Source organism: Plectropomus leopardus, chromosome 4 (genome assembly GCF_008729295.1).
Source record: "Plectropomus leopardus isolate mb chromosome 4, YSFRI_Pleo_2.0, whole genome shotgun sequence".
Classification (NCBI taxonomy): domain Eukaryota; kingdom Metazoa; phylum Chordata; class Actinopteri; order Perciformes; family Serranidae; genus Plectropomus; species Plectropomus leopardus.
Window position 1 is genome coordinate 17,167,187 of NC_056466.1, and position 71,393 is coordinate 17,238,579.

General features: G+C 38.8%; 5 protein-coding genes across 18 annotated transcripts in view; 1 reads left to right on the forward strand and 4 right to left on the reverse strand.

Annotated features, from left to right (window-relative positions):
- Nucleotides 1–5,233: 5,233 nt before the first annotated feature.
- On the reverse strand, nucleotides 5,234–29,706 carry LOC121942490 (storkhead-box protein 2-like). Its single transcript, XM_042485708.1, is given in 5 exon segments — nucleotides 5,234–6,119; nucleotides 9,671–12,233; nucleotides 17,235–17,387; nucleotides 29,287–29,309; nucleotides 29,311–29,706. Coding segments are annotated over 5 exon segments (3,267 nt in total). The 5' UTR covers nucleotides 29,637–29,706; the 3' UTR covers nucleotides 5,234–5,917.
- Nucleotides 29,707–31,777: 2,071 nt separating this feature from the next.
- casp3a (caspase 3, apoptosis-related cysteine peptidase a) lies at nucleotides 31,778–43,799 on the reverse strand. Its single transcript, XM_042485154.1, has 6 exons — nucleotides 43,598–43,799; nucleotides 43,101–43,240; nucleotides 34,690–34,818; nucleotides 34,403–34,578; nucleotides 33,328–33,439; nucleotides 31,778–33,240 (listed from the first exon to the last, which is right to left on the reverse strand). Exons 1-6 carry the CDS (start codon nucleotides 43,654–43,656, stop codon nucleotides 33,011–33,013), a joined length of 846 nt encoding a protein of 281 aa, XP_042341088.1. The 5' UTR covers nucleotides 43,657–43,799; the 3' UTR covers nucleotides 31,778–33,010.
- Nucleotides 43,800–47,521: 3,722 nt separating this feature from the next.
- On the reverse strand, nucleotides 47,522–58,152 carry LOC121941892 (oxysterol-binding protein 1-like). Of its 8 annotated transcripts, none has more exons than XM_042484857.1 (20): nucleotides 58,034–58,152; nucleotides 56,268–56,438; nucleotides 55,195–55,403; nucleotides 54,869–55,031; nucleotides 54,655–54,766; nucleotides 54,362–54,560; nucleotides 54,101–54,215; nucleotides 52,969–53,026; nucleotides 52,688–52,855; nucleotides 52,339–52,584; nucleotides 52,099–52,219; nucleotides 51,516–51,619; nucleotides 51,258–51,353; nucleotides 50,938–51,122; nucleotides 50,573–50,802; nucleotides 50,404–50,442; nucleotides 50,204–50,251; nucleotides 49,339–49,377; nucleotides 49,193–49,225; nucleotides 47,522–48,056 (listed from the first exon to the last, which is right to left on the reverse strand). In XM_042484857.1, the coding sequence occupies exons 2-20, from the start codon at nucleotides 56,399–56,401 to the stop codon at nucleotides 47,914–47,916; spliced, it is 2,442 nt and encodes an 813-aa protein (XP_042340791.1). In that variant the 5' UTR covers nucleotides 56,402–56,438; nucleotides 58,034–58,152; the 3' UTR covers nucleotides 47,522–47,913. The 8 variants fall into 8 exon arrangements, with proteins under 8 accessions (XP_042340791.1, XP_042340790.1, XP_042340792.1 ...); XM_042484856.1 differs by having other exon boundaries at nucleotides 52,963–53,026; XM_042484858.1 differs by lacking the exon at nucleotides 50,404–50,442 and having other exon boundaries at nucleotides 52,963–53,026.
- A 2,279-nt stretch (nucleotides 58,153–60,431) lies between these two features.
- On the reverse strand, nucleotides 60,432–63,240 carry sart1 (spliceosome associated factor 1, recruiter of U4/U6.U5 tri-snRNP). Its single transcript, XM_042485758.1, has one exon. The coding sequence runs from the start codon at nucleotides 62,914–62,916 to the stop codon at nucleotides 60,598–60,600; it is 2,319 nt and encodes a 772-aa protein (XP_042341692.1). The 5' UTR covers nucleotides 62,917–63,240; the 3' UTR covers nucleotides 60,432–60,597.
- Nucleotides 63,241–65,428: 2,188 nt separating this feature from the next.
- Nucleotides 65,429–71,393, forward strand: part of pcm1 (pericentriolar material 1) — a 24,573-nt gene continuing 18,608 nt past the window's right edge. For 6 of the 7 annotated variants that reach the window (XM_042484551.1, XM_042484555.1, XM_042484557.1 and 3 more), the window contains exons 1-6: nucleotides 65,429–65,577; nucleotides 67,158–67,272; nucleotides 67,568–67,816; nucleotides 68,955–69,281; nucleotides 70,583–70,753; nucleotides 71,353–71,393. The exon at nucleotides 71,353–71,393 is cut by the window's right edge and continues 79 nt beyond it. In XM_042484551.1, the coding sequence (XP_042340485.1) occupies nucleotides 67,177–67,272; nucleotides 67,568–67,816; nucleotides 68,955–69,281; nucleotides 70,583–70,753; nucleotides 71,353–71,393 (884 nt within the window). In that variant the 5' untranslated portion in view covers nucleotides 65,429–65,577; nucleotides 67,158–67,176. Of the gene's footprint in view, nucleotides 65,578–66,330; nucleotides 66,422–67,157; nucleotides 67,273–67,567; nucleotides 67,817–68,954; nucleotides 69,282–70,582; nucleotides 70,754–71,352 lie in introns of those variants that run through there. The other variant, XM_042484552.1, reaches the window with a different exon arrangement.

Genomic DNA, 71,393 nt, shown 5'->3' on the forward strand with positions numbered 1-71,393 from the left:
CCGCTGTCCTCTGCGCCTCCTGCTGTGTCGCTCTGCGCGGATGATACCTGAGGTCAAGAACAAGCTTTCGGGATCGGAAAAAATCTTTTTGAGAGGATTACCAAACATGAAAGCAGCTGGATAACGCAATAAAACTGGACAAACACATCTACCAGAACGGACAGCGACCACAGACGGGGAATTGAGCAGGTAGGATATGTGCCCAGTCTGATTATCACCTGTTATGAAACTGTGGGAAACGTTAAAATGCGGCATAATGTCAAATTATAAAATTGTGCAATTCGCTGTTTTTGCGTATGTGTAAAGCAGGGAAAATGTTGGCCCAGTTTTTGTTCTGCCTAAAAAAGCCGCAGCGTACTATCTACAGGTCTAACGTTACTGTAGGTCAGTGATACTCAGTGTAGGCCCGCGGGCCAAATCTGGCCCCGATACCGTGCCGGTCCCCCAACCTTTTTCTAATTCACAATAAAAAATAAAGTGAGTCACACTGGGAATTGTATTTTTAATTGTAATATACACTGTAAAATCTGAAAAATCCATCTTACTTGAAATAATGTTGGAATCCGATTGCATTGAAAAAGGAAACTAGATATAACTTTTAATCTTAGTTTATGTTTACTTTATTGTTAATTAATAATAATAATTGCTAGTTGTTAGGTTTACATGAAATGTATCTCTATTTACTTAATTGTGTGAAGCTGTTGCAATTTAAAAATGACAATGAAATTACGTTTTTCTTTCTAAGTGTTTGCAGCTTCTGTAAACCAAAGTTAATGTGATTCAACTTGATCATCACAAAGAGGATTTCTTCAAAGATGAAGTTAGGGAGATCTGAAAGTTCTGCTTTGTTAACATGTTTGAGAAAACACAAATTTTCTTGAACAGGTTTGCAACCATTACAGTACAGATATAGCACAGTGAAACTTGGTTTGCTGAAGTGTCTAAAACTTAGAAAGATTGATATGATTAACTTTAAGTTGCTTAAGTTGCAACAACTTTGATGAAATTTTGTCAGTATAACTACATTTTAGATAAACTTAACTATTAGATATAAATTTATTATAAAATAAGACCACTGTTTAAATTCAATTACATATTTCAAGGCAATTGTTATTCTAGATGTATTTAACTAAAATCAACTTGCCAGATTTTACAGTGTACATGAGGTGCCATGTTCACTCAAACACTCAAAATATCAAAATACATCAAGGCTTAGGTTTAGGAGCTCTAATGAGCATAAGTCAAGTCAAGTCACTTTTATTTATAAAGCCCATTATCACAAATCACAGTTTGCCTCAGAGGACTTTACAGCCTGTGGCATCCCTCTGTCCTTCGACCCTCACATCGACTACGGAAAAACTCCCCCCCAAAAAACTCTGTAACGGGGAGAAAAATGGTGAAAACCTCAGGAAGAGCTGCTGAGAAAGGGATCCCTCTTCCAGGACGGACAGATGTGCAATAAATGTTGTAAATAACAATTAAAGTATAGTAATGACATAAAGGAAAGAGAGAGAGAGGGAGGGAGAGAGAGATAAATGAACACATATGTTTGACTTCTGACCCATTTAAACACAACAGCTTGGTGGTATCTTGAGGATAAGCCACTTACCATTATAGGATCAGTTTGATGAGCTTCAGGTGTCACTCAGTTGGTGCAACAAAACCGCAGCTGTTTGTTGCCACTGGTGTACAACCAGTTAACCACGAGAGGGCGCTCATATTGAGCTTTTCAAACTTCAGTACTCTGAGATGGATCAAACCCCCCCCCTTTAGTGCTTTTACTGATAATGAATGATTTTAGCTTTTCCATGACTGTCTTTGAAGTGAATAAAGATCATCATCAATATGCAATTAAAACTAATAAATGGCTGTTTTAAGACGAAATAGTACTTTTAATTTGAGCTCATCTTATCTTATCTTATGAGAGCAAGGCTCTGTGGTGTTCATGGTGTATATTCATGTTGAAATACCACCACATTCATCATGTGGTGTTAATCAGCATAATAATAAATGGCATACATTAGCTGACTTTGTCACATTTATGTTGTCTGACTCTGAAGGTGCAGCACTGTGTTTTAACTCTGGCTCCATCCACAGTACATCCAGAAAACTGCAGTCGAACTGTTGTAGCATCACTTTATCTTCAGGGCCAGTTCAACCAAATTATTTAAGATTATTAAAGAAAGATTTTTTTTCTCTCTTCCTCAGTGGTAGAAGAAGTATTCAGATCCTTTACTTGAGTAAAAGTTATTATACCACAATGTTTAAATACATTATTACAAGGAAAATTCCTTAATTGAAAATGGTACTTAAGTAAATGCAAAAAAGTATTATCAGAAAAAATGCACCCAATGCAGAAAAATCTTCAAAAAACAAACAGAATACACCCCCAAACCCAAACTAGATAGAAAAAAACACTCCCAAACTCAAATTATTAAAAATAAGAAAAATAAACATTTGCAATTATCAAATTGAAAAAAACAAAAAGAAGAGACCCAAACTAAAAAAAAAAAAAAAAAAAAAAAAAACAACAAAAAAGTAGAAGTAGAAAAAACATTGAAAAACTCAAAATTATAAACAAAATTGTAAATAACATCCCCCAAGAACTCAAAATTATTTTAAAAGAAAAAGAAAAATACTTACATGTTTATACATCTATTTGGCAATTAATTTAATGTGAATCGACTGATTGATTAATAAACTTATTATTACAGCTGTACTTGTATAAACTGTTTGGTTATTTATTTCAAAACAAACATATTTTATAAGCCCATCTTGTGTTTTTTGTGCAAAAATCTTAATTTGAGAAGTAACTGAAGCTGTCAGATAAATGTGGTGAAGTAAAATGTTTAATATTTCCCTCTGAAATGTAGTGCATTAAAAATAATGAAGTAGCATAAAAATAAAATACTCAAGTAAAGTACAAGTACCTCGAATTCATATGTAAGTAGAGAACTTGAGTAAATGTACTTAGTTACATTCCACCACGGCTCTTACCCATAATGGTTTTTAGCTTTTCTGGATAGTTTTGTTTTAGTTGCTGAGAGTTTGAGACCAACAGTACTGAGATGTCTACCATCCCAAAACAGTTAAGTAGATAATGTATAATATTATAATGTACAAAATAGAATTTTCTATAATGAAGACCAACAAAGTTTGAAACTGTCCTTTTTTTGTTTTAAGTCACGTATAAGCCACGTAACCAATACAGGCTTTTTTTTATGATATAGGCGCAGTTGTTTCCAGCTGCCTCTCTGTCAGCTCCTCTTATTTTGTCTCCTATGTCTATTTTGCAAGTGCAAGTGGCTACTTTTACTAGCCAGCTAGGTTGAAATTTTGAAATGTAAAGATCAGTAAACATTGAGGGAAAGAATAGCATCCTGCTAGTCATTGCACAGGCTTTGGAAAATTAACTGGATGACCTCCATACTGCATCAGTTTTTAACGGATATCAGGCACTAATATCTGTGATTGACCAAAACTTGGGTAAATCCTGGACAGTGCCATTTGACTCTTTTTCTATTTACTGATCTGAGCAGAGGACTCTGCTGAGAGAAGGGAAAAGGTGTGTGCTTTATGGTGAATAAGGACCGGTGTGACGGTGGGAATATGAGGTGCTGTCCTGTGTCTGCTTGTGGAACGCTGTTTTACGTAATTCAGAGGCAGCTGCAGCGCGGCGCTGCCTGTGTTCAGGAGAACCACACGGCCATTTTGCTCGGGATGTGCGGACAGTTAAATCATTCCTCACCAGAAACCATGAATTACCAGAACCATTATCCAGAAAAATGAACAACTGTGAAGCAGTAGTCAAAAATGTAGCAAGATGCAAAGGAGCTGATGAGATCACATTTCACTGGAGTTGTACCTTATATTAAGACAAAAACATGATTGATTGATTTTCATTTTAAATTCTATGTTGGTTGGTCGTGCTCCTATAAAGGTGAATACCTTAAGTTCTCTGACTAAGGATCACAACCATTTTTCTTCAAGTGCACCAAGTTTTGAAGATCAGGTGGTCCATAAACTGCAGACTAGTAACGTCTATCACAGTTTTGCTGAACCCAAGCTTATACATTTAGATATTTTTGTCAGTTCAAAAAGCAAAGAAAAAAGTAGCATATTGTCACATTTTAGGAGCTGGAATGAGGAACTTTGTGGCATTGTTGCAAATGACTCAAACTATTAACTGATTATCAAAATATTTGATACATTTTCTCAACAAATTAATAATGAATAATTTCAGTTTGAAAATGACAACTCTCTGTTGACACAGTGTCCTTGTTCCTCTGGATAATGCCCAGACCCCAGTGTCAACAGTTCATTAAGAACTAATTTCTTTAACAAAACTAAGAAATTATATTAGGTTTTACTGAAATGACCATTTAAACTTTGTAACTGACATCTACAACTGCTGAGTCTATTGCAGTTGTAATAATAGCAGTGACATGCAACTCATTTTGCCACTAATTTTTCCATGAATCGTATAGTTTATACACCCATCACAGCTTCTAAAAGCTCATGTAGATACTTTAAAATGTTTCCTTCAATCTGACCAATTTACTTTACACAGCTTTGAAAAGTAGAAAATATTCACATTTGTGAAGCTGAAGTTTTTGTCTTTTATATACAAAAAAAAAGACTTAATCATCAAAATAGTTGCTTATTAATTTTATGTTGATTGACTAATCAATCAACTCTGGACAATCTGAGCTCTGAACTATCATTGACCGAAAAGAGAAATTTAAATTTGGATGAACTGAACAAGTTTCCAAATGTAGCACCTGTTTTTAGGAGCAAAGAAGTGAAAGCCAGAACATTTTGTATTAATACCATGCTTTACACTTGTGGAGCCTGTTAATGATTAAAATAAATTCCTCTCATTGACTCTCTGTTGAGGATGATCATGTGTGTCTGAAAGCACAAGAACAGCCACCAATTGACCTTTTGAGAAGACTGTTTTCTTAACTGCTGTTTCCTAGGCCAATAATGAATTTTCAGTCTAAACTTTTGGGCATAATCATGAAGTACATAAGACCTTAAAGTGCTCAGAAAATGGAAAAACGGAACATCTACATTTCATTGAAAAGTTGGCATACTCCTGTTGAAGAAGATCATGTGATATGATTGAAAGCTCCAGATCAGATGGTAAATAAACCTTGTGGTGAGATGGTTTTGCGAGGTCTTATGATGTGCATGCAAGAGGTGAGGTGTAGCTCATTCTGTCCAAACACCATTTTTGGTCACATAGCATCTTTAATACCACCATTATAATAATTAGGATATCAAAAGTATCGAGTATACATACATCATTTGCATTGCGGTACACAAATCTGAGCTGATTTATGTTTTTATATCTTTCATTCGTTGTTCTCAGGATCAACTTTTATTGTCTCGACATTGTGCTGATACATTGAATCGTCCTGAAGAACTTGACGCTATTTCAGGAAGGAGAGAACATTTAATTGGACATGTATTGTTAAGTAATATAAAAAGTTTTTTGATATTTCCAAATGTAACTTGAATCCTATAGTCTACTACTTTCCAATACCAATAGCCAAGAATCTTGATATAAGCCAAACTAGAGTCCATGTCACCAAAAATCAAAGTACTTCTGGTAGGTTTCCTCACCTACAGTGGTCTTGATATTCTGTAGTTTTTCTTCTCTTTTTTGCAGTAAAGTTCTTGAAGCTGTGGGAACAGTCTCTTGAAGCCATGCCTGTTTTTGTAACAGTCCCAGTAAATGGATTCTCAGGAGTCTGAAGATGTGTTGTGTGTGTGTGTGTGTTTGTGTGTGTATGTGTGTGTGTGTGTGTGTTTATGTGTGTGTATTGGTTGAGGGAAGTGATGGTCAAAATGGTGAAACACCTCACTTCCTCTCTCCTCCACCACCTTTAATGGTCTTAGTCTGTGCTGCCTGTCAGACGCTGGTGATGGAGGCCAGGCAGTTAGATGACTTCTGGAGTTTCTCAGGCTGTGTGGTGGGGGGTTCTGGGATGGCACGAAAGCTGAATGGCAGTCCGATGCCACTGGTGCCGATGTGGCCGGGGCTCAGCGCTGGATTCTGCCGTCTATTGCTCTCCACTATGCTGGATGTGTTGGATGCAAGACTTTCACGCGTCCTGCAAAAGAGACAACAGAAAGTCAAGTGTTTGCTTTCAAAATAAACAAAAAAATCTCCCATTGTGTAACATATAAAAAAAACAGTCTACGGTCTAGGTGAAACTATTTCAAAATATATTTTGCAAAAAAGTTTTTATGCTCGCGAAGCAATATTTTGCAAAACTGCAATGGTAAAACTTTTTTCGTTTTTAAAGGTCACATGATGCTGGGGCTATGCGCTTATTGAGAGGAACTGGCTCCCTCGGGCATGATTCAGCAGGGGCTACAAGAAGTGTTGTTGCATGGTTTAACTCCTCAGAAGTTGAGCAGATCATCCTGAAATTTTTAATCCACAATTCTTATGTGAAATAGTGGACAACTGCCTCCCAGAAATCCCTCACACGTGGCAGCCCCCATGTATAATAGGGCTTGCCTTTCAATTATTGCTCCATAACACGCCTACGTCACCTTTGATTGGAAATAATGACAGCAAGTGTGGTGGCTGCAACAGAAATAAACCTGCTGATGTTTTGAGCTACCTTAACCATGCTTCTTGGAATGTTATCGCGAAAGGAAAAGTCTCTCAACATCGCGAGAGAGGTCGCATATTTCACCCTGTGGAAATGCAGTCATTTCGCAATTGTGTTTTATCGACATTTTTAAAACATCTCTTAAGTTATGCGCACTTCTGTAATGGAAACCCAGCTAGTGGCACACAGTGCCAAAAAACTTTTATTTCCCTGGTAGGAAATTACCAGCATCTTTCGCATCATGGGGCCTATAGAGTGCACTACAGACTTACAGTGGCGGAGCGGATGACTTACGGTTCAGCCCTCACTTAATTTAAATGGAGGTAAAATTAGTTGTGATGCTCAAACGAATGTATCCACTGACTTACAGATGTGTCTTTCACAATGTTAGTCTCTGGAAATAAAGTCTTTTTGGCCCCATGGCATCATGTGACAGATCTGGAAATTGTAATTCCACGGTTGACCCTAATGTAAAATTAGTTTAAATGCATGGTGCTGTTTCTGGGGGTTTGCTAATGACAGATGGCATTGAGTTGCATCATGGGAAGTGTATTTAGAGCTTCATCCAATACAAGTCATGCTACCTCTGCCTCTGCTGCTCTTATTTTGACAAATCCCTTTTTTAATCTGCAGTAGTAAATTGGTGAAGTTATCTCTTCTGGTGACTGTCAGAAGACGGTAAATCGCATTTACTTGTAGATGATTCACAAGTGATACACCAATATTAAACTGTTGCACTCCAGCAGAAATAACTTACTAGCTAGTACATTTGTTGATAAACAGATGTTTACAGTTGTTTATATAAGACGATCAAACCATGCATCCCATGATACTGGATTTTATCCATTTCTCATTTGCCTCAGATGTTTTTTATGTGCCAAAAATGTATTTATAAATTAGTCACTTGTCACCACGATTAATCTGTTTCATCTAAAGTTGAAACAAAAGAAAACACTGATTCAGTACAATAATTTCCAAAGGTTAGTGAGCCATTTGTTGACATTAAGTAAAGGGAAATATAACAGCGTCACAGCTGTGTGATCCAAGTTGCTTTAAAAACAATTGTAGTTTTTCAAACATTAGATTAATATAAGTAACTTACTATTGGAATACTCTAAGGTAGGGCTGGGCAAAATATATTCATTTTATGACAATATTGTCATATGACACTAGATATTCTCTTCGATTTTGGATATGGTAAATATTTTTAGTAAATTTACAGGACTTTTCTAACTGTTCTAATATTTGTCTTTACCCACTTAGTCATTATATCCACGTTACTGATGATTATTTATCTAAAATCTCATTGTGTAAATATTTTGTGACAGTACCATTACTCAAACCTACAGTATTGAAATCAAGGCATATGGTCCAAAAATATTGTGATATTTGACATTCTCCATTATTTCCTGTTTAGCTTGAAACAGGTGGTAATGAAGTAGGTCAGAAATTATGTGAATCAATAATGCTTAATTCTTACTGTTTTACCAACATTTTATATGATTAAATAGCATGAATGGAACAGGCCACTAAGAGCTGCTCCTAAAATAGCAACAAAAAAAGTATTTATGTAACTATGGACAGTGTCCACTTTGTTAGGTATACCTGTACAGTCTAATGCAATCCATCCTCATTAATATACATATAATTGAATTTACACATTTCTGATAATGCCACTTAAAACTGAATATACTAGAGTTAACTTCTTAAAAATGGATGTTGTATTGTATTGCCTTATATTGCACAGGTGTATCTAATAGAGGACACAGAGTGCAGATACAAGAACCCAAATTTGATTGTAAATACATCAACCTTGATACTTAAGTCATGTGATTACAAACCAGAAAATGCCATCCACTGAGGAGAAACTGTTTTAAATGCTCCCAAAAAATTAGTAAATGGACCTTAAGTTCAGACTTTTTTTTCTGTTGTCAAAATAAAAATGTTTTTTGGCCTTACTTAAATTACATATAGACCTTACAATCTGGTTTTACAGCAGTCCAGATATTTGAAAATATTTTAGGTCCCACTTTGTACTTGAGTTTACCTCCCACACTTTACATATAATGCTGGCTTAAAGGACCAGTGTGTAGGATTTAGGAGGATATACTGGCAGAAATGGAATAAGTATGTTTTCTTTTGTGTATAATCACCTAAAAATAAGAATAATTTTGTGCTCCTTACCTTCAAATGAGCCGTGTATATCTACATAGGCAGCGGGTCCCTAGTTTATGGAAATGTACATGTTGCATCGCCATGTTTCTACATTAGCCCAATATGGTCAAACCAAACACTGGCTCCAGATACGGCTATTTGCATTTTTGCATCGGCCAACGAAGTAGTAAGAAGCCCAACTGCAAGGAGCAGCTTTGGAGTTACACTGTCGGTGAGAAGAAAGTGCTTAATTCAGTGTTTATATCAGTTAAAATCACCGGGTCCGTTTGTTTTGGAGCGGAAGGGACCTTTGTGGATAATTCGGTTAAAACCTGTCTGGAAGTTGTCTGGATCATAAGTTGTGGGGGAAAAAAGGTGACTTCACATTAGCATGTGTTGGACTAGCAGTGGCATGCCAAAATGTGTCAGAAATACACAGATTTTTATGCTGAAGCTCCTTTCACCAGGTTTGTTTATTTTGGAAATGAAGATACCTCTATGGATAATTTGGCATCGTAAAAACCTCCTGAACTGGATTAGAAAAAGGTGAGCACTCATTAACTAGAGAGAGAACAGGTCTGGGCCCATCCTCGAGATGCCGAACTGCATCAGAGATTCACTGATTTGTTATTTGAAACCGCTTTATTCAGTGTTCATAGCTGTTTAAATCACCTGCTTTGTTGTTTCGGAGAGGAAGGGACCTCAGTGGATAATTCTGCCACCGATAAATGAAGATGTTCCAGTTGGGAGAAGATTAAGCTGGTTGCAATCTACATTTCACCACTAGATGCGACCAAATCCCCCTAAATTCTACACACTTCACCTTTATGACTTAACATTTTGTAGAGTAAAACTTATTAATAGCCTCAGTTCATTTTGGCACATACCTGGGGGAGTTGAACCCACTGTCCACCGTGACACTGCTGCTGTCCATGCTGTCCAAACGGGCAGAGTGGGCTGACTTCTGGCTGCTGCTGTTCTCCGTCTCCTTTGGGCTGAGTAAGGTCAGATTGGTCTCCAGTTTCCGCTGCAGATCATGGTCCTTCTCCCGCTCCAGTAGCCACTGCATGGTTCCCTCCCCACCACCACCGCTGCCTCCACCGTTACCACCCACTTCCCCGTGGTCTTTGTTGTCCTCTGCCGTCGCCAACTCTTTGTGCGAGTCCTCCTCTGCCTCTTCCTCTTCCTCATCATCTGATACATTATAATAGTCAAAGGAGGCGGAGGGGACTGTTGGCTCTAAGCAGCCCTGTAAAACTGCCGGTGAGGAAGTGGCTGAATTGGAAGGCTGCTGGGGCTCAGGATTGTCTAGGGCCTCTGTTGATTTGGCATGTGAGGCTTTCCGCAATGTGCCGGACTTGGTGTAGCTGCTGTCCACGTAGCCTGTGGACAAGGCATTGTGTGGAGGTTTGAACAAAGTGTCCTTGCTGAAGATCTCTTTCCTCTTGATCACGATACCGCCTCCTCCCCCTCCGGGATCTACATTGTGTTGGTGTGGCGTCAAACGGGCATTTTGCGCCGGCTCTGGCGTCTGGCTTGGCGTCAGTCGCACCGAGCCGTTCTGTCCCTTTGCTGCCGACAAGTCCTCTTTGTACTCCATCGTGTGAGGAGAGGTGAGGTGAGGCGTTTGGCGGTCAGCCGGAGAGCCCTTTCGGAGTCCCCCTGATGAGGTTAATGTGTCATATTCTGATTTTGCCTGAGGCGAAGGGGCAGTTAGGATTGTTTCATTTGACGTATTGCACTGGAAATACTCATCTGTTGAGGGCTTAGGAGAAAGTCCCATTAGCTCATTGTACGTTGGCAAGCTGTCTCTGCTTTTGTTCCTCTCCATTGTACTCCGGATCCTTGACTCATCCAAACTCCCTTTCCCCAAATCAGGCACATTAAAATCAGAGTGGAACTTAGCAGCAGAGAACATGATCCTTGAGTAGTGGGAGGACTTCTGCGTGGCGCGCAGGGTGCCGTCATCAGTGTAGTAATGACTACGCTCCTCCAGAGTGGGTTCAAAGTCTTCTGGTGCCCCAAGTGATGGACCCTTGAGAGAGTTGTCCATGGACCGAGAGCGTTCCTTTGCTTGATCTGACCTCTCGTGACGCGACTTCCTGTCCTGATTGTGACTGTGACTTCTTTGCACTCTGGACTGGCACGTCCCACGCGATGGCTCGGGGAAGGGCATCTCTGTCCGTCTCTTGGCTAGCTCTCCAGACACATCCCACTCGGGGGTAACAGGGCAGTACGATTCAGTAATGTTGGGGTTGCTATGGACCAGGTATGTTGCACCTCCACTTCGCCTGCGCTCTAAGGTGTACATGGCCTCCCGAGGCGAGCGAACTAACGAGTGGCTAAAGAAGCGGTAATCTCTTTCCATGAACAAAAGGTCCCAATTTGAACCCTCAGATGGGTCTCCCCTGGAGGTTCTGGGCTTGCTGTGTGAGCGGGACTTACCATGCGGGGCCCTCCTGTGGCCCCTCCCCCTCCTGCTTCGTGCACTGTGCTGGGCCGAAGACCCTGCCTTGTTCTTCTGCGTACGCTCTTCCTCCAGCCTCTTCATCACAGCCGTGTGCCTCGCCACATTCTCCACTGTTAGGTCAGGGTTGATTCGGCGGATTATCTCCATCTCCACCTCGCGGGGAATGGGTGTGGTTGGCACTTCCTCGTCACGAAGAGGCCACTCCTCTGGGGGGAACTGGGCTGAGAAGGTGGCCAGCTGCCTCATTTTGTCTTTCTTGAAACTCAGCCTGAAGAGCCTGAGACCAAACCTTTTGGATTGCTTCTCGCCAGTTCCGCTGCCACCACTGCCTTCTTTCTTTTTGGTCAGAGTGTCAGTTTTATAAGGAAAAGAAGTGATGCTTTTGTTCTTGTCAGCGGGCTCTTGAGGTGGCGGTTGCTGGACAGGAGGGGAAGTGGGAAGAGGGGGATAAGGGTATGACGGCGGTTCTCCTCGGTGCTCCTTGGCTGACGTGCTTGGCGGAGGTTCCCCACTGTTGTGATCCTTGGGTGGTTTACTTTGATAAGAATCTCCCCTGTGCTCCTTTGGTGACTTACTACTGTGAAGTCTAGATGATTCTTCACGATAGGAGTTGTATGAATCGTTGTGATTCTTTCGAGGAGGCCTCTCCCTCAGGCAGCCAGGTGTGGATGGTGTTGCGTTGCCAGACTGCGGCGAAGTGCATTGCTGAGGTTGCTGCTGCTGCTGCTGCTGCTGTTGTTGTTGTTGTTGCTGCTGCTGCTGCTGCTGCTGCTGCTGCTGTTGTGATTGTTGTGGTTGGCGCTCTTGGAGCCGATCATCCAGGTGATACCACTTGTTGTTGGTTCTGATGAGAGAAGGAGTGATAAAATAGGTCTGGGGGGTGACAATGAAGTAGCCCTCTGGAGTTGGGTAGATCTTCCTCTCTCGCACCAGCATGTTCAGGGTATGTCGCAGAACCTCTGAGCTAGGTGTAGGCACGCCTGCAGGAAACACAGATCAGACCAAATTTATATATTTAAGTTAAAAAAACCAAACAATTTAAAAACAATCAAAATTTACAGGTAATAGGTTCAAAAAATACGAGATAGCTTTGTCTTGCACAATATGAGAATTGCTATTACAAAACTGAAAAAAAACACACCTTGTTAAAAAGATAAAATAATAACACAAAACTAGCCTGCGGGCAATTTCAATATCAATAAAAAATAAGATTTTAATAAAAAATGTGACGATAATTTGAGGTATTTTGTTTTTTCATTAATCCAAAATCAGTCCCCAACCACAAAAGCCAAGTAATGAATAATTATAATGACAGTTTATGAAGATCAAATTAAACTGTTAACTAGTAGTAATGCTTTATTCACATTTATCTAAAACTAAGCATGTCATATTCAAAATACCTGCAAACATTGTGTTTCACCAGAATAAAAATTGAACTTGAATTTTGCTTAACAGCACATACATGAATGAACATAAATTTGCACATTCAGAACCGCTGGTGGCAACATCAGTTTTTTTTTTTTATTTTAACTTTTTTTTTTTTTTTATTTTAGTTTGAATGTTATCTTATGTTTTTATCCTAAAAATGATTGCATATGTTCTTTACAATTTTAAACAACAGGCATTTTTTCCCTTTTAATCCATAAAATGTGTTGAATAATAATAATAATAACTTTTCTTAAATTAACCTTAAACATTGCTCAAACAAATCCTCAAGTATATTTAAGAATGTCATGACTTAAATGTACTATAATAATGGTACCGTAACACAATCTACGATTTCTGTATGTAAAAGCTTATGGTAATTCTTAAACTAATCAGTCCCATTTCTAGATAACTTCTGAGGATATTTAATCAATCACCTCCAGAACTTAGATTATATAAACCACCATATCAGCATTAAGTAATCCATTTTAAACAACGCCATTCATAACCTTTGTCTAGCAAAGCCTGGTGTTGCATGACATTACATCACCCCCGTTACACAGAAATGACGCAACCTTTAAGTTCAACTCCTTTCCACTGTGGCATCGTATAGAGGGAAAGATGAATTTGAGCGACATGCTTCCCATTAAATTTGATTGACAACTCAATTATACAGTACTTAAACCAGTACTTTTAAACATTTGTGTTTTTATTTAAGGCTTATTTCATCAACATTAAAAGTAACTGGATTTGATTCAATTGTTTTATACATTTTGGTAAAAAAGAGAATCACTGTAGTCTACTATTAGCACTATAAGCATTTATAATCATGGTTAAAATAAACTATATTGTGAACAGTTTTTTTGAGCAACAAAACAATTTGAAGGAATTCAGAATCACAGTTTAAAAAAATGTTTTGTTCTATGTGATAACTGCTATTAGAAATTCTCAAAAAAAAAAACCCTTGTTTCTTGGAAAGAGATATGAAAATAATTAGGGGCTGGCAATATGTTGATATTTTGTCAATATTGTGATATAAGCCTAATATCACCTCAGGTTTTGAACATCATCTTAATTGTGTCTTTTCCTGGTTTTTAAAGGCTGTGACAATAAAGTGATGTCATTTCCTGAAACCCACACAGTCATTATATCCTCATTACTGATGATTATTTATCAAACATCTCATAGTGTAAATATTTTGTGAAAACATCAATAGGCAACCCCCAGAATAATATAGTGATCTACTCCATTTTGCAAAGCACCATTAATAATGAGATTACATAATGTGTAACAAAATAAAAGATGCCATTTGCAATACGTCACCATATTCAAGTTTAACAGTGGTCTGGACTGTTTTAGGCTTTTAAAGTTGCTTTCACAACAGAATATCCACAATACAAAATCAGAATAAATGTGTTCCTAGGCAATGGGCACCATGCAAGAAACGATATCTCAACACATTTACTCAAGTACTGTACTTAGGTGCAAATCTGAGGAACATTTAAGTTACTTGAGTATTTTATTCTCATGCCACTTTCCACTTCTACTCCCTTACACTTCAGATGGAAATATTGTACCTTTACACTTAAGTATTTCCTAACTTTCTAGTTACTTTACAAAATAAGATTTGTCCACATGAACCATATTATGGTATACAAGTGCAGTGGAAACAATTAGTCAGTTCATTAGAAAGTTAATTGGCAACTTTTTTTTATAATCATTGTGTCATTGTCATTGTTTTTTTCTTTTCATTTAATTGTTCCAGCTTCTCATATGTATGAGGACTTGCTTCTTCTTTGATTTATTAAATTCATTTCAACCTTTCTGCATGAGTACTTTTACTTAAATAATGTAACAGACTTCCCTGATTGTACTACATACTTTAGCTTAAGTAACATTTGTAATGACGCCTTTTAGATGGAAAGTATTTTTACAGTGTGTTATTTGTTCTTCTACTGAAATAAAGGATCTGAATACTTTCTCATCCACTGCTGCTGACACAACAAATATTTTGTTATATCTTGACTGTTTTAGTACATTTTAGGCCTGTTTTGCTAATTGTGGATTTAATATTTAAAGGGATGATTCACCAAAAAATGAGAATTCTGCCATAATCTACTCAACCTCGTGCTGATGGAAAGTAGGTCGAAGTTTTATAGTCCAAAAAAACACTGCCAGAGGTTCATGGGGAAAAGGCGTTGCACTCATCTCCCAAACAATCGAAGCAAATGGTGACCGGGATTCGAACATTTAAAATAAATAAATAAAACCACAAAATGTCTCCAAACTGTTCATCGGAAGCCCCGAAGCTGTGCCAAGTTGTTTTTAAAAAACCTCACTGGCACCATGTTGTTAGCCTTGCTGTTGCCTGTAGCCTTTAGCTCCTAGTGTAGGAGCCACATTCACATCCGGCACTTGTGCAAACCAACAAGAGCAGACAGTATCTGCATTTCAGTGTTTACATGCTACCCGCAAGCCTCCCCCACAAAAAGAGACTTGTGTCAGATTTAAAACTACTGTGTGTGGAAAATGAGAAGCTTCTGCGTAATATGTAAACACTGGCGTGCAGATACTGCAAGCTCTCGCTGGTCTCAAGCGAGCACGCATACGTGAATGTGGCTCCCACACTAGTAGCTACAGGCTACAACAAGGTTAAACACATGGCGTCAGTGATGTTTTTTCAAAACAACATGGATAACTTAGGAGGGGCAGTATGGAGACATTTTGTGATTTTATTATGTTTTGGGTTTTTTAATATTTGAATCCTGGTCACCATTTGCTTCAGTTGTTTGGGAGATGACTGCAGCGCCTTTTCTCTGTGAAACTCCGGCAGTGTTTTGTGGACTATAAAACTTCATCTGACTTTCCATCAGCATGAGGGTGAGTATAAATAATTACTGAATTTTCATGTTTGTGTGACCTATCCCTTTAGTTCAGGGCTGCAGTTATTGTCTGTAAAATGTCAGAAAACCATGAAAAATGTCCACCTCAGTTTTTCAGAAACCAACAAGAAGCAATGTCATATGTCTTATTTCGTCCAAACAATAGTCCAAATTCCAAAGGTATTCCGTTTACTATCATATATGACAGAGAAAAGCAGCAAATCCTCATATCTGAGAAGCTGGCACAAATGTATATATATATGCATAATATGTATATGCATTTTTAGATAAAAAGGATTCATCCAAAGTCAATGAATCTGCCAATTAATTTTCTGTCAATGGGTAAATATACTAATTGTTTCAGATCTGTTCTTGTTAAACATTGTGATGCTATTGAAGTGAAATATCTCAATTCTTAGGTGAGATCATTACATCGTATTTGAACCTGGCTTTTATGTAAGATGTGTAAAAAATGAAAAATCATTGAGAGGCTATTAATAAGCAACAAATTGGAGGACAATACACCATGGCACGACACATGCACAGATGTATATAGTCACCATTTCTTCCTTAGAAAATTAGTTTTGTAAATACAAATGACATATACCACATAATGGGCCTCATGCAGCAACTATGTCTTAAATTTCTCTTATATTTTTTTATCAATTTTCTGGTAAGAAACTATGAGAAGTCATCTCCAGATACACCAAATGTTTACAACCATCCAAATCTGCTCTTACCCAGGTGTGCTCAATGATGAGTCCCACTTGACCATAAGTCACCTCATCTATTAACATAAGCAACACCTCAACACTATATAAGCGCAGGTTTAGTGCTGTGAGCAAAGACTCTGGCACATGAACGGGAGAGATGCCACCAAAAAAACCCAAAAAGGCTGTAAGAAGAACTTTCAGCAAATGTGATTTTCCAGTGTCTGTACTAGTGCTCAAGGAAAATCAAAAAGGAGCAGTAATGAAAGAAGTATTCATATCCTTTACTTACTTAGCACATACTAAAAAAACTCTGTAAAAATACTGACTAGTTACTTGTAAAAGCCTGCACTGAATATATTACTCTACTAAAAGTATTTAAGTAAAATCAGGACAATGTATTAATATATTTAAAGAAAAAGTGCTCATGCAGTAATGTTTAAATAAATTTAACAAATAAAGTAATTTAACTAATTAAACGAAAAAGAAAGTCATCATATTTGAGAGGCTTGTGCTGTAAATTGTTTTTGCATGAAAAATAACAAATGATTATTAAAATAGTTGCCAATTAATTTTCTAATTATTAGACTAATAGTTTCACTTGCACTTGTATGTTTTATGGAGTTTTTGTGCAAAAATCTTATTTGTAAATTATCTTGTAACTAAAGTTATCAAATATTAGTAGTAAGGTAAAAAGTACAGTATTTACCTCTTAAATGTAAGGGTGTAAAAGTATGAAGTGGCGTGAGATTAAAATACTCAAAGTAAATATTTCTCAAATTAGTACTTAATTACTGTACTTGAGTAAATGTGCTTAGTTATATTTCGGCACTGGTCAGAACAGATTGCGGATACAAGCAAAAATAGGAGAAAATTTGTCTGTATATCATTTCTCGCATGAGGCCCAATGTTTCTGCATGCTGTAGTACTGTCCCATTTAAAAATCGAGGTCAGAGGAGGGTACCTGGGAAGCTGGCAGTGAGGTGCTCCACCAGAGCCTCCTGGTTGACAGGCTTGTGGGCAGAGTTCATAGCAGAGATGGCCAGGCACAGGATCTCCCCCAGCGGGATGAACTGTGACTGGCTAATAGGTGACATACTGATCGGAGACACGTCACCTGCAGGAGGAGGAGGAGGAGGCACAACTGTTAGATCATGAATGAACAGCAGGCGCAGCGTGTGAAGCAATGATGTAATGGTCAAACGGCAGCAGTTTGCATGCTGCCTCCAACAACTCCACCCCCTCCTCTCTGTGCTTCCTTTCGCCTCTCGTTCCTCCTGTTTCTCACAGGTTAGCAAAGCTGCTGCAGCATCCGTAGTTTGAGATCACCTGCAAACCTTGTTATTCAATTCACGTTATCTCACAAACAAGCTTACACACTCACACCAAACATATTTTTAATTTAACAAAATACAACCGACTTCAGCGCCACATTGAGAGCTTACACACAAATTCTCTGTTGCCTTTGTTGAATTAAGCTGGCTTTGCTGTCAGCAGTAGTGAGTAGTGAGATCATCCTACAACCAGACGGCCCGGCTTCAAGCCCCTATGAGAGCAAACATCTGCCCTGCTGAAAGGTTGTAAAGCAACACACTGAATCTATTGCAGCATCTGTGCTTGAGCTGACCCTGTCCTCTGACCTAAATCTGATGATCGATAGAGAATCATGGAATACAGTATAGAAAATACACCACCAGGGCCTCAGTATTTGATTCCTAATCTACAATTGTGTCTCTTGAAGTTCACAGAATCAATATTGCCTCATGAACACAGTTTTTTTGTTTTTGTAAGTGTTGTCATCATTTTACTGTCCGCACTCCCTTTACCTGAGCTGAAATCTGTGCAGGGCCCTGCCTCCTCACCACACTCAGCTGAATGGTCAGTTAAGCAACACGATGACGTTATCTCTGCTTAGTATCACAGCCCCTTAAGCTTTATGTGGCTTTACTAGGCTTTACTCATTTTTTTTTAGTAAACACGAGAAAAGCTGTATCTGCCAGTGAATTAGAACAAAAAAAAATCACTGTTATGCATAATATAGTATGGGACTGAAGTTGAATTGACGCTGTATTTGTTTCACATCTTACAAGGAAGCAAGAAAGACAGCAGAAAAACATGCAAATATTTATATAAAAGGGACAGAAAAGAGCTCACTTGCATGATGCGAGATGACCCAGAAGCCCTTTTGTAATCACAACAAACACAATGTATGAATCGTTACAAAATTTGGCGCAAAACTGATATGAATGATGTATCGTACAATAACTAAACTTTTGGGAAAAACTATGTAAATGGTACAAAATTTATGGATGCCCATTCTATCAGTTTTACCATTAGTTTTATATATATTTCTAAATATGGCTCAGTAAATACGAAGGAGATAGGAAAATATGTCAAGAAATAAAGATTTAAACACAGTAAATGGTTCTTAAGACAGCCAAATGAGTGTCCAGTAGTGCCTATCATACTAAGAAAAAGCTTCACGTTAAATAATTTAAATTGCTTCTCCTTCTCCCGTTCTATCCCAACCTCATTTTAAACATTAGTAATGAAAAGGGGAGGTTATCATTTCCTACTTGATAACACAAACAATTGTCCACTTTGAACTCTGCCCCCAATTCAAACTGTGTCTTCACTCTGCGTAGAGATAGGGTCGAGCTTCTGTTGGTGGGAGCGTCACAGACTCACCTGGCGCACGATAACTTGGCGGGGACGGAGAGAAATGAGGAGCAGGAGGGGGAGGAAGATGCTGCTTCTGCACACGGATGTCTTTCTCACTACGGGAGAGATTGTGCTCCAGCGGGCGTTCGGTGAGCTCCGAGCTGGGCCAGGCCCGCCGCAGATTGCTGCTGCGGTTCTTCTTCATCGTGACCCCTTTACCAGGTGGCCTTCACCCCCGGGGACTTCTGGGATAAGGGGGTAGGGGAGGAAGAAGAACCGCAGCAGCAATCTGCGGCGGGCCTGGCCCAGCTCGGAGCTCACCGAAGGGGGAAGGAAGGAGGGAGGTGGGGAAGGGGGGGTGTGCAGGGGGAGGTCGACCAACCTCAGGCTCAGTGCCTCCCCCGCATCAGTAAGAACGTCCCGCTAGAGCGATCACACACCAGACATGGCAGGAACCAGTGTGCACCTTCACACACATACACACGTCTCATTTACATCCACGAGCAAGCTACAAACGACCGTGTTCGCACTGTGGGTGGTTGTCATCGGCTGCTGGGCTCTCCCAGGCTGATCTGGAGCGATGGCAGCGGCGGCGGAGGTGCAGGTGATTGCGCGAGGCATCACCCTTTCATCGGCATCAGTCCCAGCCACCATTTGTAGCATCCCCATTTGCATGCGTAGGGAGGCACATTACGTAGCCGCTCTGATGTGGGAGGAGGGAGCAGGAGAGAGGTGGGGGGGCAGGGGTAGAGATGAGGGAAATGGGGCATTGGAAGCAAGGAGGACGGTGAGGAGAGATTTCAGTGGAGGTTTTGGGATCTGCTTGTTCCTTTTGAGTAGAAGGTAACAAGGGAAGGAAGGGAGGGGATGGATGGATGGTCAAAGATTCAAAGCTTAAGAGGCCCAGTCTTCGACAATAGCTCAATTCACCACAGGAGTGCTCGGCCGATCCCCGGAAAACAAAAGAGCCCACTTAAAAAAAACAAAAAACAGAAATAAAAGCTCCATTCACCCTAATGGGCAGTGAAACCTCAATAGTATGCCAAGCACCGGAGACGCCACGTTCACCTCCATCTTTATCCGATCAAGCACAAGACCCCATCGTCCTTTCGACAACAGCACACCAGGAGAGGGTGGGGAGAAAAAAATGGAGAGCATAGAAATAAATAAATAAATTTCAAGAATAGATATCCACCGTTTCCCGCAATCCAACGGAAGATGCTCCCGAGCCTATCGCCGTAGCATCCATTCATTAACAGGGGGAGATGCAAACTCCAGTCAACGGCAAATCTCTTTCAACGCTAATGCTGCAGCTGCTCCCAGCACCTCCAGGAAGGGTGTGTGAGTATGTGTGTGTGTGTGTGTGTGTGTGTGTATGAGTGTGTGTGTGTGTGTGTATGTGTGTGTGAGAGAAAGTGTGTATGCGCGCATCCGCCTGCTGCGCGCGATTCTGCGTGAGCATGCATGCGTCTGTGTCTGGGTGATTGAGGCTGAGGGGAGGGGAGGATGCGAGTGAGAGAGAGAGAGGGAGGGAGAGAGATCGAGGACATACATAAGGCAGAGAGGAGAGCAAATATCAACAGCTCGAAACACATACAAGAAAAAAATAAAAATGTTCAGCCCTCAGATGATGTCCAGGGAATAGCTCAAGCTCTGAATCTTTTGGCCAAATTTCCATCCCCACCCTCCTTCCTGTCCCCTTCCCTCAAACCTCTGCTCTTGAAGGATGAGGGGCCCCTTAAGCCACCATCCTTCCTCTTTCTGTGTCTCACCTGAAGCTGAAAACTTGTCAGGGCCACAACCGAAGGAAGTCATTTGAAAAAGGTGCTGATTTGTGTCTTTTTCGTCAGTGCTTTCCACCAGTTGATTCAGTTACTAATACTGTGTGGAGCTGTCAGTGACAGAGGAGAAAAAAACCCAAAGCATCACCTTAATCACATCCAGAGTAGCAGCACCTGCTAGCTGCGGACTCCTGCTGACTCACATGTGTGTAGTGTGAATGGACGGTTGGAGGGACGGAATAAGGAGCAAAGTGAGAGGGCAGGACGGGCCATGGGTGGAGGGGAGGAGGGGGGACGGTGTCACAACCAATCTGCTCCAGTTCAGTGATACCAAAGAGAAAGAGGAAAGGAAGGGAAGGAGGGGTGAGGAGGAGGAGGTAGAGCGACACCACGCCAGCCATTTTATTTCTCAGTAGTGCTGCAACAGCCTTTGTTGCCATGACGACGCAAGCCGATGATCTCATAGCTGTTACCTTTGAGTGCTGTTCCCTTAAAGAGCCAGTTACTCAAGATAGAAGCAGACTGACACCACATAGATGAGGACTTAGCTGTCTATGGACAGAAAATACTCGTGTATCGCTGCTGAAGATCTGACATCCTTCATATGCACTACAAGGCACAATTACACTAAAACGGGGGCAGAAAATAGCAGGTTGTCCAGATAATGGACAGACATTTTTTCTGGAAAACACACGTATGTGCTGTAAATAACCCCTGTAAAGTTCTGCTGACTCCACGTCATTAGTAGCCCAGCTGAAAAATTATTAACAGCACCAATATTGATAAATGATTAGTTGTTTCAGTCCTTTTTCAAACAAAAATGCTAAACATCCACTGGTTCCATCAACCCAAATGTGAGGACTTTTTTTCAGGCATATATGGCAGTTAGCTGAATACCTTTGGGTTTTGGCACATTGGTCAGATATAACAAGCAATTTAGGGAGATCGCTTTAGGCTATGGGAAACTAGGATTGCAAGATAATATCAGCATGTCATTGGTATTGGCAGGTATCTGCTTTAAAATTATAAATCAGTATCAGCTAACATGCTGATATCTGCCGATATCACAAACCCATGCAGTATATTTGTTTTTAATTAATTTAATTTAATTTAAGTGAAAATTTACAACACATCAACCCTAAGTTGAAGTGTTTTTCTTATTTTGTACAATGATTGAATATTACATACATTAAAAAGCATTATACTTCATGTTTCCATCTGCTGGTGGGTTATCACATTAAGAGGATGCATAATATGATGTTAATTTTTCAACAGAAGAGACTTAGATAGGGAAAAAAGGGAAAAAAGGTGGATATATTGATAGAGATATCAGCCAAATGGGTTGTTTTTATATCGGCATATCAGATATTTGCAAAAAAATCTTTGTGCATCCCTATGGGAGACTATAATAACATTTTTTTAGTATTTCTTGCATCTGTTAGATATAAAAAATAACAATTTATTGAGAAAAAAAACAGAAAAGTAATTACTAATGAAAATGAATGCTTAGTTGAAGCCCTTGAGGTGATTCATGTGTTTTTATTCTCCAAGCAGGCCTTAATAGAATAATGAATAATGACATTTTTAAATCCCACAGCAATTGTTATTTTGACAAAACTTGTTTTTCTACTGAGTCTACAGCCATGCTAGCACCATGGTAAAGCTGCACTTCGGCACAGAAAGACACTGCTTTGAGCTAATTACTAGTCCCAGCATGCTAACATGCTCACAATGACAATGGTGATGTTTAGCTGGCAGAATGTTTACCACGTTCACCTTAGCCATCTTAGCCAGTATGTTAGCATGCGACATTCAGAGATTATCTACGATTCAGAGTCTGGGGCGGGACGTCTGAACATGGTTCTCAACATGGAGGTGACTGAGCGAGCAGCTAATGGCCCTAACTCAATAAACAGTGCTAACACTGGCAACAGTGCTGACAGCGGTAACACTGTTTCCACAGTGGAAAACTTGAAAACCACCTTTTTTAATTTATAGGCGTTTTTGCCTAATAGTGGTTTGCTGATATACTAATGTAAATGTGAGATACAGCACCTTTAATACAAAGTGCATCTGAGTTAATATTGCTGGTATATATGTCAAAACCAAAGTATTAGACAAATTAATATTGCGACCTGGTGATGGCGTCAGACGAAACATCAGGTAGACCAACATCCATCGAGGCACAGCTAGCATGGCTTAAAATGTTTGGAAGCTGCGAGTTATGTTGTGTTGCCCTCTTGTGATTTTTTTTTAGCTGTCAATCAAATATCTTTTAGGAGCAGTACATAAGCTCAGAGCAAGACGACATTAATAATCTAATGCAGACTGAATGTGTTTAAGACTTGTAATACAAATATATAACCAATAAAATGTAATTTATTGAACTCTGCATGCAGGATGGTTCCTACTTGCTTTGTCTTTAGATTAACATAGAAATAGTGGAATAGTACCGCCCTGCAGTTTAAGACAGTAGTCCTGAGCTGCCAGGCAGTAAAGGATTTGTAGCCTGTTCTTACTTCATCCAACTTCCTTGCAAACGGGACCATTTCTGCCAGTGGTCTGCCCTCCAGTGGAACATTTATGACAACACGTGTACTTCACAGTAAGCTTTCTAGTCCAGACTCTGAGTAAAGAAACAAAATAAGTTTTGCCCCAACAGCCTACATAACATATCTGACATTTAGATATATGGCAACAAATGTGCTGCGTTAAACATTTCCCCCAATTCTCTACTGGGATCCTCCCTTTCCTTCCACTGGAGACCTCGGCTGTAGCAGCGACTGCACTGCCGTAGTGTTTTCCTGAACAAATGCTCCACTTTTCCTTCCTTAAAAGCACACACTCCTCCCAGTCCATTGTTTATATCCTGCCAACGGATACAAAGTCCCTCCGTTAATCAGATTGAATTGTCAGTATAAAAAAAAAACCCTTCTTTGTTTCCACACAGCTGAAAATCCACAACTTTTGTCAAAATGTTGAAATCCAGCTACTTTTTGGCTCTCAGCCCTAATGAAACATTCTCAGACAGTCGGCGGGATAATCTGCATTATGTAAACATGCAGCAGTCACATGAGTAAATGCACTATATGTCTACAAATCAATTTCACAACATCCATTGGACTTCAGCGAAACTTGAAGAAAACTTAAATAATATAGTCTGTTATTTATGTTTTATGTGATAGAGATTTTAATCCATTCCTATTTTTTCATTCAAGCTCAATAATGTCTTAATAAACATGTACGACAGGCTGTTTCTGCAGTCTTTTGTGCAAGACATATCTATGAAACAGCAATTTTTTGAGATGCACTTATTTTTTCAAAATCTTGTTGATAAAAGATAATATTATTATATAATGTTGTAAATTAGTTTAATTTATAATTTTGTATACATCATTTAAAATGCTGACTTTCTACACGCAAAGTTAATGAACAGCCTGTGGTGAAAATTTGTCTGAACTTTGTTTGAACCTGCCTCTCAAACTCAAATCTTTACACCACAGCTGAGAAAATGAGTCGCACAGAAACTTGCAGCTCATGCTAGAAATTAACACTGCAGATGTTTTCATTTGAATTCTATGATTATTCCATAAGAATGCAACACCCCAAAACATTTTTGCCTGCTAGAGTTGTTTCATCTTAAAGAGGCCTAAATGTTAAAATTTAACTCCTGCTTGAATTCACATGAGTTTACTATTAAACTAAAGATTGGTTATGTGACCCAGTAATGTTGTTCACTGTTGGATACATTGCAATAACAAAACCAAATACTTTTCATCATTGGTCCCATTAGAAGTTAATATTTATCTAAGATTTTTTTTTTTAAAAAAATGGAAAACTTATAATGCACAAAAATATGTCAGTATCTCATCTGCATGTGGGCCAACAGCATGTAAAGCTCTGTTGGTTTTGGCATTATAGAGTCTGGTGAGTTATTAGCTATTAGACAAACATTCCACAGCTTATCAGTGTTTGCTTCTGTATTGTCAGTGTAGTATCTATCACTTCGTCTGACAGAAAGACACAAAAAAGCAGCAGCTAGACAAAATTACAATCTATCTTAAGATTTACCTTTGGACTATGACAGAACCTACGGTACTGAAGGTTTTAGATTAATGCAAACAATGTCTAGCAGCTCAGTGTAGAAATCTGATAACATGAAAGGAGCTGTAGAGATGTTAGAACAGTCCATGAATGCTAAAATTGACAGTTCAACCAGATCAGTCTGGTCGGTGTTGTACCTAAACAATAGGAGCCACAGTTTGAGTTTAGCCAAACAAATTGTGAACTTTGAGTTTAAAAAATATCTGTATAATTATCAGCATTAGGGGTAGTGAACTACATGTAATTAAACATGTTTAACTGTACTTTGCCATAGCTTGCTAGTAGTTCAGCTACATTTATATCTGCATAATGATTCAAGTTGTTAAATTAATTCTTTGCCTTTTTTGTCATTGTAACACACACTTCATTCAAACTCAACATACACAAAACCAAAACTTTCCAGGTCAGTCTTGTTAGTAGCTCAGTTCAAACAATCACCACCTCTGGTGGAAATAAATCCTTAATTCGCTTAGTTAGCTGCTTTCTGCTCAGTCTCTGCTGTTGCGTGTTGACCGGCTGTTTACAGTTTTGTAACGTGACGCCACTGCATGCAAAAAATCCCCAACAGCCTCTCCAGAATTAAGTTAATAGAAGATGACGGTCCATATTTTTGACGGTGTTGAAAATCAAACTGTCGGGATTTGTAAATACTCTGGTATACAAGGCTACTGCCCACAACTTTATTTTTTATGGAGCCAAGGAAGGGATGTGGACGAGATGCACTTTTGCAAGATCTTACATTAGCTTTTGCTGACATGCCTTGTCCCTCCCCATGAATAGTGGTGTTTCTGTGTGAACAATTGGGCAATTTTTGCAATAAACTAAAGTGATTAGCATTTTTTGTGGCTTGTGGCTTTTTTGCATTATATTTTCTTATAATTTGTATCACATGCACATGGTTAATTTCATCTTTATATGCAAAGTAGTTTGGATTACTTTTTCTAAGTACCTTTAGTTAACCAACTAGAATTATCCCATGTGTATCCTTGCTGTAGTTCCACAGTGAAATAATCAGTTGCTTGCAAATCTATCCTTTCATCTATGCCTCCCCAACAATGACATTTATGTAACACAAATACACACTACAAGGTCTTGGCCACCTGAGTCAGCAGAAACAAGCTGTAAACACACTGGCATCACTTTTTAAGTTGATATGACAAACAGTTGCCTATTTAAATATCCAGCAGATTCAGAGCAACATAAGCATTCATTTTGAGTCTAATTTCTTACCACCCAATGAACTTTATGTCTAATATTTGCACTGGCTTTATCTCTGTTTTAATCTCTACCAAAATGTATGCCTAATATTTGACTCTTCAGCTGTTTAATGCTCCACTGTGTTAACCAGCTAGTTGCTAACTGTGCATGCCTGCTGTTTGTTGCTGGCTTGGTAGTGTACAGTTGGTTTATTAGAGCTAACAAAAAACAGCTGCCTACTGCTTCTGAGTGAGGGCAGTGAGAATGAACCAAAACAGCAAGTAGAGAGATGCTAAAACGCTCAAGAAATAAAGGAAACTGCAGATTTGGGTGATAATTGTCTAACATTACAAGCAACACCTTTCACATTTCAAAAACTCATCTAACCCATTGTTGATGTAAAAAATATTGATTAATGCAGCTTTAAATGGACTGCATTTGCTGTGTAAAATAGCACCATAACTCCTTTCCCACAGGAAGCTCATGTTGTATTTCAGAAAAGTGTATTAATAATTTTCTCCATTATAAAATGCTGCTGGAAATGAAAAAATGCTGCATGAAATTAAACATGACTTTACTTGAGGTACAATATTTATTCAATATTCCAAACAAATAAGTATTTTCTGACTTGTTCTGTTGTCTCTGCTACAGTTTGATGCTGCCCACCAACGGGACTGACAATCGGAACTGAGGCTCCATTGTGAAACTGACATAAATAAGGTAATCTATGACATGTTGCATGCCTCTCTCTCATTTCCACACACACACACACACACACACACACACACACACACACACACACACACAGATAAGGGCAGTATGATGGGTGCAGCGGTTAGACTGGCTGACAATACCTCAAGTCGTCCAAACCTGTCTCAGCACATACATGAGTTATAGCCTTGTCAAAAGAAGATGAGTATGAGTGTGGGAATGTTGAACTGGAGTAGAACTGGGCACAAGTCTCCTCTCTCTGAATGAGTAAACCTACCTGATATGAAGCACCTGAGGTTATAAGGTGAGATGCTGCCTAAACTCTCGTGGGACTAGCTACGACTGGTTTCATGCAACCTGTCTTGACTAACAGTAGGAGTAGACCGTATCATATAAAAAACCTTAGGGGAAAGTATTTTTGCTTCCAATTATTAAAAGGAGAGTCACACTTGGTTGAATGTTTATCAGCACTCCTTTGCCAGCGATTAAAGGAGTGTAGAAATCAGCATGAAACAACCAGCAGTGCTCTAAAGAGCCACAAACTGCAGGTAAATCTGTCAGAAAAGTAGATTATCAAAAGTAACACTCATAAATAAACAGAGGGAAACTGTGGTCACAAGTTGAAGCTGACAAGACACAGATATATATATGGTCCCCTTAGGCAAGTCAATCAAGAAAAGCCCACATCTCAAGTCTTTTTAAACCAAATCTCAGTCTGGGATAAAGAGTCAGTCTTCTAGTAGAGCATAAACAGGCTGTATTTTTATACATTGTGTAAATCACCCTGATGAAAACCCTGCTTTGTAAAACTTTGGTGAAATTAAGAATAATCTTCCAATTGGTCAGCGTGAGATGCACCTTTTTTTTCCCCACGTTTGAGCACCTAATTTGCAGGTAAAGTAATGACAATGCACTCATCCTACAAGCTAGATCTCAAGTCCTTGAGGACACGTCCAAGTCAGTGTACACGTTTCCATAAGCAAGCTGTAAGGCAGTAGCAAGTCTTTCAGGTCTCTGTGTTGACTATCAAAATGACACAGCACTTTTCCTTAAATGTTTTGGTAGATGCTTTTTTTTTAAATTCAGGAGGTCTTATTGAGATAAAGATGTTTTTTAATAACAGGTATTGTGAAAATATCAGTAAGTAGAACTTTAAAGTCCCTCCTAGAAGTTAGGGTCTCTAACTAGAGTTTATTTATTATATACATTACTTGAGACCAGTCTTCCACAGTCCAACATTATTTAGGGTGTGCAGCTATGCAAAGTCACCCCGAAGCAGTTTAATGAATTTTCTTACTGTTTCTGTATTTTATGATATAATAATAGCTTAGATGTTTTTGTTATTAAGTCTCAAGTCTTTTGGGATTTTCATGTAAATTGAATCTGAGAGCAGTCAAGTTCATGTCCTCATTTTTATTATTTAAGTCTGATTGGAGTCCTTGTTTCAAGTCCACAGCTCTGGGACAGAATCATAAAAGGAAATACTGCGAAATGATATGCTAGTCAATATTGTGGACAGTAGTTTAACAAAGTTTAAATCACTGTATTTGTGTCATCTCGTAAGCTCGTTCTGACAGACTCTGCTTGGAGGCCAAAATTTCTCAGATTTAATTACATGTTATTGCCACTGCACACTATACTTATTGATAACCCTCTCAACTCTCTAAATGCTCACTTTTACTGCCAAAGTGTACAACTTTTTAAAAATGATAGATTTTTTTCTACAAGTCGATGATTTTGCTTTGATAGGCATGTTTCTGTGCTCATGCTGCAAGCCACAATTTCCATGCAAAGATAGAAGAAAACATTGTTTCCAACGCTTAAGAACACATGACAGCAACTTCAGTGCTGTCTCTAAAACTGTGGAGAATGAAATTAAGTGGAAAGCAGTGACTCTTAGAAAAGGACTGCCTGTGCAACGTTACATTGTACAGTTAAGTGCAATAGCATAATTATGCATGTATAACCAGTTGTGGAAAAAGTATTTAGTTCCTTTACTTAAGTAAAAGTACTAATAACACACTAAAAATACTGTGTTAAAAGTAAAAGTTCTGCATTGAAAATGTTACTTAAGTCAAAGTAAGTGTAATCAAGAAAGTGTATTGTATAGCGTGTTGTGTAGTGTATTTAAAGTATTAAAAGTAAAAGTACCCAATGCAGAAGAATCTAAAAAACTAAATGAAAAACCCAAACTGTAAATAAAAAAACATAAATGAACAGAAAATGACTTAAATATTTATCAAAGTAGTCTACTAATTGAGTAATGGACTAATCATTTCAGCTGTACTTGTTTAAACTATTGGGTAGTTTAAATTATAACAAAATATATATATATTTTTTAAACTTACGTTTTTAGGTAAAAATCTTAATTTGTAAAGTAGCTAAAGCTATCAGATAAATGCAGTGAAGTAAAAAGTAAGACATTTCCATCTGAAATGTTGTGAAGTGAAAATTAGAAAGTGGCATGAAAAGAAAATACTCAAAGTAAAGTACAAGTACCTCAAATTTGTGCTGAAGTAAATGTGCCTAGTTAGATTCCACCACTGTGTGTAACGAACCCACCTATGCACTTGATGTCAAAGCCCCGGTGGTTTGAGGGTCCGTCTGGTCCATCCGTTCCTGAGGACTTGCAGGTGAACTTCTTTCCCCTGAATCAGCAGCACATGCTCGTCTATCCAGCCGAGGAAGAATATCTCAGACAGCGCGTCTGTCAGCGCCTTGTTCCAGAAATGCTGCATGTTCACGGCTTTAAAATTAGCGAATACCTCGTAGCCGGTGTGATGCTGTAACTTTACAGAGTGCGCGGCCGCTGGTGGTGGTGATGATGATGGGGAGTTCTCTTCATCTTCCCCGCGAAGCTGCGAAAGCACCAGAGCCAGAGAGTGCGGAGCGACTCGAAGGAGCTTCTCCATCGTGCTTCAGTAAAAGTTTAGGGGGTCCGCTTGAAAATCAGAGACAACTGCTGCTACATTGGTTTAGACCACACGTTTTACTTTTCTTTCCAAAACTGTCTAATAGTCTTCAGACAAGTTAAAGAAATGCACTGAGTTAGAAAAACATGCCGCGTTGATCCAGAGTCTGCAGCACGACGCTGGAAATGTTAAACACAGGTGCTCCATGCAAAATCAGGAAAATAAGCAACCTGACACGCCGTCCGCTGCAGCCAGCTAACTAACCCCAACTGTCAAAGAGCATTAGGGCCTATTTTCAGCAACAAAAGAGGCGAGGACTTGTGCTGCGTTCAAGGACCACACGTAAACTCCCACTTTACACTTTGAGAGAGACCATTAATGTCAGTCTTTTGTTGTTTAGAAATCGTTTACCAGCCGTAACCGTATAACAACAGTCAGTTTAACTATTAAGCATACTAAAGTACCGCTACTAATACTACTATTACAATAATAATAATAATAATGATAAAATACGTTACAAAAATATGTAAAACAAGTTTTAAAAAAAATACAAAACAGTTGAATCAACACCATCAAATAAGTATAACAAAAGTAGCTACTTTAAAATACTAGTACTTATTGTTGCAGGACTACTGTAAAGGGTGTCTCAAGGGGTAAGGGGTATCTCAAGTATTTGCTGATTTTTAGCTGGTGGAAATGAAGGGAAATGAAGATGTGTAGGCTCATTAGCACCTCCAATTGGAACAACTCGTAATTAAGAGCTAATGTTTACAAGCCAAACTCATATTAATGGACGCTTTATTGTAGAGCTGCTTTTTTTGCAATGTGATAGTTAAATCTAATAATTTATGGCATAATGCAAACAACAGTAATGCAGTAAAATTGTCACAATTTCATTGTTGTCTAGGAAATATTTACTTTTGATCGCAAACTCTGCATATTTTATCTCAAAACTTCAATCCTTACGTTAACAAGGTTGAGGGAAATTGACTGCATGTCATGCTTGTAGACTTGTACCCTCAGGTGGCTATAATGTGATGCAACTTGTTAAAATCAGCTGCTGATTTATATTGTTGGTGTGTGTTGGTGTTAAGTGTCAGTTGTGAGCCTTTGTGTCCACTACACCCAAAAGGTACCAAGTGGCCTGTTGTTTGTGAGAGCTAGTTTAGGTGAAGGGCGTCTGAGCTGGCAGCAAAGGAATCTGAGGCCCAGTTTTATTTGGCCCAGGGCCTCGGGATCTGGTGGCCCAGTTCTTCTCACCTCCAGGCATGCCAAATCTGGAGTAATCCCGCCTGTTTACACTCAAGACAGTGTGAACAATTAGACCATTAAATGCATTTGTAGATGTTTACTCTTGTATTAGGTATGTACAAAAACCTTATGACAGTGGTTCCCAAACTTTTTACACCGCATACCTCCTCAACAAATAGAAGGCTCTGTCCCACCTCTATGAATACAGTAGCAAAGGCCTACTCCTCTCAGCTGCAGATGGGCCTATTTACTGTTGACCATTGTCAGCGACAGCTCACGCCATACAAAGTACTAGCACTTAAATTCTTACACACAACTCACATTCATGAACGTACCTTCATTGCAGAATTAAATGGATCAAAAAAGTTGCATTTCAAGGATCTCAAAGTTGAAGTATTTTCATTTTTAATGTTCTAGTACTTTGAAAGCATTGTATATATATATATATATATATATATATATATATATATATATATATATATATTCACACACACATTTATTTATTTTCTTTCAATTAAAAATAACCCAATTTTTTGGAGGTTCCTCCACATACCACTAGAGAGCTCTAATGTACCACCAGTGCTACACATACCCGTAGTTTGAAAACCAGTTCCTTATGAGTACATACAAGATTAAGAGCACTTAAACTTTTACAAGTACCGGTGGATGCTGATCTTCTCTAATGTAACAATATGTAGACAAATACAAAATCACTAACACCATTTTACAACACAAAATAATGGGAAGTTTTTTTTATTTTTCAGGAAAAGTATTACACCCACAACACAGAATAACTGCGTACAAAACAGTGATATCATTTTAAAAAAGCCAAAAAAAGTGACGTTCATAGTTATATATGTAAGATATGACTTAAAAACTGGAGTGCCAAATATTTTAACAGCAAAAGTGTTTTGTTTTTTTTTCCCATTTTGATGTAAATATTTAAATATTTACTCACAAATAACCAGCACCTGAATCCGCACACAATCAAATTGTGCCTTTTCTGTTATAAATCACTCAACAATGTTAACATACATACGTTTGACTCACTGTAGCAAAACAGCCCGGTAGAAGTTATTTTTTTAAGTTAATGACTGTAACTATTAAAGTGAAGTGAAAAGGCATCCAAATTGCCATTTAAAAAAACAAAAATACATGAAATATTGCCTAGCATGAAATGTAAACTTGTGTTCAAGTATGAAAATGAGCTTCACATAAAAGCGCAATGCAAGTGGGCTGGCTTAAGTCGTGCATGCTATGAAGACTAACGCCAACTGAGCCTTAAAACCAGCAAAACACAAGATAGCTTAATGGATGTTCCCGAATTTGCTACACAACATTGTCCTTTAATTTACCTACTGAGAGTGGCATTCACACAGAGCTCATAAGGTACTATTTCAGTGATTAGTTTTGATTGTGGAACCTTTATGTTGGAAGTCGCTACATTGGCTCAATAGTGAAAAAAAAGATAATGTAAAGAAAAGAAGTAAAAACGGGCATAGAAATGAAATGCATGATCCCTTCATAACAGACTCATCGTCTTGCTTAGACACTTAAAATAAACGGCTCACTCATAAGAATGGTGCTGTAGGGCGGGACGCCCATCTATAGTTTCAAGATTAAACACATATAGAAGGTCAGACTTCCTATCAAACTGGTACCCAATGTGTTTCCCTGAAATGCATATAGTGTAAACAGAAAAGAGGCATTTACCGGTAGAAAACTGTGAGCTTGGAATTACAAAGTCAGTCACATTTCATTTTAAGATAGATCAGAGATCAATATTTAATGTTATTTCTGCTTTTAATGTACATTGACATTGTTTTAAAATATCCCTTTTTTGTTTGAATGTGTAGAAGAGAATACAAAATAGTTTTTCTTCAGGGATAAAAACTTTAATGCCGTATCACAGAATTGTCCTCCACACATAAAGAACCTTATAATGCCAAGCTTGTGAAATGTGACTGCTTCAAAACTACTCTCCCAGAAAAACATATAAACTGAGGTTTCAAGAGATATTCAGTCAGACAGTGTATCTTAAAATAATTCACAAACACCAGCTTGTACACATTGTCAAGCCTTTCTTCTGTAGATTAAGGCTGAAGTCTGACAGAAAGACTACCTCAAGGAAAAAAATACATCTCTTTGGTCAGCATTGACACAATGCATGGGATTTGTTTCTTTGCATCAAAGCCTGGTGAATTGGAGACAGACTCAAACTCTACTGCCACCTTGTGGTTCACTCTTGTCATGATGTGCAGGAGCTCCAATTCTTTTCCGTATTTGGCAATCATATCACACAGTGACTGCATGAACCAGGACCCAGTCATAGTATTCCTCCATGAGTAGTAGCCTGATGAGTGATAGAATGAGGGTTGATCAATACAGTAAATAAAAAAGGCAACAAAACAGAAAGACCTGCGTTTGTGTGAGCATTAACCTGGGGCTGTGGAGAAGGCGTAGAGGAAGTCAGCTTCCACAGGGATCTTGGTCATGCCATCTTCTCCGCTGTCTGTTTCAATGCCTGCATCCAGATCAGTGCCTCTGCAAGCCTACTCAACATGCACACAAACAAAACAAGACTTGGTTAAATGTCACTTCAGGAAAGTTTAAAGAAGTATTTCACCAGTATAAAGAGAGTCATCACATACAACTAGCCTGTCTCTACAGTAGAAAGATATTAATAATGATTTGCTCAGTATGTAGAAAACCAACAACTACCACCAAGCATTACGCCTTACCAAACGCTATCGCTGGTAGGTACGTAATGTAACAGAATTTTGGTTTATATTTAATCAGCGCTGCTTAGTTTTACGAGTTGATCTCATTTTTTTGAGCCTCTGTTTTTACTGTACAGAAAGCAGTATGACGCCCACTTCCTGTTCAAAATGTTTACAGCTAAACACTGCATTTAAATATGTTTCTGGAGACATTTTAGAAAAGGAATAGGTAGTGCACTAACATAATCTTGATTTATATTCAATCAGCACTGCCTAGTTTTGTTTTTTTTAAGATTATTTTTTTGGCATTTTTGCCTTTATTGAATAGGACAGAGTGACAGCGTGAACGGGGGAGAGAGAGGGGACAACATGCAGCAAAGGGCCGTGAACTGGAGTTGAACCCACGGCCGCTGCGGCAAGGACATGGGGTGCCTGCTCTTTCCACCGAGCCACCGGACACCCCAACACTGCCTAGTTTTACTGTTTAATTGGATTTCAGTCCAAGCTTGAGAGAAAGAGAGAGTGGCAGGTAACTCTCTTGATCAGCTGTAAAACTCTTTGTGCTGTTGGTGACACGGGTGGCGCAAAATGCAGCCTGTAAATCACGCAACAGCTTGAGAGCCAGTGAAATTCCAAATTATATGGATATCTAGACGCTGGTTAGATGGATGGAAGTTTGCCTCAGTTTATCTACACATACTATCCACATTGTTTCGATATAAAGCTGGTTGAAAATCGTGTGAAATATCCCTTTAAGGAAAGTTAGTCCTAGTGACAGACATACTCTTACAATACCTGGATAAAAAAGAGTTTAGGCTTTCCCACCAGCGATCTGCAGCGATCGCCCCGAAAAAGTGATGTCAGGTACTTGAGCTCTATTGAGCCATCCGTACCGAAGAACACACCCTCGTCTCCATGACTCAGCAGGACACAGACGAATGAGGCGTAGCAGCTGTGATCTTCCTTTGATGCTGATTAAACAAAAACATAGCATTTACTATATTTTGTAAAATATGATTTAAAAGACTGCAGGGGAATTAGTATTAATTTCTGTGTGAGTACATTATGAACTCTGAAATTACCAGAAGTTAAAACGTGTTTCATTTGGTCGACTGACTGGTCATTGTAAACCTTCACTTTATAACCCAACTTCCCAAATACTTTCACCGCATTGGCTGCATCAACATCTGTTCCGTTTCGTTGATTCATTCCTTAAAAAAACAAAAACAAAGAGAATCTGGTTACTTGAACAACAATGAAAATGCAACTACAAAAAAATATTCAGGGAAGTGACATCTGAAGCTTCCTCATGTGTAGATTTAATAATTTTCCCAAACTGTAGGTAGTGTGGCACAAAGCACATATTGATTTATTGTCCTAGAATTGTATGATAATAATAATAATAATAATAAAACTAATAATAATAATAATAATAAGTATTTATTTATATAGCACCTTTAAAACCCAAGTTTACATATTGCTTTTACAAACAAGTCAACGGAGCAGCAAGAAAGGCAAAATAACTATAAGAGCCAAGCAATAATGCCGAACTAAGACCAGACAAAATTTAAGGTAGAAAAAAAGTGATCTAAGGTGAAAACATATTAGAAGGAAGATGAATGATAATGAGAAATAAAGATAGAAACAATCAAAAACCATCAATAACATCCCACACCACTAAGAGTAAATACAATTTAAAGAATAAAAGCAGTAAAACAAAAACAGTCATGACAACAGAATTACACGAGCAAGACAGAATAATAGTATAACTTAAAAGGTAAATTTCAAGACAAACTGAAGATAAGTGATACTACAGGTGATTTTAATTAATTTGGCAGATTCCACTTTACATGACATGTAAGTGTTAAGATATAGTCATTACGAGTCTCGATTTTTTTTTTTCATTTGTCTGTTTGATTAGTATTACATGATAATGTTGGTAAACGAAATACTGGTGCTTTGGGCAATCGTGATATTTATGACATCACAAAGACTGCCATGATACGATTTTGCTTTCAGTCAATATGACACAATATCAGTTGATATCCACATTGTCTTCTTATTGGCTTCTTGCCATTGTCTTCCTGGTGCTAGGCTGCTCGCACTGTTTAAATGTTTAGGAAGGGGGTGAATTAGGATGGAAGTGGTGACACAGACATGCCATGGGAATTTTCAAATAAAGGTGTATCATAAATGGGACATATCATTACACACCTCGTATATGGGGTATTTCGATTAAGTGCTTCAGAGAGCCATGGTGATGGGCCTTTGTGAGCAGACTTATAATAGAGTGAAAAACCACACCAAACCTGCACAACCCGTACTGCGATGGTGGGATTTTGGTGTGCACCCTTTCTTATTATTAGTACATGATGCCTGGTTACCTCACATAAGTTCCACATATCTTCAACCTAATCAGCAGGTTAAGGTGAAAACAACCACGCAGGTGTAAATAACAAAATGTTTTCTGGGTGAAGAACATATGCTGTCAAACTGTCATGGCTGATTAGGACATTTGAACAGAACTGAGTCATTGTTAAGTAACTTGTACATTCCTACTATGACAAGTCAAGGTGTCTGCTGTGAAAAAAAGCAGTTTATACAATTCTAAAGATCGCTGAAAGGGGATTAAACACCTCTCTACTTTGTTAGCTACTGCTGTAACTGTTGTCACCTGTTCTGTCTTTAAGAGTTGGGCTGTGTGGATCACAACTAGTCTGCTGATAAGTCCTAAAACCCTGAAATTTGTTATTATTTCAGCACATCTGGTTCCCTTGTCTCAACGTCAATAAGATTTTTTAATTGGTTTTTGCTCAGAAGCCCTAAATATGGTCTTTGGTTAGCACTAGCTTAAGAGACTTTCATGTTTTGTTCTACGCGATAAAATATGTCAGTAAATACCCCACTCGCAAACTTTGAAGCTTTTATGTGTCTTAAAAAAGGCGGTTGCTAACAAGTGGCTACAAGAGACTACAGAACATCATCATGCTGCACCATGCCGAATACTGATTTACAGCCTCGTAGTGGTGGTGACGTGACTGTTTCTTTTAGCCTAGCAATAGCTTTTTACTTCTGGCAGTTGCATTTAGGTTTCAAAAATCCTAAAAGTGGCGTTCATTTGTGAAGGTTATTTGCTGATCAAACTGTAAGTATCATAAACTTTTTTTAAATAATTAATTACCCTTGGGTTTCTGACTCTAACCTGGCAAAATAACTTTGTCATATAACACTTGTTATTTGTTATACTTTATCCACTAATGTATCATCAAAAGTAACTTATAGTTACAACATACTGAAAATAATGACATTGTACACTCATTGTACCTTTATTTCAGGTTCAGGGTTACTTTTTCCATCTGTCCCGTGCCATTTTGAAATGCTTAAATAATCTGGACTAAACTGGCAAGTTAGTCCAAGGTTATTGGTTCAGTTGGCTCAAATGTACACTGATAAATATTTCATTGGAATTAGAGGTTAACTGGCTGTAGAGGTGTCTATGGTATCCCTGTAGTACTGTTTGCAGTTCTCAGTTTGTGCACAGAAGAGTCTGACTTGCTCCCTCAGTTATGGTAGATTAATTTGGTGTGAGCACATCCCTGTCACAGAGCTGAAAAAGGGCCACACCTTCCCGGGATGTCACTTGTGGATCTGCCTTGTTTTCTGTTTGGTAACAAGTTTGTGTTGAGGAGTCCTTCTGCATCTCAGCATTGGCTTCATTATATACAGCAGGACTGATATGTGGCCTGGAGTCCTTTTACAGAAGCAGACGTCTCAGTGTACCACAAAGCAGGCCAGTCTTCTTGCTTCCACATCTTCATGAGATGACAAATGTGCTCGGGAATTTAATTTACTCCTGTTGCTATGGATCCAGTTTAACTGCATCCCTTGCCAGTTAATCAGATGTTCAAGTTTGCTCTGTGGAAGTCCTTGTGTTGGCTTCAGTGAGAATGAGATCTAGCAGATAGTTGTGCTCATCTTTGCTTGCATCATTGCATTTAATAAGGTAATTCAATAACTCCAGATGCAGCATGTTTATCAGTGGCTCTTCAGGAAGTTCAGGTAACCACATGACTGGCAGTATGATTTGCATCACATGCGTATCCATGGTTTGATTAGTTCCTCTTCCATGTTTGATGAGGATTGTGGAGAAATGTGTTTATGTGAATGTTAATTCTGTACACGTATTTAATGGTCTAGTCACTTGGATATAGGGGTCTTGCTTTAGGGTGGCAGGAAACAGAACAACGGCCATTACAGCTGTTGTCATGTGTCCTTTGGGTGCTAATAATCGTTTTTGCACCTTTAACATCCATAAGGGAATGTTTATTGAGTGCTGACTTATCTTTGGATATGAAGCTGTCTAATGTCTACAATAGTTGGAGACTGTGACTGTAGTCCTTGCCTACCCTTTAGTGGTATTGTGCAAAGTACACTTGAAATGCTGAAAAGCTCAGTAAGCCTCTATTATCAGTTTGAGAAGACCTTGAGATGTCAATGCAAGTGAATACAGCTTCAGTCTGCTCTGTCTGCTCTCAGACTTACTGTATGATGGTCTTATTTTACTGCTATACTTGTGTTTGACAAACCCGTATAGCAGGACAAACTGAGCACACGCATGACTGCTTGGTCAACATTGTTCCATGAACAAGTACATCATAAGAACGGGGTAAACATGTGATGTGGTTAAGCCTGTTCAACTGAGAAAAGATTCCCCTTATGTGAGATATGTGCATGTTTAGCTAATGTCTGTAATTTCACACGCATGTTACAAGGAACGTCGCAGCATATTTCTGTAAGAGCCAACAGAGTGCCCCAGGGATGCTGTTTCTCTGTAGGCCATCCCTGAAGCTAACGTTGCCTTGGTCACCCTCTCCCCCATTGGGATTTTTCCATTGGACTTTGGATTATTGCCTTAAAGGTGCTCTATGGTTAAATAACAATTATACTTGGTAAGCAGATAAATATTCACCTTTAAGTCATTTGAACATCTGATACTTCTATGTACTTCAAATTGTTATTGACTAAGACGTTTTTTGTTCCTCAATTTCAGCACTAACTAAAACATAAGAGTTTAAATCTAATTAACATATTTAAAGTAATTTATTTCATTACCATGGCACTATTACTAAAAATTACACATCGGATAATAAATTAGTGCATAAAATATATGATAAGTCACTATCATGAGAACCTAAAATTTATTTTGTCTGACTGGGGACAAAAACCCAAGGGTATTTACCATTTAAATTACAATGATACTGAATGATTTAAAAACAGCAAATATTTACCTTTAAAACCCAAGTTTACATATTGCTTTTACAAACAAGTCAACGGAGCAGCAGCAAGAAAGGCAAAATAACTATAAGAGCCAAGCAATAATGCCGAACTAAGACCAGACAAAATTTAAGGTAGAAAAAAAGTGATCTAAGGTGAAAACATATTAGAAGGAAGATGAATAATAATGAGAAATAAAGATAGAAACAATCAAAAACCATAGATGTCAATAACATCCCACACCACTAAGAGTAAATACAATTTAAAGAATAAAAGCAGTAAAACAAAAACAGTCATGACAACAGAATTACACGAGCAAGACAGAATAATAGTATAACTTAAAAGGTAAATTTCAAGACAAACTGAAGATAAGTGATACTACAGGTGATTTTAATTAATTTGGCAGATTCCACTTTACATGACATGTAAGTGTTAAGATATAGTCATTACGAGTCTTTTTCATTTTATTTTCATTTGTCTGTTTGATTAGTATTACATGATAATGTTGGTAAACGAAATACTGGTGCTTTGGGCAATCGTGATATTTATGACATCACAAAGACTGCCATGATACGATTTTGCTTTCAGTCAATATGACACAATATCAGTTGATATCCACATTGTCTTCTTATTGGCTTCTTGCCATTGTCTTCCTGGTGCTAGGCTGCTCGCACTGTTTAAATGTTTAGGAAGGGGGTGAATTAGGATGGAAGTGGTGACACAGACATGCCATGGGAATTTTCAAATAAAGGTGTATCATAAATGGGACATATCATTACACACCTCGTATATGGGGTATTTCGATTAAGTGCTTCAGAGAGCCATGGTGATGGGCCTTTGTGAGCAGACTTATAATAGAGTGAAAAACCACACCAAACCTGCACAACCCGTACTGCGATGGTGGGATTTTGGTGTGCACCCTTTCTTATTATTAGTACATGATGCCTGGTTACCTCACATAAGTTCCACATATCTTCAACCTAATCAGCAGGTTAAGGTGAAAACAACCACGCAGGTGTAAATAACAAAATGTTTTCTGGGTGAAGAACATATGCTGTCAAACTGTCATGGCTGATTAGGACATTTGAACAGAACTGAGTCATTGTTAAGTAACTTGTACATTCCTACTATGACAAGTCAAGGTGTCTGCTGTGAAAAAAAGCAGTTTATACAATTCTAAAGATCGCTGAAAGGGGATTAAACACCTCTCTACTTTGTTAGCTACTGCTGTAACTGTTGTCACCTGTTCTGTCTTTAAGAGTTGGGCTGTGTGGATCACAACTAGTCTGCTGATAAGTCCTAAAACCCTGAAATTTGTTATTATTTCAGCACATCTGGTTCCCTTGTCTCAATGTCAATAAGATTTTTTAATTGGTTTTTGCTCAGAAGCCCTAAATATGGTCTTTGGTTAGCACTAGCTTAAGAGACTTTCATGTTTTGTTCTACGCGATAAAATATGTCAGTAAATACCCCACTCGCAAACTTTGAAGCTTTTATGTGTCTTAAAAAAGGCGGTTGCTAACAAGTGGCTACAAGAGACTACAGAACATCATCATGCTGCACCATGCCGAATACTGATTTACAGCCTCGTAGTGGTGGTGACGTGACTGTTTCTTTTAGCCTAGCAATAGCTTTTTACTTCTGGCAGTTGCATTTAGGTTTCAAAAATCCTAAAAGTGGCGTTCATTTGTGAAGGTTATTTGCTGATCAAACTGTAAGTATCATAAACTTTTTTTAAATAATTAATTACCCTTGGGTTTCTGACTCTAACCTGGCAAAATAACTTTGTCATATAACACTTGTTATTTGTTATACTTTATCCACTAATGTATCATCAAAAGTAACTTATAGTTACAACATACTGAAAATAATGACATTGTACACTCATTGTACCTTTATTTCAGGTTCAGGTTACTTTTTCCATCTGTCCCGTGCCATTTTGAAATGCTTAAATAATCTGGACTAAACTGGCAAGTTAGTCCAAGGTTATTGGTTCAGTTGGCTCAAATGTACACTGATAAATATTTCATTGGGAATTAGAGGTTAACTGGCTGTAGAGGTGTCTATGGTATCCCTGTAGTACTGTTTGCAGTTCTCAGTTTGTGCACAGAAGAGTCTGACTTGCTCCCTCAGTTATGGTAGATTAATTTGGTGTGAGCACATCCCTGTCACAGAGCTGAAAAAGGGCCACACCTTCCCGGGATGTCACTTGTGGATCTGCCTTGTTTTCTGTTTGGTAACAAGTTTGTGTTGAGGAGTCCTTCTGCATCTCAGCATTGGCTTCATTATATACAGCAGGACTGATATGTGGCCTGGAGTTCTTTTACAGAAGCAGACGTCTCAGTGTACCACAAAGCAGGCCAGTCTTCTTGCTTCCACATCTTCATGAGATGACAAATGTGCTCGGGAATTTAATTTACTCCTGTTGCTATGGATCCAGTTTAACTGCATCCCTTGCCAGTTAATCAGATGTTCAAGTTTGCTCTGTGGAAGTCCTTGTGTTGGCTTCAGTGAGAATGAGATCTAGCAGATAGTTGTGCTCATCTTTGCTTGCATCATTGCATTTAATAAGGTAATTCAATAACTCCAGATGCAGCATGTTTATCAGTGGCTCTTCAGGAAGTTCAGGTAACCACATGACTGGCAGTATGATTTGCATCACATGCGTATCCATGGTTTGATTAGTTCCTCTTCCATGTTTGATGAGGATTGTGGAGAAATGTGTTTATGTGAATGTTAATTCTGTACACGTATTTAATGGTCTAGTCACTTGGATATAGGGGTCTTGCTTTAGGGTGGCAGGAAACAGAACAACGGCCATTACAGCTGTTGTCATGTGTCCTTTGGGTGCTAATAATCGTTTTTGCACCTTTAACATCCATAAGGGAATGTTTATTGAGTGCTGACTTATCTTTGGATATGAAGCTGTCTAATGTCTACAATAGTTGGAGACTGTGACTGTAGTCCTTGCCTACCCTTTAGTGGTATTGTGCAAAGTACACTTGAAATGCTGAAGAAAAGCTCAGTAAGCCTCTATTATCAGTTTGAGAAGACCTTGAGATGTCAATGCAAGTGAATACAGCTTCAGTCTGCTCTGTCTGCTCTCAGACTTACTGTATGATGGTCTTATTTTACTGCTATACTTGTGTTTGACAAACCCGTATAGCAGGACAAACTGAGCACGCATGACTGCTTGGTCAACATTGTTCCATGAACAAGTACATCATAAGAACGGGGTAAACATGTGATGTGGTTAAGCCTGTTCAACTGAGAAAAGATTCCCCTTATGTGAGATATGTGCATGTTTAGCTAATGTCTGTAATTTCACACGCATGTTACAAGGAACGTCGCAGCATATTTCTGTAAGAGCCAACAGAGTGCCCCAGGGATGCTGTTTCTCTGTAGGCCATCCCTGAAGCTAACGTTGCCTTGGTCACCCTCTCCCCCATTGGGATTTTTCCATTGGACTTTGGATTATTGCCTTAAAGGTGCTCTATGGTTAAATAACAATTATACTTGGTAAGCAGATAAATATTCACCTTTAAGTCATTTGAACATCTGATACTTCTATGTACTTCAAATTGTTATTGACTAAGACGTTTTTTGTTCCTCAATTTCAGCACTAACTAAAACATAAGAGTTTAAATCTAATTAACATATTTAAAGTAATTTATTTCATTACCATGGCACTATTACTAAAAATTACACATCGGATAATAAATTAGTGCATAAAATATATGATAAGTCACTATCATGAGAACCTAAAATTTATTTTGTCTGACTGGGGACAAAAACCCAAGGGTATTTACCATTTAAATTACAATGATACTGAATGATTTAAAAACAGCAAATATTTACCTTTTTGAGTCGATGTTACCACCAGATTCTTAACACCATTAACTACAACATTACCTTTCCGTTGAAGCACCAGTTACTACACAAAATTAATTAAAATTATTTTATTACGAAATTGTTATTATGAACTTATTTTATTGTTCATTCATTAACATAAATTTATTATAAAATTAACTTATTTTAGTATTATTAAATTAAATTTAAATTGAACTCAAACCTGGTTCTGTATGAAATATAACCTTTTCCAGTGGCACAGTAATAAATAAAATAATTAATTTAATTTAATTTAATTTCTTCTTAATCCACGTTTAAGTAAAATGACAAATAAATCTACCTTCTTAAAAAAAAAGATCAAAATAAGCACCTGTTCTTCTGTCAAAGTTCTTGTTGTTGATGATGATGCACTGGCCGATGCAGGGGAAATTCAGACTGTATCTGAAGCTGTGGGCGCTGGACTTGGCATCTACGTCCATAGGAGCAGAGGCAGAGGAAGACGACTGTGACCTGAGGGACAGCAAAACCAAAACACTTAGCTATAATTTATGAATTATAAGTAATGCGCGATAAAGAAAAAGCTAAGGCAAGTTGTAAAAAATGCATTTAAAGTGTGAGCTACAAGCCTGCATTCGTGCTTCATATATGACACGTATAACGCAATGCTTAAACAGTTTACAGACAACAACAGCTGATGTTTAACGTAATAACTAGCGGGTGAAATAATTATGCTCGTAAAAGAGTAGAGAGCAGTTTGGGATATCAACAACGAAATGCAGCTTCCTCATCACTGTCCGCTGACTTGGTCAGGACAATGCGCTGCTACAGATAAACACCGCTAACTAGGCTAAGTTAACCGTGACTTACCACTGTCCATCGCCACTCTTTGCGTCTGTGGAGTCTTCTCCAGATCCGTTTGCCGACATATTCCTGAGTCAGAAAATAAACTACAGTGAAATACACAGCCTGTATGATAAACCGTAAACCCAGCAGACAACTAATGCTAGTCGCTAACGTAGAGAGAAGTGAGCACTGAGCTAGGCTAGCAAGTAAACAAAGATGCTGATGTCATGCGGAGATGCGCTCGTTTTAAACCCCCACGCCTCTGGTGGAGGGGCGAGTCCATACAGGCACAGATGAGGGGCGGAGCTTTTTTTTTTATTTTTTAATCAGAAATACAAAGAAAGAAATTGAGGTAAAATTTAGATCGTACACATAAAATAAGGCCCGTGAATATTTCCTAATTGTATATATATATATATATATATATATATATATATATATATATATATATATTACACAATGTATTTATCCAATAAAACATTCTCTAAACACTAATACTATTTCAAAGACTTCTCCACACTGCTAGGAATAAATATGCTGCTACTTAAATTTTAAATTGGCCTAACAGTCAATTTACATACATTTAATCTCAAAGTACTGGAATTAGCCTGTAAATGCCACCTGTGTTAACGTTTCATTTTTTTAGGCTGTAAACTCCCCCACACTGCTAAATTTGCCCCAAATTCCCCTAATTACAGTGTTACTGCACTGTTGATTGTGCCAAGATATTTTAAAGCGTATTAGCGTATTATTATTTTTTTCTTTTTGACTAAACTCGATCTTTTTCTACTCAATCAATATTTAATGTCATCCTAGATTCATATTGTGTAATCCCTCGTCGATGTTCTGGCACAAAGATGTTACTATACTGTAAGAGTCTGGCTGATTATTATAGATTTTGTCTCAAAGAAAACAAAACTATAAATAGTTATAAATGCTACTTTATCCCCATACTTCACAACAATTCTGAATGATTTTTAAAATTCCACTACATACAGCTGACAGTTAATTGTTACTTTTCAAAATAGGATTGTCTTCCCAAAATATATGACCAGTTACTAAAATGATAAGTTATTATACAAATGAATAAAAAGTGTTGTGCTTAGCTTAATGTCAATTAGCTCAACATCAACCAGCCAAAGCGTCAGTATTTTAGTCAATCATTTTTTGGTCATTTTACATCACATAATGTTTTCAAATTTTTATAATCTTTAATAAAGATAAAGATACACAAATGGAGCTGTACATTTCCAAAATAAAAGTCTATTCAAAACATTTAGTTACTAGTTTAAGTCATTTTGTGATAATTTGTATGGGGAAAAGAAATCAAAAACACCAAAGATAGGCACTTAATTTCCATTCAGAGTTTATTATTAACAACCTCTAACACAATACTGTTAAAAAAATGCCCCCCAAAAAAACACTGCACTGAAGGACAGAAAAGATGTAAAGTTTGCTCAGAACAGTGAGTCAATACATATGTATGTCTGAACTAATGTACATATGTTTGCAATGACCAAACTGATGATTTGGGAACAGTTTCAAAACAAAGCCACAAAATGACAAACTTTTCAGAAGCCAACATGAAAAGTAGACTGTTTATTAGTCAAATCACGTAGGGCATTATAAATAATTTATGTAAGTAAATGCAAGAATAGAACTGCGGGAAGTTGTTTCATTGTGTACAGTGAAAAATCATAACAGGAAACAATAAAGGGATGAAAAAGGTAGAAATTTCAGGAAAAAAGGTTAAAGTCACACATGAAAAGATGACGCTATGCAATTAAGCGATTGGCTAAAAATCAAGATTATATATGTTAAAAAAAAAACCTGTAAAATCTGTGATTTAAGAGATGCAGAGTAGCTTTACATTGCTCACACACACTATTCATCTTGTGCTTAAATGACGTATGAAACGACAGCAAATCGCATGAAGGGATGGTTCAGACCAAAACAAATAGATATCCTAGCTGGCCGAGGGTGACTCATGGTAACATGATATACTTAGCTCAGACAATGAAAATGCATCCAGTTTTGAGTAAACAACAATGGAGAAGAAAAAGAAAACAAAAGTGCATAACTGCCATTAGATTCTCTATCAATATAACCAGTTAATATCACAATTACTTTACTATTTAATATATTTACACAGAAATATTTGCAACATTGTTTTGTGATCTTCATTTTCAGTGTTCTCCTTTTTAAGTACACTTGAATATAAAATGAAATTTAGATTTATCATTAACCACACAGTCCTTCCACTCCACAAACAACAACAGAGACAAATACAGTGACAGAATTTTTGCAGTTTCAGCGTTCGCTTCACAAATTTCATTTTGTGCCACATGTATACGCACTGAGGCACCCTTATTGCTGTCTGTTAAAAAAAACTACACTGGCAACAAACAATGACTAAACTAACCTACATCAAGATTAAAGCTCTGATCAAGAAGTTAAGAAGTAAAACCAGGAAGACAAAAACAACTTGCCTCACATTTCTCTTCATTTAACAAATCATCGAGCCAAGAGGAATCAGCTCTCAGGTGCTCTGCTTAATCTCAACTGTTCGAATGGCGAGCCTCGACATTTACTGTGAAAGCTGAATTTAAACGGTTGTTTTAAGTATTTTTATAGAGGGCACAAACTTGAAGTATGAAAATACTGACATTTGTGTACTTGTGTGGAGAATCAAAATAGATAATTTTAATATAAGATTAGAATAAATCTACACAACTTGACTGAATGTTACGAGAATCTCACTCTCAATAACGTGGTCAACTGTGTTTTAAAAGCAACTTACCATCCAATTTTGGTTTGACATTCCCCCTTCACAAATTTAACAGATGTGTCTGCTCTTTTATGTCGGGGGGATGTGACGTTGCTTCGTAGTCCAGACAGAAATAATCAAATTTTCTCATTAAAAAGTGGAAATAACATCTGTTGTAATGAATACTATAGAGTAGGAGAGTAATAAAGTAACAATATGTGAAATTTACTAACTTTATTCTAGTGCATTTGGGCTCAAGTTACTCTGAACTGTTGAAGGGAAAAAATATGGGAAAAACGAAAATAAAACGCAGGTTTCTGAACATTTTAGCCCCCATTGCTGGCAGTGGTACCATTAGTATTTTAAGTATATTTTCACTGAACAAATTTGGTATGACTTTCTTAATTAGTAGTTTTCAATATGGTATCGTATTCAAAAAAGAACATGAAATTGAATGTGCTACACAGTAAAATATCATTTTTCCTTAATGTATGTATTTTTTATACATAAATAGTTCTTTAAAAAAAACAGAAAACAAAACTTCTGTGTAATAAAGTAGACTGTAATTATTCTTAATATTACCAAACCTAACATAATGTACAAAATCTGAGGAGTGGCCAAAATATGGAGTAATTTCATGTTGCTACTATGTTTTTTCCAGGCATGTTGGGGGAATATGAAGAAAAAAAATACACTCTAGCTGAGTGCAAAAACTAAAAAATATGTAGATGAAGTATACATCAGAAGTTGTTGCACGTCAAGAAAGAAAGTAGCACCACAAATTATAGTAATTCAAAGGCAAACATGTCGTATTGTTTGTGATACATTTCGATTTATACCAGCCCAAATATTATTGAAATGCGCCAATAATTACTTCTTTATGAAACACCATTTATCTCTTTTGTCAGGATCACTGAAGCCCATGCATCTATGTCTGTGATGTGGTCTGGCACAGGAATAGTGAATATTTACTGTATGAACTATATTATAAATTTTGGTTATGATTAAACTTTGACGCACAGTAGGGCTTTGCTGTGGAAGCTGCAAAAAATTAATTGCAAAATTAGTCATAATCAGGGGTGCATAACAAAAACAAACTCATAAATTACATATCAGGTAGTAGCTCTCTCTTTCTCATCAAGCAAACCTTGTATACTGTAAGATGTCACTTGGATGAATAATTATGTTTGACATTAGTGCTTTTGAAGTAAATGCATAATGACATTACCAGAATAACCTGCTGCCAAATGCACCTCGAAGGCTGTACCAGAGAATCGTGGACTGAGAACAAGCACGAGACAAACATCAGTGTTTGAGAGGCAGTGAAAGGGAATTCTGAACACTGATCAGCTGCAATGTTGCACCAATGCTGCAAACTGCATTTTATATACGTCAAGGGTGAAGTCCAGATGCCCTCAACCCTGAGCAAATCACTGCTGGAAAAGGGGAGCAGATTGGGGTGATCAGTTGAGGCTACGGACATTGAAGATAGATCGATGTCAGGCTTGATTCCCCAGTTTAGCTGAAGTGAGATTTGTACACCACAGAGGCAGCCAGGCCAACTCAGTGGGGATCAGAAAATGTCCGGGCACACGTCCCAGCTGCCTTGTTCCTTCGCCTCCCAGTAACCGCCCTTGTAGACATGCAAGCTCTCTCCAGATACAGGGTCGTCTAACTTCTCAAACCACATTGGTTGGTAGTTGTCTGGATGTGCGCCTAAGTGAAAAGAAAGGCAATCTTTTACAAAGAAAAAGCTTTTGAGGGACGTGACGTTAGGGTTAAGAAGCCACTGTGCCATCACAACACATCATGCTTATATTGAGCCGACATGCTGTCAGATAGTTTACAAAGAGATATCTTCAGATGCACCCTACTCAAACCAACACCAAGGAGGCAAATTATTACCTTCCCATGAGATTATGTTTTAAATTTGGTTGGTTTGTTTGTTGACTGTCAGCAAGATTATGGAAAAACTACCGCCCCAATTTTGATAACACATTTTGGAGGGGTGTAGCAGAGGTCAAGGAAGAACCCATGAAATTTTGGAGTGTACCCAAATCACAGGGAAAATACACATTTTTTTCCTCACTTGTAGTAAAAAGTATACTATGAAGGAATGTCAGTTACCATTTGTTAACACAATTGCCAGCAAAAGTAAAAGCCAAACCCAGATTCACTCTCGTTTGGCATTACAGCCCCTTCTTTTTGTGTTTTTTTTTTTTTTAGCATTGTTTCTCTTGGATGCCTGCTGCGAATGGTCTGGCACCTGGTCGCTACCTTTTTATAAAGCTCTGACCTCACCTGAGCACTGCAGAGGTACACACCCAGAAATGTCCACAGAGTAAACAAAGAAGTCCAGAGTCCCACAGAAAGACACACTGCCTCAGAGGGATTACTTCTGTATGAACCTATACATATTTTTTTTTAAGGAAAATCCTGCATAGTTTGTGTTTAACACTGCGAGTTAAGGTATATGGCCTTGGCGGAGGTCTACACGGGCCAAACTACACGGGACCACATTGTACTGAGCAATGACAGACAAAATGCTACTCTAAAATATTCAAGGACAAGGTTTGTGCCAATTCTACACAGAACTACAGTCTTCTATAAGGTTCCCTAAAAACGACCAACACAAATCTAACTATAAAAAAACAGGGGATACTAGAGAACGACAGTGTTGTGACTTGCTTTTGACTTGAGCTCCATTAGGACCGTCATTGCCTTTCACTAAGAGACCAAGTTGCAAAGGATATAAAGAGGAAATGGTGAATAGGGGAGTTAGAATATAGGTTAAATTTTATTACTAGAAAATAATTTCACTATATGTGTTATGCCAAGGTCAGAATACTTGCTTTGATAAGGGGGGTGTGGTGGTCCATAAGGTGCTGAAAATAGAAGAATTAGGGATGAATCTTTGGGAGTTAAGACATAAAGGTTTGGGTATGATCTTAAGATGACTGATACATAGACAGTGAATGAAATGTAAGAGGCTACTTGCATGCAACAGGTGTAAGAGGAGGAGAGTCCTCTGTGTCAGCTGAACACCAGCACAAAAAACAAAGATGTGAATCTACAACTCAAACAGTATCCAAAATCCACACAAATTCTTTTTTTTATGTTCCTTTTAGAAGTGCGGTGTGTAGCATTTTAAGCAAAATAGGCTGTTCAAAAAATATTGTGACCGTTAAGAAGTAACTTCTGTCACAAAGACGATCCCTGTTTCTTAGGTTCAAGATTTTCTTGCTACCTTTGTCTGTACTTAACTGCTCTCTTAACATTTGTGCTGCAAAGATATATATTTTAGTCATAAAATATGTAATTTCCTATTTAATCTGGCATAGTGTCAGTGAAGAGGCTGATATAAGCTTCAATTCTACTCAGTGCTGGTCTCAGTTGTTTACAAGTCCAGTCTGTAGGATTAAGAAGCATCTACTGGCAGATATGGAATGTAATATTCCTAACAAACCAAACACTGGCTCTAGATAGGGCCATTTGCATTTTCTTGCGTTGGCCACCGTAGTTCTCCTCCATCCTGGGTCCACGGGAGGAGTTTCAGTTCTCCAACCTCACCACTAGATGTCATTAAATCCTACACATTGGTTCCTTAAGGGATTTTTTTTAATATCAAATAGTAAAAAATGTGGTAATGTCAATTTGACATTGAGTTATCTATAACCTCTGACAACCTGTCACTTGTCAGTCCGTCCACCTTAACCAAGAACAGTTCAACATGCCTAACTAGTTTTTAGAACAAGCCTATCAACTTCCAGTGGTTACATATGGATAATTTCTGACTGATTGCTTTGTTGAAATGCTACATAAGGCACCTTTAAGAGAACATATTATGGTGAAGTGATACTTGCTTTCATCAGAAATCTCATTTGCTTCTGTGCCGGTCTCCACTGCATCAGCTAAATGGATGAAGGGATGGTAAAAATGTTTGAAAGATGATCTATAAAACATTTAGCACCTGCCTATTAAAAACATATTGTACACGTTTTAGCATCTTTAGTTAATATAACATAGATCAAAGGTCGGAAAAGACTAAGAGAAGAGTACTTGCTTTTCAAAGGTGAATCATTGATTGAATCCTCGGAGACAGCTTAGAGTTGATACAGAGACAGACAGACGACATATTTCAAGACAGACAAAGTGGACAGAATAACATAGGACAAAAACACAAAACAGATATAGAATAGATAAACTCCCAAACAAACTTCTGTCATTTTTACCTTCCTCGGGTGAACTGGCGGCTTTGACAGCCTCCCTCTCCCTTTCTCTGCGTACAATGCGCTGTTTCTCTTCTAGCCTCTGTTTCTCTGCGTTGGCCTCATCCCAACGGCCGTCCTCCATTAACCTCTGGTCTGGACGTCGTCGACTGTCCGTTGGTGCCACTCCCTCTTCCGCTTCATTGAGCGTCAAGGCCAGTGAGGAGAAGAAGTACATGTTCTCTGCTCCCTCTCTAAAGTCATCATCATAAAAGATCAGGGACACAATTTACAAGGTGAAGATACTGCCTCACCTCTACTGCTCTGTTTGTTTAAAAGAACTTTCAACTCTTTTAATACAACCAATCATCTTTCAAACAAAAACTTACGGTAAAGGATTCTTTTTCCAGATTTCTTTGGCTTTGAGGGTTTGATAGACAGTCCTCTGTTTGCCTTCAGTGCCGTTCTCGCCTTTACTGCTCTGCATTACCCTAGAAAACTCCATCTTCTCATCCCAGGTTCCTGATAGCACATAATGGGCCTTCCCATCCTTATCTGTTACTACTCCTGTTACCTGGCAGTCAAACACAGCTAACAGTTAAGAGCGTAATCAAAAAGCCCACTCAGCTGACACCCTGTTAACTACAATACGTAAGTTCTACAATACAGTCAGTTTTATATGTTAAAAACAACATAAAGAAAAGCCCACCTTTCTTGGTACATCTCTGGAAAAATAACTGTAGGGAGTAAACTTGAGGTGGCAACGATCTCCCGTCTTGTGGTTCACCACATCTGTCTCGCCTGACTGGAAGGGGAAATAGGAAAAAGATAAAATGTTTTTTTTATTGAAGACTTTAAATGATAGACCTATAGCATCATAAGGAAACATTCTATAAAGACATCTATCTCATTTATTTATCCTTCAACAGTAGTGGTGGTGTTAAGCTTTTGTCAGCTTTGAATGTACCTGGTCGATCCATAATTTTCCAACAATGATGTTGTGTATTGTTGTCGTCACTTTCTTCCACGAGTAGTGATTGTTGCTCTTGTCAAAAAAACATTGGACAGAACCTGTAACAGAGGGCGAATAATGTTAGACCTGCTGGCAGGGGTCATTTTTAACCTACTCACCCAAATTATAAATGTCATATTCGGCACCTATAATCCATGCTAAGATATTTAATGTTTAAAATAGCTTTCAAGGTATACCATAGTATGAAAGCTGACGGTTATTATACTGCACACAGTTACTTATTTAACGTACTGCAAAAATACAATCAGGCGGAGAATCTCTCCTCCGCATGTGTGTCTCCTTTCCCCCTCGACTGCCTTTTCATATGTACTTCAATTTTAAAAATGGTCTCAAGTTTCAGTTATAGTTAAGTGTTTGTTTAACCAAAAAACTGTTATTATTCTTGTAAGGCTAATTATAACCAATAATAATAAGTAGAATAATTGTGTATTACTGTATATGGTGATATCATAAAACTGTGATATTTTTTAGATGGTTATCATGATGTAAAGATCTTACACCATTGCAACACACTCACCCAAAGGCATGATGGAGATATATTTTCCTCTAAACTTGCTGGCCAGAGTGATTTCTTGTCTGAGGGTCCAGCCCTTCTCAGACATGGCGTGGTGAGCTGCAGCAGGTGGGTGGTGACTCACCTGAGAAGAAGAGAGTGAAGAGAGAGAACGGATAGAATAGACGATTCAAAACTTAAAAAAACATGCTTGTATAAACATCCCTCAAGCATGTTTATTTTCCCAGTGTGTTTTTGACATACCTGTTCACAGAGGGAACGGTAGCCACAATCGCTTAGCCGATCGAGCTCAAAGGTTTCTCCCAGCAGGGGATTGAAGGGTTTTCCTGTGCGGTGAACAGTGGTGGAGTAGGAGGAGACTGTGAAAGCTGCTACATAACACATCTGTTCCAGAGAGCTCTGACATTTAGCAGCCTTGTCCAGCAGCTCGTAGTACTCCAGGTCTTCAGATAGACGTTGCAGCATTGAGAGGGGCTCGTTGAAATTTACCTAATGGACACAAAAACACACAGAGAAAAGGTCTGATTACTTCTGATTCCTCTCACAGGAAGGAAAAGCCACTTGTATACCAATAATAGCAGAGGTTTCTCACTGGCATTGGTATTTTTGAGAGCTCCTTTCCAATACAGTTCTTCATGATGCTCCACAGATTGAGGTAATAGTTGGGCTTGTCAGGGATATGAGTCCGTCTTTGTCTAACTGGTTCTAGCTCGAGAGGCTGTGGAGACTCTGGATTGGACGCCAAAGACAGTTCATCAAACTGGAATAAGATAAAGAGAAAAAGCCTTGAGGGTCATGTGACTGTTGACAAGCAGAGAAGATCAGTCAATATAAATTAGAGCTTGCTCAGAAAAAAAATGAACACACATTTACCGACTGATCATCCATCCCAGTCTCACTGCTGATCCCACTAACATTGCTGCCAGATCTCCTGGTGGACAGATGAACAAGATAGCATACTATTTAAGACAGAACAGCACACGAGGACACAAAATAAAAAGAGTAAAAATCAAGGTTGAGATTAAAAAAATAAAATCACTGCAGCAAGGGCCACCATGGGGGAGAAAAAAAAAAGTCCAACGAGTGTGAGAATTGCAGAAAGAGGAAGCAGGAGTGAGATGGCGCCTGGAGTGAAATATGTGATTCATGCCCAGATTACCATAGTTTATAAAAATGCAGCACAAACATTTTATAAACGAGAAGTATAAAACTGGGACCAACTGACATAAGGCATTCTATTTATCACTGTTAGTATAGAATTCAGTCTGCAGTGTTGTAACTTCACTGATAAATTATAAAATTGTACATTACAATCAACTTCATGATCAAAAAAAGTTTTTGTATCACATCTACACTTCTGCCAAGACTCACATACTCCTGGTCTTTCTCATCTGTCCACATGACCTCTTTCTCTCTCTGTACTGTACGTTTAAACATAATTAAATTGATTGCCAAACATTCAAAATACAGAGCAAGCTGTGGTTGCCAGATCTATTTTAAAACACACTCTTTTACAATCTGTTTTAATAATATCTGCTTTTAACCATTATGCTGTCCACTGCTGGAATAGCTCCCCATTGGAACTAAAATATGCCTAAATTTTAGCCATTATTAAAACTATGCTTCAGACTGTTCTCTTTTTCACCACTTTTTGTCAACATTTTATCAATCTGGCTTTTCTACTCATCTGTGCTTTTGCATATTTAGTTTAGTTTATTTTCCACCTTTTCCCTCACATCATTTGCCCATTAAGCACTCTGAATAACCTGTGTGTGTGATAAGGTGCTACATATATAACCCTGCCTTGCCTTGTTTCATTTAGAACTATAACTAAATCATCTAATTGCAAATAACCTTCAAGTGTGACTGTACACCAGCAGTAATAGCAGTTACCTGATGGACTGAACTCTCACCAGGGGTCTGTCTGACAGGATCACAACACAAATACTTATGTACTTCACATAGCACACTGCAGCAACATTTGAAAAGACAGACAGTTAATAACCTGTGATACTTGGTTTCGGCAGGGACAGTGATAAACTCTGCTGGGTCTTCCATAGCATCAAAAAACTCGTTGTCATCATCCTCGTCACTGGCGTCACCTTTTCCTGAACCACCACCTGAAGTGAAGAGAGACAGAGGAATAAATAAGGCTCAACTGGACTCAGCTGATTGGTGTAGGCACATTACATGGCGGGCGAGTTTTGAGTGATATCTAGGGTCCAAAGGGGGAGGAAGTTCAGTTGGGGATAAGCGAGAGTCTCACCTTTGCTACCTAAATTGGGATTGCTGAATGAAGGGGGGAGAACTGTGGCTCCTCTGAAAGCTCTTTCTAAGTGATTGTGCTGCTTGGCCAGCTGCTCCAGAGTCTCTTCTAGCCGAATCCTCTGGTCTCTTTCAACCTGTAAGGCCTTCTGCCAGCGCTTACTGTGGTTCTGGGCCAGAGACAGGAAGTCTCTACATGCCTTGGTGAACATGTAAAAACAAGAGCAACATTTCAGCAATGGAGTCAACAACAATGTTGTGCCTTCCTCAGAAATGAGCACTTTTGTGACTTACATTAATCATGGCATTAGAGGTGATTCTGAACAGTGTGGCTCTTTCTGTCACTTGTCTCATCTTTTCGCCCATGTCCCCTCCGACACAAAGCCCCTCCAGCTCTGACAAAGACCTGTGTGTGGAACAAATAAATAAATAACCATCACTCTTCTTTTCTTTTGGATAGTACTGTTTTTTCTAAAGTAATCAAACTGATCAATCTAATTATCTATACCTTTGGAGGGCAGACCCATGCTTCACAATGAGATCATTGCAGGTGTTAAGGTCCTCCACCTTGCTGCTGAGTGTGCGTAGCGTGGACTGAATTTCAGAGTTACGGCCACCTCCGCCCTGTCCTGAGGTGGGGGGCACTGCTGGACAATCATCACCTGAGTCATCTGAGGAACAAAAACAGAAAGATTTAAATACTTTGCCCACAGAAAAATACACATATGCTGTCTGTGCCTGTCAATGGTGCCGCTGTGTAAGATGTTTAGACTTTTCTATGCATTTTCATACTCTGTCTGCTGCCCTCTCCGACATATTTGTTTTCCCTCTCACCAGATTCAGCCTGCATGCGGACTGCCTTTGCCTTGGCGAGCTCCAGGGCAGTGATCCATCTCTGGCGCTCTACTTCTGAGCTGGCCTTCAAGTGGTAAGTCTGTGCCCCTCCGTTGGAAATGACAAAATTGCACGAGTCCTCCACAGCAATGTTGGCTGTGGCCAAGTTAATGGTGCCTCGGCATGTGTGACCCATCTCTGCCTGGGTCCTGGAGACAAACAGAATTAAAGACAGTCAAATGCAGAGTTTGTAATTCCATGTTTTATGAGATGGGATTTTAATAAGATTTCTAAGGCAAGCGGGGCGATATAGCTAAAATGTTATGACAATAAAAAATTTCATATTAGTCAATATCGATAACTGTCTACCAAGAAAGTCAAATCATATGTCTTTTAAGTTTAATGGCTGATTTTTGCTCTTGAGAGAAAGTTGAAGAAATCATACAGTTAAATCATATGGTTTTAAACTATTATTTCTTTTCAGACCATGACAACATTAGCAAATCAGCAGAACATTTGCCACATCTGAAATGGATTCAAAACAGTTCAAAATAAATCAAAAAATAATGTCAATAAATAAAACAATATACAGACAAATAAGTCATAATTCTGGTCAGCAGCTTAATGGCCAGATGGTTTAAAACATTTTGTAAGCTGTGTTATAGCTGACAAACATAATAATTCAAAAAGACAAAAATCTCAATTGGTCAGTACCTTTTTGTACTAATTTTACACTTACAGTATTGATTTCTACTGTTTCTCATTAAAAATAATAACAACAAAACAGGCTGATCGTGTGACTGAAGGAAGAAATCCTGTTTATGTTTTATTCACAATACCTTTAGTCAAATTATGTCATATCATCATAAGATGTAGAGAAGAATTGCTATAAATCTATTCTCTATCACCAACCTCTGTGTTGAACTTAAATCACACATAATCAAAGTTAGCAACTCCTCTTGTTTGCCATGCCCCCTCCCTGATGTACCACCAAGTTTGAGCCACATAAAATCCAGCCGGGGAGAGCCCTCGTGACATATCATTACAAATTACATTATATGCATGTAACTTACCTGTAGTAAGACAACAGTCCATTGCTCAGAACAAACCAGCGTCTCTGATAACCTTTAATGTAGTTAGTCCATTTAAAGAGCCAGCCTTTGTATGTGTCTCCAGGAGTTGGAGTTGGGGGCTTAGACTCCGACATCACGACAGCCTGTGGTTTCACTCGGTAAAGTTAAAGCCTTTTGGGGAAAAAAAAGATTTATATTGATGTTAAATAATTGTTTGGACACACTAATGTTCAGTATTTGACCCATGAATGGCATGCACAAACTGGTTTTACATACACAAAGCAAGGCAAGGCAAGTTTATTTATTTAGGTATGCACAAAAATATTGGCACATCATCTGTATCAGCAGATAACGACTTTAAAATTAAATATCGGCATCAGCTCATATGAACATTGCTGAAGATATGACAGACCGACAAGATGATGCTTTAATTATGCAACTTCAGTTAGTTGAAATAGGTCATATTTGCTCTGGTTTTGGATATTGTCATGACTGTCTCAGGGGGAGCATCATTCAAGCCTGTTAAACTGTGATGGATTTTACTTTTTTGTTTGCAATGTATCACATTAACAATGGAGATGGCATGTTTTGCATTTAACCTAAGTTAAAGTGTTTTTTTTGTTTTGCCCAGTGAATGTTTACATTTTCAAAATCACTGTATTTTAGGTCTGCATCTGCTACCAGTGGCCCATCATGTTAAGAGTAGGTATAATATGGTAATTCCACACCAGAAGAGGAAAACATATGTGCATGTATCAGTATTGGTAATCAACCAAAATCAGTTAGAATACCGGCATACCGGCAAAAATCCAACACCGTGCATTCCTAATTTATTTAGCACATTTCATACCCAAACACAACCCAAAGTACTTTACAGTTTACACAGGTAAAACCACAAGAGGAGTAAAACAATAAAAAAACTACAGAACATAAAATAGCACCACAGAGTAAATTGGCATGTCAATGTCATCACCTTTGGATTAATCAGTTCGTTGTGTCATCATTTTATGACAGAAATTAACCTACCACGCCTCATCAAAGGTACAATGACGCGTTAGTTTATATCTGGTTGTTAGAATAAAACATATGATGCACCAACAAATACTAAACCATGAAGTAAATACCAGCCTGTTGCATATTCAGTTTAAACTGGAGACATTAAATACCAACCTCCCTGTGATGGCTGCAGCTAGTTGAATTTACGTTATATGATTGAAGGTTTGATGCTCGACATCAGCTGTGAACGTAAAGCTATCGAAGTCCGCCAATATGAATCGGGGATTAGCACTTTAAATCTGTTTCTTAAATGTCGCTACGATATACAGCCTGGATTAAACGACAACGTGAAATCTGAAAATTACAACCAGTGGTTCTGTGCTGACAAGACTCTTAATCATCTTCTAAGCTAACAGTTAACATCACTGCACTGTAACAGCAACTCTCAAAGACTGAGAAAAGACAGCTGACCACCGATAACAGTCTTCATCCATCATCGGTTATTTTCCGCGGATACACACAAGAGTAACGTAGTCACAGCCGGGATCATGTGAGGTACTTCGGGGAACAATTAGCCAATTTCCCAACATCAAATCTACTTAAAACAGTGTCCGTCACTAAGCTCGCAGCTAGCTCCGCCATAGAGGAAGCTGTCAAACGGCTTGACACGTCCCTGACGATGCTAACCATTTTTAACACTCAGCATTTCTTTATCCGACACATTTGGTGACACCAAGAAAGTGTTATATTTTCGTGACGCTTATCCTTACCGTGCAAGACTTTAGCTTTTAGGGGTGTGCATGTCGTGTTGGTTGAAGCGATGTTAGCTCGCTAGTGTTAGCTTTGCTAACTACTTTCATGGAAAGAGGACAGCTACTTTGCTACAGGTTCTTCTTCTTCTTCTTTTTCTATGAGGTTTTATGGTAGTTGGCAGTAGAAACGTTGCATTACTGCCTCCCTCTGGTTACAGAGTCCATCTCAGTGTTATATATATATATATCAAAGATTTATTTTTTGCCCATGTTTTGATCCATTTGTTTATTTCCTGTTCATGTTTATTTATTGATGTATTTAATTGGGGGCATACAATTTTAAATGACTGTACTATGCATTTATTTTGCCAGTTTTTAAAGAAAAAAAAGTCCTTAAGGAAGGCCAGTTTTCTCTAAAAAGTCACCAAAATTAATCAATGCCAAAAAAACTGTAAAAACATAAATTATCATTGGATTTTCAAATTTCTGAACACATTATGTTGAACTAACTCCTCAGTCAGGAAAAAGAAAAAACAATCTAGGCTTAAAATTGCAATCATTCATCAAAATCACTTTAGTCTACATGTCTTCTTTAAAGTCAAAATTAAAAATAAACTATTTGCATGAACTAACCATTATGCATGAAAAGAGTATAAATAAACAAAGACAACCCCTCTTTAAAAATAAAAACATCAAGCATTTCATCTTCAATTTTTCATTTTCAAACATTAAAGGGTACGTTTATTTAAAATCTAACAACTTATTTATGGCAGAGGGAATATCATGCAATTTTCTCAGTCACTCGGGGAGGCTTGAAGAAAAATATTTATAGCTTCAGGGAGGGTCAGACAAAAACAACAACAAAATCCAGCCACTCCCCATCTCTGATAAATAAAGAACAGTCCCTCACTCTCATAAAAACAAAGAGAAATGTCCTGCCCTCCACACTTCTGGCCTCTATTTGCCCCATTTTGCCCCCAATTGTGTGACCATCACTTTTATCTTTTGTTTATTTTCTGCATGCTACTAGAAAATGCTCTACTTGTGCTGTCTACTTTCCCCCATAATGAACAGTATACTGAAAGGTTATTGCACTGGTTATCTCACATTATTTCCCTTACTACTTAGCATACTATCTCTATTTTTGGATTAAGTTTACATGTCCCTACATTATGTAATCTCAATATTATTAATTTATTATTCCCCCCTAGAGGGTAAAGTCTTTTGATTTCAACAACCTTTTCTCCACAACTTCTTGTACCAAGTTGACTGCTTTTTTGTTACCTGAATGTGCTGAAATCCATGCGACTGTGATAATTCTCCCTTGACCAGCTATCCTTGAACTGGTGAAAAAAAGAGTTCAAAAGACAGATCCTGATCATTTCTGGCTGTACCTGTCCCCACAATTGTGTGTGCTGTTTCAGAGTCACTACATATGTGCATTTAGGTTGATCTCCACCTTTTCATCCCATTTTATAAAAAAAAAAAAAAATCAGATCAGCAGTATAAACATTTAAATAAGTTGATGTCATTTTGCTAATTTCCACCTGCGCTAACTAGAAATCACAACTGCAGACTCTGTCACATCTGTGCATTCTTTGATCCATCAGTACAAATCTGTTAATACTCTTAACTATAGAATTCACTAATTAAATATGTGGATTTGTTCCTGTGCTTTGTCTTAAGCAGTTCCAGAGCTATGCATGACTGGTCTAATACCCAGACGGGTCAATAGGCCATACCACAGTTGGAAGATTTTTTCTAAAAGTTAAGGGACACCTTGTCAAGTAATCTCCCACCACTGTCATGTGTCTTTTAACAAACCGTTAATGGCTGACATCTATTAAAAGTATAGAAATTGACCCTATTTTTAGACTGTGTCTAATTTAATCACTTGTGGAATGTATATGCATGATGTGGGGTCGTATTCTCTCAAATTTACCACTAACAGTTGGCCAACTTTATAGTATTGAATAAGATTCGTTAAGCACGACTATTAGCCTACTTTCTGTGAAAAAAAATTACCCATTGTGCATTAATATGTATAATTTCAATTTTTAGGATATTTTAGGAGACAACTTAGGCAGTAGAAATGTTAATCTGGATGTGCACGTCCACAAAGGATTTTTTGCTATTTTTTAGATTTTAGTTCTGCTGTAAACCACACTTATCTTAAAAAATCAGAACTCAAATGCAAATGTAACCTTTTTTTTATATATACATTTTTACTTGTTAATCAGTATTGGACTTGTTTCTACCCTCATACCAGAAAATGAAAGTAAACAAAGGCATTAAAATTTGTTATATTAAATTTCAGTTCAGATTTATAGCAAATAGTAATCCTGGAGATAGTTAACTACTGAGTTACTCCCCACTTTTTTTTAATAAACTTACACAGAAATAACAACCCAAAATGTCATTTGTATTCATTTTTATTGAACAATTCTTTACTGCAACAACAAAGCTTGTATGAAGTAGGAATGAAATTTGAACAATTACTTAAAACATCCTGTCTGTATGTGTATGTCTGTGCATGTGTCAGTGTATGTTTGTGTTAAAGATAATTCACTCTACCCCCAGACTTATTTGGTGATGGTGTTTGCATTCATACTCTTCCCACTCCCACTAAGAACAATATATGGTGTTTTCTGAGATTTCTGCTTCTCCTGAAGCAGAGCCACCGTCCCGAGAGGAGTATCGCTGCTGCTCATCTTCTTCAGCAGAGCCTCTTCCTCCAGCTTTTTCATCCTCCTCTCCGTCTTCATCTTTCCAGACCCTTTTCCATGGAATCGATGTGAAAGCTGCCTGAAAGCTTCTTTTGGAGTGAGTCTCCGCCCAGACTCATCCACATACTCAATCTTGACGTCAGGCTTATAGCTATCTTTCTCCTTGAAATCTTGAGTGAAGCCCCTGTATTCTTCTCTGCGGCTGTACTTGTCATCAAAGCCCATCTTGTCCTCGATGCAGTAGTTGTCATTGGGCAAGGCGCCTTTTGGTGCTCTGACACGGGCCACCTTCTGCATTTCAGTGTCCAGCAGACCTTTGTTTTTGCACAACAGCAAGGCAGCAGCGAGGCCGGAGTTGACAATAGGCTCTTCATCCAAAATGGTGGCAGAGGCTGTGGAGAAATCTGGCTGTTTCTGCTCTTCATCCAAGTTAACTGTGCTCCATCCAACATTCTCATCCATCTCTGAGTCTGAATCTCCAGCATCATCTTTCTCCTCTTCCTGTTCAAAGTCCATAATTTCTTCTTGGTCCTCTCTGTTGCCTGACTGCCCGTAAGTTGGAATATCACCCAGAGTTCTGCAAAACTCTGAGGTGGCGTTGAAAACGATGTTGTTCTTCCTTTCAGGATCATTGTCACTGTTGACTGAATCGAGTATTTTAATCTGCTCTGCCACCTTCTCCCCAGAGTCTTTGAGAAGCTGCTTCTGCTTCAGCTTTCTCTGCTTCTCCAGCTGCTTCTGCAGCTCCTGCTCTGCCTCATCCTCCTCAATTACGGCCGGCTCAGGAGATGTAAAGTCTTCATCGTCACTTATGTCCATTTCTGCTGTCCTGATGTCATCAGACATTTGGGGGATTTCATGTGGCCATTTGGTCTCCTCCTTTATTTCCTCACCGTCTTCATCAACCTCCTTGCGGCCTCGACCACGGGACCTGGAGCCAAAATCAGAGCTGCGAGTGTCATCAATGAGAAGATCATCTGCAGTTAACAGCTTCTCCTTCTTCCTGATCTTCTTCACGCGGCGTTTTGTCTTTTTAAATCCCACCATTTCTTGGGGTGTGTAATACTCTGAGGCAATAGTGAGAGCAGGCATTTGCAAGGACTGGGCCTGATTTCGTAGAGCATCTTTCATGGCCTGAAGCTCCCGCTCTCGCTCCCCATCAGCGAAGCCGCCTGTATTCAGCCGGAAACTCTTTTTCTTTTCACCTTCAATTTCCTCATCATACTTTGACAGTACAGAGTGGGACTTAAACACAACCATGTCATCCACACTCTCCTCTTCTTCGTATGGCTTGTAATCTGGCTTTTTCTTTTTTAACTCCACATTCTTTTCTGCTTTTTCCTTATCCACCAGTCCCACATTTACAAGCACATCTTCCTCCTCTTCAAGCACACCCTTGTCTTGTAGGGTCAGGATGACAGTCTGGCCCTCACCAAAAGAATCCACCTTGTGCTGCACTTTGAGTCCCTTTAGATCTTGAGATGTGTATGCATCCTTTCTGCTTTGTGCAAACTCCTCCTCCACCAGACTGCTGACACCAAACTCCTCGTCCATCTCCTCCAGAAGTTTGGCTCTTTTTTCTGCTATTTCTTTTTCCTTTGCAAGCTTTCTGCTTCTCTCAACCCAAGCAGTTGTGTCATCCAGCCAGTCATCATCTGCCAGGGTCTTGACTTTCCCCAGTTTCTGGTTCAGGATGCGTTTTTCTTTCATAGCTGCAAGCTTCTCTCTCATATCTTTCTGCTGCTTGATGTGAAAAGGGTTGATAGTCTCGGCAACAACTGGCTCATCTTTGGTGCCCAGCTCCTTCTTGGTGTCATTTAATTCTAGAGGCTTCAGACCCAACTTGGCTCTGAGTTTGTTTGTCTCCTCAATGCTGAGAGATGCGTCCCCGCTTGCAGACTGGGGCTCCACCTCTGCGTTGCTTTCTTCATAACCAAGATCAACCTTCTCCTTTTTCACTCGTGGCTCACCAGTGCTCCTTTCACCTTTGCTGCGGCTCTCCCGTCCGCTTCTGTCCCGGGACCTGGAGCGTTTTCGCTTGTCTTTATCCCGAGCTCCATCCCGGTCTGAAGCGTCTCTTTCTCGGTCCTTATGGCGATGCTTCTTCCGTTCGCGACGGCGCTCCTCCGTGTCCTTGTCGCGACTCTTTTCCTTGTGTTTCTTAGACGACCCCATTATTTCCTCTGGAGATCACAACAGTTGCACAAAAAAATCCGATTCTGCTGTTGAAAGATACTTGTGTGTCGGATAACGGGAGGAAAATGTTAGCTTCCCCACGCTAACTAGCTCAAATTAGCTTGGAAGCTAAGCGGCTAACCGACGACACAACTCACTCAGGACGGAAGCAAAAAGGAAACGTCGTATTCGAAATCCGATATTGATCGACACTGAGTGAGGATTTGAAAACAATGCTTAGCTATGCGTTTTCTTCGCGGCAGTTTAGCCCTCTATCTGCTCGCTTAGACACACAGTGTATCGTCAAACGAACACAGAACGACGATGTTGCTGCGTTGTGTAAATACACTTCCTGTAATGGAAGATTAGCTGCCGGCTAACGTATACCGCCACCTGCTGTATGGGAGTGTTTACATCAAGCCAGGTTCACATCCAAATATATCTTCAACCTGCCCTCAGAGTCGATCTTGTGTCTTGCCTCTCTCCAACGCTCAAATATCTGGTTGTGAGCTAGTCAAGTCAGTTTTATGTATATCATAACAGAAGTCTCTGTCTGTCTCTCAGGGCACTTTTTACATGGAGGTCCTTCAAATAATGAGTTAGAAATTATTTAGGTGGAACCAACCTTTAAGACTATAACAAGGTATTTGGTAGGGGGGAATCCGCATTTAAACTATAAATAATGAGTCAGAAAGCAGTATTTGGGTGGAATTAAACTTTAAAACTGGATAGGTGTGGTTTAGTTTGTTTGAATGGTTGTAGGCCGACAAGGTTCGATGTCAGAACAGGAAATGTTTCACACATAGATTTAGCATTAGCATCTAGTGAGCTAGCAAGGGTCGGAGAGTGGGATTCTATGGACAGGTATACAATAGGTAGTGATCACTTCCCAATACTGTTGAGATGTGGAAAAACTTAACTTATAGAGGAACAGGGCAGTCCAAAACACTTTAAGTTTGATAAGGCAGATTGGGAGCGGGTAAGGAACAATTGGTGAATGGAATAACAATTTATGTGACATGATTATAAATAGTGTGTTTGAATGTATTCCAACTAAGAAAAATTCTAAACGAAGAATTAGTGTACCATGGTGGAACAAGGACTGTACTAAAGCTGTGAGGGACAGAAATCGTGCTTCCAGAGCACTGAGGAAATACCAGGGCGGAAAAAACAGAAAACCAGAAAAAAACAGGGCGATAGAATCTAAAAGGTTAAGAGCCAAGGCTTGAAGAGTAATTATATCTGCAAAAAAAGAGTGTTGTAGAAGATATTGTGGGAGACTAGGTGTAGAGACATCGGTTACTGAAATATGGCGAGCAGTTCATCGTATGTCAGGAGTTAATAGAAAAAAAATAAAATGCCAATTTTAGAAGACGAGGGAATTTTCGCATCAAGTGTTTTGGAAGAAGCAAAACAAAGTAAATTTAAAGCTGTTCATAGTGGAGCTAACATCAGTGAGGAAGGGATATGGAAAAGAAATGAGACCTTAAAGCAAGTGCAGACTTGAAATAAATGAAGATAATTCTGGTGTTTGTAATTCATATTTCTCATTAGAAGAATTGCAAAGAGCAATTGAAAAAGTGAGGTCAACAGCCCCAGGAAAGGATGGCATTAGCTACAAGATTGTTAACAACTTAAGTGATGTAGTGTTACAAGAAATATTTTCTCTAATAAATTATGTGTGAAAAGAAAGAACTCTCCATAGCTCCTGAAAGCAAGCAGTGGTGGTCCCAATTTTAAAACCTGTGAAAGATACCTCAAAGGCTGAATCCTATAGGCCAATTGTGCTCGCAGTAGTGTTATGTAAAATCATGGAAATAATGGTCACAGATAGATTAGTTTTTAATTCGAGAGGAAGGGATTGTTTGCCCCAATACAAACTGGCTTCCATAGAGGAGGAAGCACAATGGACTCCGTGCTCTCTCTCGACAGTGACATAAAGAAAGCTCTGATAAATAGGGAGACACTAACAGCAGTGTTTCTTGATTTTGAAAAAGCATATGATATGTTGTGGAAGGAGGGGCTTATTATTAAGCTTTATGACGCTGGAGTCCGAGGGCGTATGCCTCATTGGATTCATAATTTTTTAACAAACCCTTAAACATGTACTGATGTAATGCAACCTGTACAATGAACAAAGGGAACAACTGTATGCTGCTGTATCAGACACCGCAATCCAGAGAGTAACATTAAGTCATTTACTAAATCCCTCCGAGAACCAGTTGCAGATTGTGAAAGCAGTCCTGGACTTTAAATCTTCCACAGGATTACTATTCAACTGAAAGAGATTTAGTGTGATACCAAGACCGACCTGTGAGTGGCAGCAATATGCGGCAAGGTATCAAGGAGGCCGGAAATCTAAAGGAAGAAGAAGACGAAGATGCAACTCATTCGAGTCGGTACTATAGTACATCCATGGTCGGTAGGTGGCACTGTGGCGAAAATCAAGATCCTAGAACTGCCGTCCTGAAACTGCAGCCTCCTCTACTGCAGGAACGTAATATTGCATGGATGCATCCATGTTTTGCTGCGTTTTAGGGACCGATAAGACGTGATTATTTATCAAATGGCTTTTACCAGAATCAAAGAGCATTTATAACATCTTCACTGCAATATATGAAGTGCTACTTATCTACATTTCCTCCACGTTCACTCTGAATGGTAACGTTCCCTATCTTAAATCATAAGCTAACTTAGCGCAGTTTAAAATAACATGACTTAAAGCCAGTGCTTTCACCTGCCTTGTTTGTCGTTTGCTAATGATAATGTGTGTTAATCATGGTAGTTTACAAACCTTACTGTAGTGCAATAGAGTTAGCAAACGTCATTTTGAGATTAGCTTAGTTGTTGTAGCACGAGCTGAGATGCTTGTTTGCCTCAACTTTTATCGAGACAGTTAAAGTTAGCTCCGTGGTGAGCAGCTGTTCGTAAGCTAGGTAGCATTAGCGAGCTAACATACCGCAGTGAGCCTGGTTACTTTCGCAAACATTAGCATGAGGTCTTGTGATTGTTTTTGATGGACACAAATAAGTATTGTGGTGTTGGATCGGTAGAGATGGGCTAACGTTACCCAGCCAGTTAGTTGGTGCAAATCGGGGTTATCGGTGTTGCCATGGCGATTGTGGGACAAAATTAGGTCACAAATGTTAAGCTAGAAAAGTTTATTAAAGAATCAAGATTCGTAGATCCACATTTTTACGTGCATTTAGGCTGAGTGTAGGTGCAAAACTGGCGATCGCTGCACTTTCTGTCCGTTTAGCTAACGTTAGACGGTGTGGAGGCAGTGACAGAGGGCTGGCGCTAACTCGCTCCGTGGTGGAGGGAAGGTCTCATTGTTTTTCCCCGGGAACCCGAGCGGGCAACACACACACACTAAACCCAACGGCCGCTAATGTTAGCGGACAGGTCAATAAAACAGCCAGCAGTGACGCCCAACGCGCCGATGTTTTCAAGCTGATTGTGCATGAAGAGTTAGCTTAACGTTAGCTAAAGTTGGCGTCTGTTGGTAAGACATCACGATGTTATAATGTACGGTTAGCGGCAACAGTTAATACAATTCTGAACGTTAATAACGTTAGCATCAATTTATAACAAATGGTTACAAACTAACCAACGTTTCTGTTGGTTTCCATTGATACATGTCAAGTTTGCTGTTGTTCGTAGGCACTATCGCTGGTTAACCTTTAGAAAGCTGGGTGGACATCAGTTTTTCTTGTGCTGCGTTCAGATGCCTTTCACAAGTGTTTAAACTTTGAACCCTGAACTAAAAGGATTAATTCGCTTCAAAAACACGGGGAAAGGCAATGAGCGTTTGCAAGAAAATTAGTGAAAGGTGACAAGAACACAACCTGAAAATTAATGTTTAAAAAAGGAGAGAGAGAGAGAGAGAAAGAGAGAAAATACTAGGAAATATATATATATATATATATATATGTATATGTTTTCAAGGGGTCAATTTAACTTGTTAGATAGTTTCCTAATGTTAACCACTCTCAATATTTACTCCTCTTCTTCTGAAAAGCCTTTTTTGTTTGTCCTTTTAGTGTAGGTTAAGTTTGTATAATGTGCTTATTGTTCTGTTGTCCTGTGATCAATATGTCTTTTGTTGTGAATTGCAGCAAGTGTAAGCAAGCGCTGTCTTTGACTGTGAAATGTCCTTGTACTACAGTGTTTCTTATGTAGACTCGTATAACTTGCTTTTTGTTCGGTGTTGTGATCAGTATACATGTTGTGAATTCCAGCAAACTGTAAGTGGGTGACATGGCAACCGGAGGCACTCCTTTCGATGACAGTGCAGAAGAGCTGCACAACTGGACTGTAACCAATGGCAGTCTGGAAGATAGACTCAACAACCTGGTGAGGGCTCATCAGAATCTTAAAGAAGACAGTTGACTGGTTATTTCTTTTCCATGCTGTGTTACATTGAAGATGCTCCTCAACACATTATGCTTTTATTATCTGGCGAATTTCCAAACATATTTTTGTAATTTAAACTGTTAACTACACGTTGCTCTGCAATATCTCACTGTGTTGGCACTATCACGACTTATTGATGCCGTGATATGGCTGATGTATCTTATACACAATATGCATCCATCCCAGTTAAAGTAAACATATAACAATTAGTACAAATGTTTTTGCTGTTGATCAGGACTGGGGTGTTCAGCAGAAGAAAGCCAACCGATCATCAGAGAAGAACAAGAAGAAGCTGTCAGCTGCAGTGGTGGAGAGCCGCCTGACTAATGATATTTCACCAGAGTCCACCCCTGGGGCCGGTCGCAGGAGAGCACGCACTCCTCATTCCTTTCCCCACATCAAGTACACCACTCAGATGTCTGTCCCAGACCAAGCTGAGCTGGACAAGCTACGTCAGAGAATCAATTTCACAGACCTGGATGAGGTAAAAATCTACTGTACCCCAGCAGAAATGGTTTCTTCTCAGTGTGGGTAATGGAATACAAAGGTTTATTTATTTATTTATTTTTTAACATAGGGTCGCTTGAGTGGTATGTAGATATAAATGAAGGTATGGGCAGTAGCTGTGTCTGCAGACAGACATATCACAGTGAGCCAATGGTTTTACACACTAATGATAGCAACAGATAAAGATGAACCAGCATTGACAATAACTTACTGCAGAAGGCTGCCTGTTCCTGTAAAGCCACATATGGTGCGGTGAAAATAGTTTTGTTAACTGGCCCCATTTGCTGCAATTTGTATATATGTCTGTAAAGCTGATATTTAGATGGTGAGTAACACAACACACAATTTAAGCATCAAGCTGTGTGGTAATCTACAGTACTGCTAGTATGAGAGCCATAGAATTGAATGGGATTCAATATTTGACTTTAAAGGTCTTTTTTTTTTTTACCGTTACTCTCGCTGTAGAGCAACATCTTTATGAACAGGCCTGAACACTGATTGTATGTTTTCAACCAGCATGAGGACACATGAGTTGCACTGGCACACAAGTGTCTTAATGCTCATTTCTGCTGATTGTAGATCGCTGTCCGTTAAGTCTCACTTTTTACTAGTGTCTTTTGTGGAATGTCAAGGACATGGATTCAGATCTTAACAATTATCACACTGTCAAACAAATTAGAAAGTTGCAGTTCTGTAGATAAAATGCCATTGCTGTGATGCATTTGCAGGCAAAGTGATAGCAGAATATTTTTCATATTTTGTTACAGTGTTATTTGGCAGACCTTGTTCTGCTGTGGATTTGAGGGTGGCATAATGGCAGAGCTGTACATGAAAACATATAAATATTCTTAAGGCTCTTCTATGGTGGACAAAACTGAAGTCAACGAGAAGATTTTGTATCAGTGCAGCAGGAGCTCTGTTTTTACATGCAATCAAATCATGTTTGCATGTTCGTTGCATAGTAACCCACTACAGTGACTTTTGTTTTACGCAGTGTTTTGGATTGAAAGGAATTTTGTAAAAACCTGAACACCAACAATATCTGAGATTTTAAAAGAAAATGCCCCAAAGCTTGAGTGGTGGTTTTCTGACTTATTTCTTCTTTTCCTACTCAGAGGAGCATCGGCAGTGACTCCCAGGGGCGTGCCACAGCTGCCAACAACCAGCGCCAGTTAGCTGGAGAGAACAAGAAGCCCTACAACTTCCTACCTCTGCATGTAAACACTAACAAAAGCAAGGAGCTGCTCCCTCCCTCTTCCTCTGCCCCAGCCACACCAGCTATCACCAAGGAAACTAAGAAGCAGAGCCCAGGACACAGGGACACATTAACCCCTTTGGTTCTCAGCAAGGAGACTCCAAGGCTCAGCCGTGGTTGCATCGAGAGAGTTCCTTTAGCGCTTAGAGAATATGGGAGAGGAGAGCCGAGAATAGACAGCAGCCAGGTAACATTTTGTTTTGTTGTTGCCAAAGTTTTGGTTAGCTCTTACTCTTGTTTGACTGCTATGTGATGCATTCCATTTAAAATGCAGTATATTGTAGTTCAATCCTTAGAGCACAATGCATCATGTCATGGAAATAATTAAGTTGCATCAACCAATATTAAATAGCTTATGAGGCTGATGTTAGCTACATATAGAGCTATTTACTAACAATTATGAAAATTCTGCATCAGTTTTTCAGAATTTGCAACTCTCTTCACCTTTCAGTGCTGCACCAATTTTCTAGTAAAATGACGGCATTTTCAAATTTTTGCCACACCAGAGAGATTATTAACTGAATCTACAGGCCGCCTTCGCTTCATGGCGCTTTATAGATATTTTCAGCTTGTTTTGCTGACTTGTCCGAGACTTAACTGTTTTGGTTCACTCTCACTGCTTGCGTAGTGCCATCTAGGGCTGCAGCAGAAAAAACCCCTCTAAAATCCACTGTACGCTAACATGGTAAGACCATCCTGATGAAGGGAGCTCAATATTCTGTTTCACTCTGCATTAGATACGGACAGTGAGACTGAATGTTGAGCTCACGTCATGAGGATGGCCTCATTAGGCTAACTGTACACTTCTTGCTCTGCACCAAACAGTTTGTGAAAAGCTGCTGTACATAGTGCAGGATTTAGGAGCTAAACACTCTGATATTTTTCTCTGGAGTTTTGAGAGACCAAAAACAGCTGAAAGGGAATATTTGGCTCACATTCACCAGGTGGCCAAAAACATGATTCAAAATTAATGATAATATTCACAGCAGCTGGTTGTGTGAACAAGCAACTGTTTGTGAATGAACTCACCATATCAACTTAATTGATGTTGACGACATGTCAGTGTTACGCTGACAACTTCTACTATTTCTAAGTGGCCAGAAAAATCTGTTATTGCAGTTTCAGTCATCCTAATCCTGATTGGAGAGACAAACATTTTACATTTAATTTAAATCCCTTTTTATATGTACACATGGCAATGTCTTTCACTGCACTCCAGGCTACTCTGTGAAACCAGAACTAGGATGAAAGTGAGGGAGAGCTAGTGCAGCTGAAACTAGGCTGTATTTAGGGCAATTTATAAATATGCCACCCCTGGTGCCCAGTGAGTTTTGTGCCCAACCCCCTTTCTGCCCTTATTTAGCCCAGACTGAGCCGCCGCTACAGATGCTCGCTCACCTTTCTTTCCATCTTTCTCTTGTGTTCTTTTCATTTACTCTTCTGAAACTCACACCCATACACCGCCCTCCTCTCTCTGCACGGTCTCAGGTGGTGAGCAAACTGGTACAGATCCGCGAGTACATCAGTAAGGCCAGCTCCATGCGGGACGATCTGGTGGAGAAGAATGATGTGCCGGCCAACGTGGAGCGCCTCTCCCATCTCATCGACCACCTCAAGCAGCAGGAGAAGTCCTATTTACGGTTCCTGCAGAAAATGCTGGTAAGTTTGTCATTTGTTTCTTCTTTGTCTTTTTCAGAAATAATCTAGGTCTTTGCTTTTCTCGTGCCGTCATACAGGTATACAATTTCACCCAAATGTGGTCTTTCATGTGTAAAGCCTGTTTGTCAGCTGATTTTGGGTTGAAATGGAATCTGTTTGTGTTGTTATCTTGGCAGCTCGCCACACATAGATTTTTACTGGCAGCCTTTCACTGTGGCCTTAATCACTTAAAGTCATGTTTCATGTGATGATAAAAAAAGTAGGCCATTCAATAGCATGCTGCCTTCCGTTGCTATGGAGTGGCTTTGTTTTGTGTTTCGTGTCACTTCACCTTGACTGGAGCATTTCTGTGAAATATAGTTGTATTTCCTTTTTCTATAATGATGTAGACCTAAATTCACAGTGTTCTTTGATCCTCACTGTCCCACAAGACACAGACATCCACATATATGGATCATTTGAGGGACATATTGCATTTTGAATCATTTTAAGTTAAGTTGTTACTTAAGCAAAGCCAAACAATTGTTGGACAGTAAAAATGTATGTTTTTCTTTTCAGTTTTTGTTGAGTGTTTGGTTATTCTTTCACTACCTCTATAGACACGAGAGCATGATGAGGATGATGTGGGGACCCTAGACTC

Excerpts from the sequence above, each read along its gene's own strand:
- casp3a (XM_042485154.1), bottom strand. The coding sequence starts at position 43,656 with ATGTCGGCAAACGGATCTGGAGAAGACTCCACAGACGCAAAGAGTGGC. Across the intron at positions 43,241-43,597 it reads AAGAGTGGCGATGGACAGTG|GTCACAGTCGTCTTCCTCTG; the intron begins GTAAGTCACGGT and ends GCTGTCCCTCAG. Across the intron at positions 34,819-43,100 it reads GAACTTTGACAGAAGAACAG|GAATGAATCAACGAAACGGA; the intron begins GTGCTTATTTTG and ends TGTTTTTTTAAG.
- sart1 (XM_042485758.1), bottom strand. The coding sequence starts at position 62,916 with ATGGGGTCGTCTAAGAAACACAAGGAAAAGAGTCGCGACAAGGACACG.
- LOC121941892 (XM_042484856.1), bottom strand. The coding sequence starts at position 56,401 with ATGTCGGAGTCTAAGCCCCCAACTCCAACTCCTGGAGACACATACAAA. Across the intron at positions 55,404-56,267 it reads GGACTGTTGTCTTACTACAG|GACCCAGGCAGAGATGGGTC; the intron begins GTAAGTTACATG and ends GTTTGTCTCCAG. Across the intron at positions 52,856-52,962 it reads TGGATGATCAGTCGGTAAAT|TTTGATGAACTGTCTTTGGC; the intron begins GTGTGTTCATTT and ends ATCTTATTCCAG.